The sequence below is a fragment of the Antechinus flavipes genome, chromosome 5, assembly GCF_016432865.1.
Source record: "Antechinus flavipes isolate AdamAnt ecotype Samford, QLD, Australia chromosome 5, AdamAnt_v2, whole genome shotgun sequence".
Taxonomy (NCBI): Eukaryota; Metazoa; Chordata; class Mammalia; order Dasyuromorphia; family Dasyuridae; genus Antechinus; species Antechinus flavipes.
Window position 1 is genome coordinate 285863633 of NC_067402.1, and position 60948 is coordinate 285924580.

The window sequence follows — 60948 nt, forward strand, 5'->3', positions numbered from 1 at the left end:
GAAATAATAAGGAGTTACTTTGCCCAACTTAATGCCAAGAAATTTGATAACCAAAAATTACCCTGGCATGGATCCTGTCAATATAAAGTTATTATAAAACAAAATAAAATATTAAAAAAAAAGAAATTTGATAACCTAAATGAAATGGATAACTACCTCCAAAAATATAGGCTTCCCAGATTAACAGAGGAGGAAGTAAATTGCTTAAATAGTCCCATTTCAGAAAAAGAAATAGAACAAGCTATTAATCAACTCCCTAAGAAAAAATCTCCAGGACCAGATGGATTTACATGTGAATTCTACCAAACATTTAAAGAACAATTAGCCCCAATGCTATATAAACTATTTGAAAAAAATAGGGAATGAAGGAGTCCTACCAAATTCCTTTTATGATACAGTCATGTTACTGATATCTAAACCAGGTAGGTTGAAAACAGAGAAAGAAAATCATAGACCAATTTCCCTAATGAATATTGATGCTAAAATCTTAAATAAGATATTAGCAAAAAGATTAGAAAATCACCATGATCAAATAGGATTTATACCAGGAATGTAGGGCTTGTTCAATATTTGGAAAACTATTAGTAAAATTGGCCATATTAATAACCAATTTAACAAAAACATATGATCATCTCAATAGATGCAGAAAAAGCATTTGATAAAATCCAACATCCATTCCTATTAAAAACACTTGAGAGTATAGGAATAAATCAGTAGCATCTATTTAAAACCATCTGTAAGTATCATATGTAATGGGGACAAACTGCAACCACTTCCAATAAGATCAGGAGTGAAACAAGGTTGCCCACTGTCACCATTACTATTCAATATTGTATTAGAAATGGTAGCTTTGGCAATAAGAGTTGAGAAAGAGATTAAAGGAATTAGAGTAGGCAATGAGGAAACCAAATTATCACTCTTTGCTGATGATATGATAGTAAACTTAGAGAACCCCAGAGATTCTACTAAAAAGTTATTATAATAATCCACAACTTTGCTGAAGTTGTGGATTATTATAATAACTTTTTAGTAGAATCTTTGCTGTGGATAATAATCCACAACTTTGCTGAAGTTGCAGGATACAAAATAAATCCACACAAATCCTCAGCATTTTTATACCTCACCAACAAAATCCAACAGCAAGAGATACAAAGAGAAATTCCATTCAAAATAACTGTCGATAGCATAAAATATTTGGAAATCTATCTGCCAAAGGAAAGTCAGGAATTATATAAGCAAAACTACAAAACACTTCCCACACAAATAAAGTCAGATTTAAACAATTGGAAAAATATTAAATGCTCTTGGAAAGAAATATAAAGATAACAATACTCCCTAAACTAATCTATTTATTTAGTGCTATGCCAGTCAGACTCCCAAGAAACTATTTTAATGACCTAGAAAAAATAACAACAAAGTTCATATGGAAAAACAAAAGGTCAAGAATTTCAAGGAATTAATGAAAAAAACCAAATGAATGTGGCCTAGCTATACCAGATCTAATATTATATTATAAAGCAGCGGTTACCAAAACCATTTGGTATTGGCTAAGAAATAGACTAGTTGATCAATGGAATAGGTTAGGTTCAAAGGACAAAACAGCCAATAACTTTAATAATCTAGTGTTTGACAAACCCAAGAACCCCAGTTTTTGGGATAAGAACTCATTATTTGACAAAAATTGCTGGGAAAATTGGAAATTAGTATGGCAGAAACTAGGCATTAACCCACACTTAACACCACACACCAAGATAAGGTCAAAATGGGTTCATAACCTAGGCATAAAGAATGAGATTATAAATAAATTGGAAGAGTATAAGATAGTTTACCTCTCAGACCTGTGCAAGAGGAAGGAATTTATGACCAAAGAAGAACTAGAGATCAGTATTGATCACAAAATAGAAAATTTTAATTATATCAAATTGAAAAGTTTTGTACAAACAAAACTAATGCAGACAAGATTAGAAGGGAAGTAATAAACTGGGAAAACATTTTAACAGTCAAAGGTTCTGATAAAGGCCTCATTTCCAAAATATAGAGAATTGACTCTAATTTATAAGAAATTAAGCCATTCTCCAATTGACAAATGGTCAAAGGATATGAATGGACAATTCTCAGACGAAGAAATTGAAACTATTTCTAGCAATATGAAAAGATGCTCCAAGTCATTATTAATCAGAGAAATGCAAATTAAGACAAATCTGAGATACCACTACACACCTGTCAGATTGGCTAGAATGACAGGGAAAGATAATGTGAAACGTTGTGGGGGGATATGGGAAAACAGTGACACTAATACATTGTTGGTGGAATTGTGAATATATCCAGCCATTCTGGAGAGCAATTTGGAGCTATGCTCGAAAAGTTATCAAACTGCATACCCTTTGATCCAGCAGTGTTTCTACTGGGTTTATATCCCAAAGAAATCTTAAAGAAGGGAAAGGGACCTGTATGTGCATGAATGTTTGTGATAGGTCTCTTTGTAGTGGCCAGAAACTGGAAACTGAGTGGATGCCCATCAATTGGAGAATGGCTGAATAAATTGTGTTATATGAATATTATGGAATATTATTGTTCGGTAAGAAATGACCAGCAGGATGATGTCAGAAAGTCCTGGAGAGACTTACATGAACTGATGCTGAATGAAATGAGCAGGACCAGGAGATCATTATATACTTTAACAACAATTCTATATGATGATCAATTCTGATGGACGTAGCCATCTCCAGCAATAAGACGAACCAAATCAGTTCCAATAGAGCAGTAATGAATTGAACCAGCTACACCCAGCAAAAGAACTCTGAGAGATGACTATTAAAATTACACAGAATTCCCAATTCCTACATTTTTGTCTGCCTGCATTTTTTATTTCCTTCACAGGCAAATAGTACACTATTTCAAAGTCTGATTCTTTTTGTACAGCAAAATAACTGTTAGGACATGTATACTTATATTGTATTTAATTTATACTTTAATATATTAACATGTATTGGTCAACCTGCCATTTGAGGAAAGGATGGGGGGAAGGAAGGGAAAAATTGGAACAAAAGGTTTGGCAATTGTCAATGCTGTAAAATTACCCATGCATATAACTTGTAAATAAAAAGCTATAATAAAAATAAATAAATAAATTTTAAAAAGAAAAAGAGTTCTCCACTGGGGTCCATAAGTCATTTTCAAATGGAAAAAAATCCCATATTTATTTTCACTAACTTTCAGTTTTCTTAGTATGACTCTGTGGTATTTATATATGTAAAAACATGGTTCATATCCCATTGTTTGTCCTTTTGATGGTTAGAAGGAAAATGAGAGGGAAGGACAGAATTTGGAGCTCAAAACTTTTAAAAGTGAATAACAAAAATAAATACAAAATAAAATCTTCACAAAATAAAAAAACATACCACTACCACCACCATATTATTATGAGAAGTCTGGGCTTGGCCAGACTGTCAGGAGTCCAGGCCATAACACAAAGGTGACAAGCTCTTAGAAGCCTCCACAATCCTATTCCTGCTAAGTCTTCTGTTTGACTTCCCATTCTTGTTAATCTAAACAGGATTTTGTATTCCGTTTTATCCAAGTTCTCCTTTCACTCTCTCTTTATTTCTTTTCCATCGCTCTACACAGCTTATGTGACTTCCGTTGATTTACAAAACATACCATTCCCCACTTTATCTTATTCCCTCTCCTTTATTTTTTTAATAGATTTTGGAGGATGCTATATCCTTGGGATACACGTCTATTATTTCCTCTTTAACCTATTCCTGATGTGAATAGGAGTAACCTTCCCTCCCTGATCTAATACTTTGTGTTGGGTCTTGCTATCACACCTTATTTATATAGTATAATTACTACTTTTACCTTTTCTTAGACAGCTTTTTTTCCTATTAGAGTTACATCATACTTCTACTCCAGATTTTCTTTTGGGTTATCCAGTTATTAATGTTAATTTCAAGCATATGGTTTACATTTTTAATTTATTTATTTTTAATATACATTATTTTATGAGTTATGTTGGGAGAGAAAAATCAGAGCAAATGGGAAAAACCATGGGAGAGAAAAACAAAAAACCCCTGAAAAACAGAAAAAAGAGTAAACATAGCATGTGTTGATTTACATTCAGTCTCCTTAGTTCTTTCTCTGGTTGCAGATGGTATTTTCTGTCCAAAATCTGTTGGAATTCCTTTGGATCACTGAACCACTGAGAAGAATCAAGCCTTTCATAGTTGATCATCGCACATTCTTGCTGTTATGATATACAATGTATTCCTGATTCTGCTTGTTTCACTCAGCATCCTATGGATCCTGGCCTTCAGGTCCCCCTCAAGAGAAAAACAAAAGGCAAGAGGGAAAAGAGAAAGGATGATGGGGAAAGCCAGATCTCTTCTTTTCACTCAGGGAGCTCATTCTCATTTAACTAATGTAATCCCAGGACCCTCTAACCTATGACCCTGCATTTCTGTTTTCATTAGGTCACTATCAAGGGAAGGAACTGTGGGTATCCAAGGAGAAGTTGTGTCACAGATTTCCTGGGACTTCTATCTTGGGGTCTTATGGAAAAAAAAATTATACTTGGGGTCAGAGGGCCTAGATAGAGATCCTGGCTAAGTTCTTCAAGGCCCAAATGACTCCAGGGCCTCGGTTTTCACATTTGTTAAGAAACCAGATGGATTCTCAGGTCCCTCCACGATATGCCATCCTCTGATTAAGATTGTCACTTCAGGTGGATTTTTTTGGGAGAGACTCTCTCTTGAATATGGCTTTCCTTCTAGAGCCTGGCTCCCAGTCTTTTCCCTCCAATATCATATTCGTCTTTATTCAAAAACTAATTTTCTCTCTAAAAGTTGCTCCAACCTCATCCCCTAAAGCAGGCTTTCTCAACTTTTTACCCGTTTGTGACTCCTTTTCACCAGAGAAATTTTTTATGGGGCCTGAGTATATAAAATAGGATCCAAATCAAATATTTGCTAATGATAAATAAAGAAGTTGTTTTGAAATCATTTTTGGTATTTGTATAATTTTATCATTTATTAAAGATTTAAAACAAATTTGCATACTAATGATGGGTGTGCTTGTTTATTTTTACATAAAGAATTAAATCTTGGGCAAATGTTTGATACCTTTTCCTCTAGCCATATTATTCACACCCCCCATATTTAGCAAGGCAATCCCAAATGGAGTCGAGACTCACAATTTAAGAAGCTTTGCCTTAAAGGATGGCTTTAGGATTTGGTTGTGGGAAGGAGTTTGGAAAAGGGAAGAGATTGATATAGAGAGGGTGTGGCCATAGGTATCACTACATTGATTGGTTTACTTTTCAAGACAGAACTCACAGTTCCACCATTCCCTGCCCTGATATAGGGATCCTCCCTTTTTGTACTCTAACTTGGCTTAAAGTTCTTGAGGACCGACTGGAGTGGGAGGTTGCTCTGGATTCAGAGGAACACTGAGCCCGATCTTCTTTTTGAAGGGTCTTGACACCTCCCTGAATTACCTTCTTGGGCTTGGAGCTGAACGTTATCCTTTGGGGATCCAGTGCAACCAGGAGAATCGCAGGACCATTTCCTTCCTCCCTCCGTTATGGCCCGAGTGAGTGAGCTAGGACACAGACTTGGGGTTCGACTATGGGGAAATCCCCGGGCTCGAAAACGATCCCGGAGACTCAAGAATGGGATATTTCCAATCGAGAGGGAATGATCTGCCCTTCCTGTCTATATGAGTTAGGGTTTCTTTTACTCTCCTCTATTCCCCCACCTTGAGCTTCCTCAAGGTTTGTTCTTCCCATATGGAGTCCACCTCCTTGACCTTGAAGCTGTCTTCTGTCTCTGGTTGCTGGTCCAAGGTCTTTAACAAGCTGATAAGTCAGAAAGATCTTGGGGACGGGTGAGCCAGGAGGAAGTGTGTCACTTGGCTGAGAGGGGCTACATCTACATGGAGGTGAAGGAGTAGAATGTGAGGGAATACCTTTCCTTGAGCTGAGAAGGAAGGAAAAGAGATGAAGTAAGCAGAGATGAGTATTCTGTTACAAGATCAGACCTTCTGGAATTAATTACTGTCTTAAAGAGTTAAGTCCAACCTAGGCTGATAGTACAGAAAGAGCCAGAGTGACTAGACTCTAGTGGAAAAGGAAAAGTCTGAAGATGGGAGAACAAATGGGGCAGGTGACAAAAACAAATGGAACAAATAATTTCTTAGATATTTCCATTTGATCTCACAGATAAATGGCTTTTCTCTTCTCTGGGAAACTAATTCATAAAATTCCTCTCACCACTTTTCCTCCCCATTACTTTTCCATTGATTTAGAACAAGAACAAAAATAAGATATCCATATATCACTGCTGCCCTGGTTCCCTTACCCTTTTTGCCTTAGGAAGGAGAAGTTTAACTTTAGTGTTTTTCCCAAGGTTACCCTTTATTCACAAATCTTTCTGAGACTCTTCCTCCCTTCCCAACTCCCCTTCTTTTGAATATAGTTGACTTCTGTTCTTGATTAGGACCAAGACTTGGCCATGGAGAAAGTGGGAAGCTCTTCCTGAAAACTTTCTGAGGATTTCGATTCATGCTTAATGAAATGCAGACCATCCTGGGCAAATGAGGAAGAGTGCAGGACAATTGATGAAGATATGTTAGAGGCAAAGTAAAGTTGACCTAGCCACCAAGGAATTTTCCCATTGAGTTACAGTCAATCTCCTACCCTTGGGGTAGAACCATAGTCCTCACTTTCCTCTTGATAAAGTGCTAAGATACATGTAATGTCAGCCAAAGATGGCACTAGTACAGCCAGTAGGACAGAAAGACGTGGGATGCAGGGAAAACATGAATACCAGTTCTGATCTTATTGCTCAGGAAAATTTTTTTAAATTTCTTTAAGCCTCAGTTACCTGAGGTGCAAAATGAAGAATGGACTGATCACTCATCTGGGCCTGTACCTCATTTAACAAATGGGAATACTGAGGCCCAGAGACATGAAGGGGTTTCCTCAAGGTTACAGATCTGGGACTGGTCCCATTTCAGCACTAACTAATCTGGAATCTTCTTTCCTAGAACCTTCCTTGAGGACAATCTCTCCCCAACTGGAAGCTGTGGCTCCCTAAACTCCCACTCAGCCCTAATTTCACTGTGTTTGGTCTCTTCAGCCAATATTTGCCAGTCGCTTGAAGCTGAAACCAGGAGATTCCATAAGATTTGTGGGAGACATATTGCCTAATGCCAGAAGGCAAATGGGACATGGGATGGGTGAGACACAATTTTACCATGGGTGATAGCTGAATCTTTTACCTACCTGTTTGCACTTGTCCCTTTATTAGAAGCACCAAAATTATTTTTGCTTCTCTCTGGAGGTAGTAAAATGTGTGCAATGGGACTTGTTGGATGGGGTTGAGGTACTGCAGAAAAGTAGTCATGGTGCTTCAGGTCAGGATGGTGTGAGTGTCCCTTTGGGGGTCTTTTAGCTCAGGAATTCTCTAAGTGGAGGTTTCCAAGGTTCTGTGTCAATGCTGTGTCCTCAATTCCCAGATTTGTAATAGACTTGGGCAAAGATGGAAACAACATTGGTCTCTGCTTTAGCCCAAACTTCGACTATGAAAGGGACTATAAAAACATCCTGTGCATGCAGGTTGGTGCATGGATGCAGAAATAAGGCATGCCTATTTCCTCTTTGTGCAAGGGACCACCATCATTTTCCATTCATCTCATTCTACCCTCTCTCCATTCAGGGACTTCCTTTGAGGTGAAGTTGCCTGATGGGTTTCATTTGAGTTTCCTGAATCACACTACCTTAACAACAATGGACACTGTGGCAGTTTATGATAACATCAAAATGATGACATTGGAATTGCCCTCGAATTCTCCAAATAAGCAAGATTCAGAGAATTCTTGATTTTGAAGTTCATTACTAATAAAAGAGCTGATAACTAATAAAACTAAAAAATGATAACTTATTAAAAGAGATAACATTTTTCTCTGTAATTCTGGTTAAAATGGATGTTAAAAATAAACAAAAAATAAAAAATCTTCACAGAATGAAAAAAACATCAACACTACCTCATTATTCCAAATAGGGGTCCATGGACTTCCCAGACTATTAGAGCCCAGGCTGTAACACAAAATAAAATAACAAACATTTCGAAATCTCCACAATCCCTGATTAGCAATGGGGAAGGGATTTCTCAGAGTGACCACACTCTAGGCAAACCTACCTAATGGAAAGCTGCTGAATCCAAACCAGGTGAAACCTTATCTCCCTTTGAGGACCAGCCAAGGAAGCTCGGAGAGATCTGTAAGTCAAATGGGAGGATAATGTCCCCAAGAGACATAGTTATCACTTCTCTAGGTGTCCTCTTCCCCCTTACCTCCTGCTTTCCTCTACTAGATGCCTTTTTTCTTTTTAAAAAATTTATTGTTTTATTTTTCTGGCTACACATTTATATTTTTTAAGATAAACTTTATGAATCATATTGGGAGAGAAAAATCAGAACAAAAGGGAAAACCACAAGAGGAAAAAAATAGAATAAAAAGGGGGAAAGGTGAACATAGCATGTTTTGATTTGCATTCATTCAGTCTTCATAGTTCTCTCTCAAGATATAGACAGTGTTTTCTTTCCAAAGTTTGTTGGAATTGCCTTGGATTACCAAAACACTGAGAAGAACCAAGTCTTTCATTATTGATCATCACTCAATCTTGCTATTACTATGTACAATGTATTCCTGGATCTGCTTGTTTCCCTCAGCATCAATTTTGATAAATTTTTCCAGGCCTTTCCAAAATCAGCTTATTCATCATTTTTATAAAACAAAAATATTCCATTACTTTCATGTATCATAATTTATTCAGCCATTTTCCAATTCTTTTCCACCACAAAAGAACTGCTACAAAAACTTTTGTACTTGTGGCTCCTTTTCCTTCCTTTATTATTTCCTTAGGATACAGACCCACTAGGGGCATTGCACAGTTTTATAGTCCTTTGAGCATAGTTCCAAATTGCTCTCCAAATGGTTGGATGAGTTCACAATTCCACCAACAATGCATGAGTGTCCCAATTTTGTCACAACCCCTCCAATATTTATCACTGTCTTTTCCTGTCATCTTAGCCAATCTGAAAGTTATGAGGTGGTACCTCCGACTTGTTTAATTTGCATGTCTCTAATCAGTAATGATTTAGAGCATTTTTTCATATGACTATAAATGGCTTTTAATTTCATCATTTGAAAATTGTCTATTCATATCCTTTGACCATTTATCAATTGGGGAATGGGTTAGTATTCTTTTAAATTTGACACCGTTCTTTATATATTTTAGAAATTAGGTCTTTATCAGAAACACTGGCTGTAAAAAAAATTTTCCAGCTTTGTACTTTCCTTTTAATCTTGTTTGCATTGATTTCGTTTCTGCAAAACTTTTTAATTTAATGTACTCAGAGTTGTCCATTTTGCATTTTGTAATGTTTTCTAGTCATTCTTTGGTCCTCCCTTTTTCAAAGATCTGATAGGTAAACTTTCCCCTGCTCTCCTAATTTGCTTATGGTAGTACCCTTTACACTCAAATCACATACCCATTTTGGCCTTATTTTGGTATGGGGTATGAGATGTAAGTTTATGCCAAGTTTCTGACATATTTTCCAGTTTTCCCAGGAACTTTTGTGAATTAGTGAGTTCTGTGATTACAGAAGCTGGAGTTTGGGGGTTTATCAAATATTAGATTACTATAATCATTGATTATTATGTCATAGGGATGTAATCTATTCCATTGTTCCACCACTCTATTTCTAAGCCAGAACCAGATGGTTCTTATGACTGCTACTTTATAATAGAGTTTTAGGTCTGATACTGCTAGGCCTGGATACCTTGTTTCTATGGCAACATACCTTCACCTATCACACTTGGGATCAACTTTGACTTTCCCCTTCTCTGAGCTTTGACTTGGCTAATGTTTCCTTAACTTCTCTTCTTTCTTCCACTTTCTCTAAGTTGTACAGATAGTAACAATCCAAAATGTTTTTATGATGCCCTGCAGGCTAATGAGGGGTCAAAAACTTATGGTTCATTTTAACTACTCAGTCCTGATAGGATCACATTGATTAGTGATAAAGATATGGACCTGGAGAGAAAGGCTGAACATTCCCATAGTGTTCTCAATGGACCCTCATCAATCAATGCTGAAGCTACTGACTTTAAACCTCAGGTTGAAGTTAATCCCTCTCTAGCTGAATTTCCAAATGAAGAAATTTATAATGCCATTAGGATCATCTTTGGGGGCAAAGGACCTGGTGTTGATTCTACTCCAGTTGAGATTTAGGAGGCAAGGGGTCCAATGTTTATAAAAGTGATGGCTGAAATATCCCATGTCATTTGAAAAGAGGAGGTTATCCCCCAAGATATCCCCAAGGATATCTCTATTGTCCATCTCTATAAAGGTAAAAGAAATAGGTTGTCTAGTGACAATCACAAGATGATCTCTCTCTTATTCATTACAACAAGATTCTTGCCAGACTTTTTACAACAATGAGGTGATTCAGGACAATAGACTTGTGATGGAGAGAGTCATCTGTACCTAGAAAGAGGATTATGGGGACTGAATGTGAATCACAACAAAGTATTTTCATTCTTTTTTGTTACTTGTTTGCTTTTTGTTTTCTTTCTCATTTTTTCCCTTTTTGATCTGATTTTTCTTGTGCAGCATGATAATTGTGGAAATATGTATAGAAGAATTGCACATGTTTAACATATATTGGATTCCTTGCTGTCTAAAGGAGAGGGTAGGGGGAAGGGAGGAGAAAAAATTGGGGACACAAGGTTTTGCAGAAGTGAATTGAAAAACTATGCATATATTTTGAAAATCAAAAGCTAAAATAAAATGTTAAAAAAAAAAAAAAAAGATTCTTTCCAGAGTCCTTCTAAACAGACTGACTAGACAGCCATTTACTTCAGAGACAGTGTAGCTTCAGAAAGGGGCAAAAAATATTCTATACTGTGGTATATTTCTCTTTTATATAATATAATGCTTCTCTGTGAGAGCAAGTTTCTTGGGGAGGTTTTCTGGAGGCAGCCTTAGTTTCAGTTCAGAGCAATAATCACTTCAAATACAGCAGCTGATAAAATCCAAACGTTTATTTCTTATCTCTTTCTTTGGGCCTGGTTAACTTTCTTAGAGGCCTATCTTTCTGCTTGGTTCCAAAAGCTCTTGCAGCTTGTTCTTTGCCTCTGCTTTCTTCAGACTCCAGCCAGCACAAAAGTGGAAGATGGAATGAATCTGACTTCACCTCGAGAGTGGGCTTGTGGGCTTCTAAATCTCCCAGAGTACTCTTTGGCTCTAAGAGCTTCTTGCTTATATGAGTTCTCTAAAGGTGTGAACACAAGCATTGTTTCTATCAGTTCCACTTAGTATCTTGTTTCAAGTTCTGTCCTATCTTCTTGTGAGATCAGATCAATCATACTGAACCATGCTAAATTAGATAATTATTGTCTCTTATCAATTCTAATGACTTAATAGCTTGTTAGGATTCTAACACTATATGGTGTTTGCTACCCAATAATTCTAAGAGAAATAATAGGTTCAGAAGAAAAGTCCGGACACAACACTCATTGATCTGACCCAAGACTTTGATGCTGTCAGTCTTGAGGGCTTGTGGAAGATCCTGGCAAAATATGATTGCCTGGAGAAGTTCATTAGTATTTTATGCCATTTCCATGAAGACATGCTTGCCCGGGTTCTGGATAATAGACAATGCTCTTGTCCTTTCCCAGACAATAATGGGGTGAAGCAGGTCTCTATGTCTTGTGATAGATAACTGATTAGACTCCTATTTTAGGAGATCCTCATTTCATTGCAATCAGTATCAATCAATTTGATATGATTCTCCCAGGGGTTAAAACCCATATCTATGAACTACAGATTGTAAGTTCATTGCTTTGTCATGGGAAGCTAACTAGAGGATCTTCATCTTTGGTTTTCTTTGTTATTGGGACCAAGCCCAGGGTGGTGGAGGTGACTCAATTAAATAGAAAGTGCTCCGGTTATTTTTGTTGTCCCTCTATTCATTGTCATCCTTCTAAGATACAACATTTTGAGATGACCACGAGCGCTAGACCAACAAGTGGTCCTGTTTCCTAGTGCTCTGTGTTTCTATTGACCCATCAGACCATGTAAATATTTTGACATCTGTTTATCAGGCTAGTCCATGGATCTGATCATCAGCTTCATAGAACTCTTGAAAAATCAAGACAGATCTTGGTCTTACAGTATAGTGTAAATAGTCAGGGTCTGTTCATTAGCCTTGTTGTTAACCAATGAAATTCTGTATTTTGTGAAGAGTCTGTTGAAGAGTCAAGGACAAGATCTACTATCCAAGGAGATTCTGAATTTTTAGTTTGTCCATTCAATGCAGCCAAACAGACTGAAATGTAACAGAGTAGAGATCAGTTCTTTGTCACTTGTGCTTATTTTGACTTAATACCAAGAAAATACAAGTGTTCCATCAGCCTGCATCAAACAATCTATATGTACAATTGCATTGAACGCACAATCATCTGTGAACAAGAAGTCACAGACCAGCTCTCTTGGCTTGTTACCTTATCAAATCAAATAATTAACCTTCTCCTTTTTTTCTTTTTTAACTATTTTTCTTGTGTTGCAGCATGATAAATATAGAAATATAGTTAGAAAAATTGCATACGTTTAACCTACATTGAATTACTAATTGTCTAGGTGAGGGAGGTGGGAGAAAGGGAGAGAGACAAATTTGGAAGGTTTCTCAAGGATGAATGTTGAAAATTATCTTTGTACATATTTTGAAAATAAAAAGGTTTTATTTAAAAATAATTTTAAAAATTAACCTGGTCAGATTCCATGATTGAGAAAGGAGTTTTCCTGCAATTATACATCTCAAGAAGCCTGTTTTTTTATCTGAAAATTGGCCTTGCATTGATCAATTATTGTTTCATCAAATTATTGATCTATTATTGTTTCTACATTCTTTTGATTTTACAAAAACACTTGGAGGAGGATACCTGTTTTTTTGAATTCAGGAAATTGCACCTGTTGACTTCTACCCTACATGGTAGTTCCTACATGGAAAGTTCCTAATCTTTCTTCCAATTAACAATCAGAATGCCTAATGTTATATAGTTTCCTTTTATGTAATGACTTCATTTGATTATTTTTTATATGTAAAAATCCATCTTGCCCTATATTTGGGGTCCAGTTCTATGGTTAGGAAGGGGACTGGTTCTAGTTGGTTGGATAGTTGTCAAGCATTGCTTAATACATTGATAAGATGTGAAGATGGAGCATTGTGTCTTCAGCCATTTAATCTTTCACCCATAACAACTAGGATAGGGGTTGGTACAAAGATTGTTATATTTTTTAATAGAGAAGGAAACCGATTCAGAGAGTATGTATGACATGCTAATGGGTCACACAGCTTGCAGGAGGTTATGTGTGTGAGTGAGTGGGATGGTTCTGGGCCTGTGATGGAAATGAAGATGGGAGTCACTTGGGGTTAGTGGAAAGCTTTGAAGAGAGGAGCTGTGTCTGTTCTGTCCCACTCACACTTGGGAGCTCCCCCTGCCTGGTAATCATGATTTTAGTTTCTCCAATCTCTCCAAGGTTTAATGAGTGATTTTCTTGCTTTGGAAATAGATGGTAAGAGAAGGAATAAGCTTAGTACTCCTAAGTATTCTGAAGGAAAGAAGCCTTAGCCTGAGTTCTATCCCCTAGCAATACCCAGGACCTTATTGGGATCTCTGTCCCTCTTCTGAGGATCCTCAGCCTGCCTTCCTCCAGTCTCATGATACAGGCAGAGAAGAGTGCTTTCTGATAGCAGATGAGAAAAGTTCAGGCTCAGCATTGAGCCCTTTGTCAGACTTCCCTTCCTTATAATTAGGGGCATCAGAGGCCTTCACAGGATTCAGTAAGGGTGGAAGTTGGAGACATCCACAGAACCTCAGAGAAACTCACAGATCATTCATCCTAGACAGAGACCAAGCTGCTTCCATTTCCTTCTACTACCTGCCTCATTCTTCATTGAATCACCACAAACTCAGTAACAGATGTGCTCTCATCCCTGCATCTCAGTTTCCCTATCTGTAAAATAGAATTGGGCAAACGTGACATGTGGTGGAAAGAGCACTGGCCTTGGGTAAAGAGGAGTTATGGACAAGGCCTGGTTCAGCTTCTTACTGCCCGAGTGACCCGAGGGTCTCATTTTCCCCAGAGTTAAGAAATCAGATGGGTTCTTTGATCATTCCACCCTATGCCATCTTTTGATGTAGATTTCTCCCATCATGAACTTTTTGGAAGCCAAGGGGCTGACCCTCACCCAGACCACAGCATGGTCTTCCTTCCAGCTGGCCCCAACCCCTTCCCACCAATACTTTTCCATCATTTCCCCTAATCATTCTACAACTTGCCACCACCCCATACATCAAAGGACAGAATTAAGGATTTGGAGGTAAAGGGAAAGGCTAGAAAAGTATGGAGCTTGATGAGGAGGGGGAATGCCCAAAAGTCTATCTCTTTCTTGATTGTACTTGCTGCAGAGAATGTGGGAAAACTGGGACACTGATGCATTGTTGGTGGAGTTGTGCAATGATCTAGCCATTCTGGAGGACAATTTGGAATTATGCCCAAAGAGCTATCAAAATGTACATACCCTTTAACCCAGTAGTGTCTCAACTGGGCTTATATCCCAAAGAATTCATAAAGAAGAGAAAACAATACACACATGCAAAAATGTTTATAGCAGCTTTTTTGTGGTAGCAAAAAATTGAAAAATGAGTAGATGCCCATCAATTGAGAAATGGCTGAATAAGTTGTGGTACATGAAGGTAATGGAATATTATTGTTCTTTTTTTAATAACTTTTTATTGACAGAACCCATCCCAAGGTAATTTTTTACAGCATTATCCCTTGCACTCACTTCTGTTCCGATTTTTCTCCTCCCTCCCTCCATCCCCTCCCCCAGATGGCAAGCAATCCTTTACATGTTGAATAGTTACAGTATATTCTACATACAATATATGTATGCAGAACCGAACAGTTTTCTTGTTGCACAGGGAGAATTGAATTCAGAAGGTATAAATAACACGGGAAGAAAAACAAAAATGCAAGCAGTTTATATTCATTTCCCAGTGTTCTTTCTTTGGGTGTAGCTGCTTCTGTCCATCCTTGATCAATTGAAACTGAATTAGGCCTCTTTATCGAAGAGATCCACTTCCATCAGAATACATCCTCATACAGTATCATTGTTGAGGTATATAATGATCTCCTGGTTCTGCTCATTTCACTTAGTATCAGTTCATGTAAGTCTCGCCAGTCCTCTCTGTATTCATCCTGCTGGTCATTTCTTACAGAATGGAATATTATTGTTCTATAGAAAACAATGAACAGGCAGATTTTAGAAGGGCCTGGAAAAATTTACATGAACTGGTACTGAGAGAAACAAGTGGAACAAGGAATACATTGTACACAGTAACAGTAAAATTGTGCAATAATCAACTATAAAAGACTTGGTTCTTCACAGTGGTTAAGTGATCCACAGCAATCCCAATAAACTTTGGACAGAAAATGCCATCTGCATTCAGAAAGAGAATTATAAAGATTGAATATAAATCAACACGTTATGTTCTCTTCTTTTTCCTGTTTTTTTTCTCTCATGGTTTTTCCCCATTATACTGATTTTTCTTTCTCAACATCATTCATACAAAATGTGTACTAAAAAAAAAAAAAACAAGCTGGTAAGTCTAGGGAGATCCTAGAGAGAAGTGAACTGGACAAGTAGTACTTGACATGGATCAGTACTATAGTGTCCCCTGGCTTTGAAGGGCAAAGTCTCACTGAGAGTGCAGGTATGATGTGAGGGAATCACCTGTAATAGACTTCAGATGGGAAAAAATAATATCTTTATCTTTACTAACTTCTCCTTTTCCTAGCACTCCTCTGTTTTTAAATATATATTTCAAAACATTATTCCAGTTACTACCATGTTACTTGCTTTGAGAGAATTTAGAACTTATTTTAAATAAAATCTCACAATATGACAAAAAGTGACACTTAGAAGCCTAAATAGTTTTTGATTCGCAATATGGGATTTCCCATAGAAGTAATTACAGGGGAACCTTTCTTTATTAGGGAAGGGGGGACTGTGGGTAAGTACAGCTGCTGGAAAGATGTCCCCAGTTTTTTGGAAAATGCCTTACAACCAGTAAGACAGAGCTCTTCTCTCCTCAGTCTTTTGATTTTTCACCATAACTACCAGGAAAGGGATAGGTACAAGGATTGTTATGTCCTTTTTATAGAGGAAGAAACTGAGATTAGGAATAGGTATCTGATTTATTTATGGCTGGCAATGCAAAAGGTACATGGGGGGGAGGGGGACCAGAACTGTGGAAAATGAAGTTCTGGAACCAGGCTCAGGATGTAACATACCTGGGATTGATGAGAGACTTGTGAGGAGGGGAAGGATGTCTGTTCTGTCCCACTCATTGCTAGGAGTTTCTTCTCCCTGTTAATCATGGTTTTGTTTCTTTAATCTCTCTAACAGAGTGATTTTCTTTCCCTTGAGATAGATGGTGGGAGAAGGAATAGTCAGAGGTGTACCTGAGGCTTATCTTCAAATGCAAAAGGAAGGATGGCCTCTCCTCCACCTGGCCCCAGGAAGATCTATGAACCCCAGCTTAAGAATCCCTTATATTAGAGAGTCACCTCAAGCACTGAGAAGTTAAGGGACTTGGGAAATGGTATTTGAACCAGGAATTCCTAATTTTGAGGGAGTGCATCCACTATCCACTATGATGTCCTGATTTTAATTCTTTTAGGATCCCAATTTACAGATGAAGAAACCCAGGATCAGAGAATGGAAGTGACTTATAGGTGTAGGTTCTGGCCATCAGATTCCTTGTATGAGAGGGACAAGAGCTTCTTTTCCCTCAGGGAGCTTATGCCACCTTATCCCCTCTGTAAAGTCTCCCCTCTGGTTAATGGAATCACAGGACCCTCTTTCCTCTGACCCTGCACTTCTGTTTTCATTTTCTTTCATTGGCAGTGGAAGAATTTATGGATGTCTAAAGGGAAGCTGTATCACCAACTTCCTGGGGCCCCATTCTTGAACCTAATGGGAAAAAGCATTCTACTTGTTGTCAGAGGGTTCTGGCTTAGTTCCTCAAAGCTCAAGTGACTCTAGAGCCTCAGTTTCCATAATAAACCAGATGGTTGCTTAGGTCTCTCCATACTATGCCATGCTCTGATTAAGATTTCCCCTTCAGATGGACTCTTTAGAGACCACGGGAGTCATTCTCACCCAGATCAAAATACAGTCTCTAGCCCCTTCCCGCCAATGTCAGATGCTTGTTTATTCTTAAAGTGGGTTTCTATTGCCTTCTCCCATCTCTCTATCAGTCCCTCCAATTGCATCCTCTCAAAAAGACATTGGGGTCTATCGGGGTTGAGGGGGAAAGATTAGAAAAGGACAGAGCTTGATGTGAAGGAGGTGGGACCAAAGAGCTATCTCCTCCTTAATTGGCTGCCCCTCCTCTTAGAAAGACTTTAAAAATGCCGCCGGCCCTGCCCTCTCAATTACGCCCTCTTCCTTTTTGTGCTCGCTTTCGGCAAAGACTACAATAGTGGAAGACTGGAGTGGCTCAGTACTCGGCGGAAGCCCGGAACCACAAGCTCTATTTGAAGGGTCTGAAATCTCCCTGAGGTATCTTCTCTCCCGCTTGGAGAGAGCATTATCTTTCGAGGAACCAGCGGGACCAGAAGAATCACAGGAGCATTTCTCTTTCTCTAATATGCCCCAAGTGAGTGCGCTAGGGTCTAGGCTGCGGGTGTCCTTGCCCTAGAATTAGGGGTTAGAGCCGAGGGATCCTCTGGAGTTGGTGCTTAGAGAGAATCTTGGATACTGGGGAGGGGGTCTTTTCTGGATGCTCTCTCCTTCCTCTCTGTATGTGCTAGGGCACCTATCTTCCTTTTCTCTCTTTTTTTTTTTAATAACTTTTTATTGATAGAACCCATGGCAGAGTAATTTTTTACAGCATTATCCCTTGCATTCACTTCTGTTCTGATTTTTCCCCTCCCTCCCTCCACCCCCTCCCCTAGATGGCAAGCAGTCCTTTACCTGTTGAATAGGTTACAGTATATCCTAGATACAATATATGTGTGCAGAACCGAACAGTTCTCTTGTTGCACAGGGAGAATTGAATTCAGAAGGGATAAATAACCCGGGAAGAAAAACAAAAATGCAAGCAGTTTATATTCATTCCCCAGTGTTCTTTCTTTGGGTGTAGCTGCTTCTGTCCATCTTTGATCAATTAAAGCTCTCTTTATCGAAGAGATCCACTTCCATTAGAATACATCCTCATACAGTATCGTTGTTGAGGTATATAATGATCTCCTAGTTCTGCTCGTTTCATCAGTTCATGTAAGTCTCGCCAGCCCTCTCTGTATTCATCCTGCTGGTCATTCCTTTCGGAACAATAATATTCCGTAATATTCATGTACCACAATTTATTCAGCCATTCTCCAATTGATGGGTATCCTTTCATTTTCCAGCTTCTAGCCACTACAAACAGGGCTGCCACAAACATTTTGGCACATACAGGTCCCTTTCCCTTCTTTAGTATCTCTTTGGGGTATAAGCCCAGTAGTAGCACTGCTGGATCAAAGGGTAACCTATCTTCCTTCTCTAACGCCCCACCCTGACTTTCCCAGCCCTGAGAAGGGCACTTTCTCCTATATCCCCACCACCATTCCCTCCAACCTGAAGCTGTTCATTATCCCTGGCTGCCAGTCCGAAGTCTTGACAAGCAGGTAAGTCCAGAGAAATCCTGGGGAAAGGGCAGTTGGGGGAAGTGGGATTTGGCATGGATGAGAGTTGGGGTGTCCCTTGGCTATAAGGACCTACATCTCACCTGGCAGAGTTGAACTGAGAAGGAAGAGGACAAGATGAAGTGGAGAGAGATCAATCTTTTGCCGGAATATCACTTTCTGAAGTGAATGACTGTCTTACAGAGTTAATTCCAACCCAACCTGATGGTATAGAAAGAGTCAAGGCTATGGAGGCGCCATTGGAAAAGGAAGAGGCTGGAGATGGCAACTTGGGTGGGGCAGGAGGCAAAGGATTCCTCAGGTCCTTCCAAATTCTCCACCTACTACCTTTACAATCAATACCAAATTAACTTCACAAATATTCTTACCTTCTTATCTCTTCTCTTGGAAACAACTCATAAGATTACTCATGTCTTCCTACTTACTGCCATTACTTTTCTATTGACTCAGAACAGGAATGGACCTCATATCCATGCTGCCCTAGTTTTCTTATCCTTTTCCCTAATGTTTGGGGGACAGGAGAAACTAAGTTCCTTGATCTTTACCCACCTCTTTCTACTTCCTGCCATTGCTTGTCCATTGACTTAGAACAGGAAAGGATCTCACATCCATGCCGCCCTCATTCCCTTACCCTTCTCCTCAATGTTTGGGGAACAAGAGAAACTAAGTTCCTTGATCTTAATGATTCTCCCAGGGTCATCCTTGACCTTTCTAAACCCCCTTTCATTCTAAACCTCCTCCTCCCTTGCCAATTCCCCTTCCTCTGGGCAAGGGCCCCTATCCTAAATTGGGACTAAGTCTTGACTCTAGAGAATGGGGGATGCTCTTCCTGAAATTTTTACCAGAGAGGATTTCCTTCCCTCCTTAGTCAAATGAGGACAGCTCTGGGAGAATGGGGAAGGCAGAGGAAAGCTGACTTCCTCACTAGGGAGCTCTCCATTGGATTTCATCATGGCCCAAATGCCAGATACATATGACGCCAACCAAAGCTGGCACTGGGGAAGCCTGTGGGACACAGAAAGCATGAGCTTGGGACCCAGGAAAAAATTTGGATTCCACATTTGATTCTGTTGCTCACTTGTGTGATTCCTAAAAGATGTCAGTACTTCCTTATTTGAGCCTCAGTTCCTTGATATGTAAAATGAAGAGTGGACTGGATTAATCATCTAAGTTTAGTTCCTCGTTTAATATATGGTAAAACTGAGGCCCAGAGAGACCTCCTCAAGGTCACAGAGCTGGGACTATTTGCCACTTCAGCACTAATTAGTCTGGAGAGAGTCTGCTTTCTTAGAACCTTTCTGAAAGGTGGCCTCTCACCAATCAGAAGCTGCAGGTCCCCTCAGCTCCCAGCCAACCCTAACTTTTCTTTTTGGTCTTTTCAGGAAATTTGTCTAATAAATATGAACCTCCATCCTGAAGTATGTGTAAAAGTACAGGGAGATATACTACCTAATCCCCAAAAGTAAGTGACAGATGGGAAGGATGAGATAAATATTAATGATGGGTGAGAGCTGAATCCTTAAAATACCTGGTTGCACTTGGTCCTTGAAAACCAAGGTGGTTTTCCCTTAGCATTAGATGGCAGAGCTAGGACTCTGCATCAGGAAAAACTTGCTAATAGGAGTTTCCCAGTAGCTAAAATGGACAGTTTCAACAAGAGACTCCTGTCTCTGAAAGGAGTACAATATATACCATGTTAGGAGGGGGAGTACTGCAGAAGAGCATTCTTAGTGCTTCAGGTCAGAATGGGGTAAGAGTCCCTTCGAAGGTCTTCTAGCTCAGGGATTTCTGAATGGGGATTTCCAAGGCTCAGAGAGTCCACGCCGATGATAACGGTATGTTCCCCATTCCCAGATTTCAAATTGACCTGGGCAAGGATAAATTTAACCTCAGCCTACACTTCAACCCACGCTTCTACCAGAATGCCATTGTCTGCAACTCCTTTATAGATGGGCAGTGGGGCGAAGAACAACAGGAGGATACATTTCCCTTTAAGGGAGGGACAACCACAGAGGTAAGAACCCAGAATCAGAGCATGGAGTATCCAAAGCAGCCAAGAATGTCTGGGAAGGATGCAAGAGATGTTCCCAATCTCCCCCTTTCATTTGACAGAAGAGACCTGGAAGGGAATTCTGGTGGGGGAAAGACAAAATGCTAGAGGGGAAAGGGAGTTTGCAAAGATCAGTGGCTAGAATCCCAGTATCCCTTGAACTGAAGAGAGATTGGGGAGAATGGGAGGGAACTGGGAAGGGCAGTGGTGACAATGGGATAAAAAGAGATTCTGGAGCGTGCCAGGACACATGACAGGAGCTTAGATTTAGAGCTGGAGAGAACCTCAGGAACCATCTAGTCTCACCCACTCATTTTACAGGGGAAGAAACTGAGTCTCAGAATAGAAAAATTATTTCCCCAAGATTATACAGTGCCATCTAGTCTTGAGGTCTTCCTGTCTCCAAGCCCAGGGTTCTGTGTTCAATTCCTTCTGCCTTCTGTCCATTCAGATTTCCATTATCTTTGATGGGAGCAAGTTTTTGATAAAGCTGCCTGGTGGTTATCAGTTCACTTTCCCCAATCGCCAAAATTTAGAAGACCTTGACTACCTGTCAGTTAATGGTGATTTCAATGTCAAAAGGGTGGATTTCGATTGAGCCTTCCAATCAAGCCAGAATCAGACCACTCCTGATTCTTGAGGTTCTCTTATTCCTAATAAAATTGTTGATGATGATAACAGCCGACATTGTCTTTTGTTCTGCTCTGGGATTTAGGGCTGGGTTTGGAATTGGGAAGAATGGCTGAGTGAGCCTGGACAAGTCCCTTCACCCAAATGGCCTTTGCTGACTCTCTAAGACAGGAGTTCTCCCCCTATGGTCCATGGGTAATTTTCAGAGCAGAAAAAAAAAAAATCACCTTCACTAGCATTAGCCTTTGTAGTAATACTCTGTGATTTTTATGTTTGCAAAAATATTATTCAAATTCATATCACATTTTTGCCTTTTCAATAGGAGAGGAAGAATGAGGGGGGAAAGAGAAATTTAAAATAAAGTTATTAAATATATAATAAAGAAAACATTCACAAAATGAATAACAAGAATGACACAATCACATTATTGTGAGAAGGGATTCCTGGGCTTGTCCAGACTGTCAGGAGCCCAGGCTATGACACAAACAAAGTTGACACTCCCTGAGAAGCCATGGGGAAGAGTTCTCCCAGAGTTGTAACTGCAGGGGAACCTCTGTGTGTTAGGAATGGAAGGGGATCAGATCACAGACCCTGGGCAAGCCTACTTGCTGGACCCAAAACAAAGGAGCCCTGTGTCCCTTTGAGAACCAACCAAGGAAGCTCAGAGAGATCTACAGGCACGATGGGAGAAGAGTGGGAAGCCATTTCCTGGCTCTGAAATTAGAGATAATGGGTTTAAATTTGGCCTCTAATATTCACTGTCCTTGGAGAAACCCATTTTCCTCAGGGGTAGAACGAAGAGCTTGGTCTCTCAGGTTCTTCCAGCTTTCCACACTTATGCTCCTACGGTCTCAAGTCACTCCCCTGTTTCAGTTTCCTCCTCTGTAACATGAGGAAATTGGACTCGATGGCTTTTGAAGTTCCTTTTCTGAGTCTCTGATCTCTGCTCTCCTCCTCTGAAGTACAATAAATTCCGATATTTCGTACCACCAGGCAGGGAAGAAAGCAAGAGATCAACTCCCAAGGACTCTGTATTCGTGGCTGCTTCTGGCTCAGCCTCAAACTCAAAGGCTTTTTATCACCATGGATGAGCTCCCAGCAGTAGCCAAGGACACTGTATGTGCTCTGATATAGAGTCCAGGGCCTTCCACTGCCCAAGCTCAGAGATGGGCTTACCGCTCCTGGATCCGGGCTCGACTATAGGGCTGGTTGGCTGGAAGAGGGCCATCCCTGTCGGCTGCCCTCCCCACATCTAGTCTCCCCACAGCAGAAGGAAGTGACTGGTCTATAGACTTTTGGGGACACCAGACCCAATATCAGAGAGAAGAATAGATGGGGCTCCCAGCCCTAGGTGGAAAGAATATCAGGGTGCCTGGAGGTCCAAAGGTTAGAGCCAGGTTCCAGTGCTGTCTGAGCTGGGAATTGGCTATGTGGCTGAGGGCAACTTTATTATCTCTTTGAGTCTGGTTTCTTGGGTCAGAAGATGGCCTGAAGTTATGACATGTACTCAGAGAACACTGACTCCCTCTCCCTGAGCAGAGTCCAGCACTGGGAAAGAGACAGAGAGGGATGGAGGTGGGATTTTGATTTGGGCACTTCCAGAATGAGAAGTGCCCTCTACCAATGTTGGTCAACAGCTTCCTTGCCAGGACCTCATGGAGGCTCGATACCTTCTTCAAACTGGTCATTTGGACTGTAAGTGTGAAATGTAGTATTTGAATTGGGGTCCCACTGGCTCACCCCACTATCCCTAGTTAAAGGTAAATTTTTAGTAACATTCCTAGAGCTCATGGTCTGGGGGCAGTAGGGCATGTACAAAGATGCAATAATAAATTTTGAAAAAAATTCCCCCTTCCTTCTTTTATCAATAGGGCTGCCTGGACACTCAGTCAGTGACTTCCTATGAGCTGAGGTATCTATCCATTGTACTACACTGCCTCTCAGGAGTATATTAGGAACAGGGAATGCATCTAGGAGTTCCCAAATGAGAGAGTTCCCTCTACCAATGCAAGTTTACACTCTTGGCCCCAGGAGAGGTACGAGAACACAGAGGGCTTTCAGCTCAGCCAGAGTGGCACTGCCAATAGGTGTTTGAACTGGAACCCAGGGCTTCTTTAAGGGCAGTTCTCAGGTCAGGAGACTATGCTGCTGCTCTTTAAGATCCCTTTGCTAAAGTCCTATGTTCTAGGCACCAGTTCCAACCTTCTACGTTCTAAGACTTCTCCCAGCTCCAACACTAATCATTTGAGTTGAGTATCCCCAGGTCCAGGCTTCCATTTCTCCTAACCCATCCTTGGTTCACCATCTCTTTTTTCTCCATCCCAGAGGGAGAGGAAGCCTGAGAGTAGAAGTGGAGATGGCTTCAGAGCACCAGGCAAACCCAGGTATCACAGAGCACTATGGGGGACCACCAGGAAACAGACATCCCCTTCCATTACTGCTGTGACCTGACTACCATGCTCACCCCCACTGGAGTCTCCAAGATGGATCAGGTGATCCTAAGTGGGAAAACTCCATGCAGCCCCCCTCCCAATATAAGTCAACATCTTCTCTGAAACTTCTAGTCTTCGAGGACATGACCAGAGTCTGGTTTGTGTCATTGATCCCCTGGGCATTCTGTGAGGAAATGTTTCCTTGTAAAAAGTAGAAGCAAATGGTAATTTTAAGTTAGAGTTGAGTGAAAATAAAGATTTAATTTCTTGTAGATTTTTTTTCCTAAGGCAATTGGTGTGAAGTGACTTGCCCAAGGTCACCGAACTGAGAAGTGTTAAGTGTCCGAGGTCAAATTTGAACTCGAGTCCTCCTGACTTCAGGGCTGGTGCTCTATCCACTGTATCACCTAGCTGACCCAGCTTTCTTTACTTTAAAACAGTCATCATGACCCAGGCAGTGGGGCTAAGTCTAGTTTCTGGAATCCCAAAGGTATCTCCTGCCCTGGTTGCTTTTGGCCCTTTCTTCTTCAAAAGAACCAAAATCATATCACTCTGTTGAGATCAAGGAAAAATATTTCCAAATGTGACTGAATAAATTCAAAAAAACTTGGAAGGCTCCATCACAGATCGAACATAAAATATCTCTGTCACCAACTCCTAGTTCTAGAGAGACTTAAAATTTGCAAAAGTACTTCTCTCCAAACTACTCTCTGTTTTCCCATTTTTTAATAGCTGATCATTTTAAAAGACAGAAGAGTCCATTTTGCAAGTCAGACGCTCATAAATTTTTTTAAGATTCTTATGTGATTTGTAGGATGAAGTTTCAGAATAGGAGCCCCAAATTCAAGAGACAATACTGAGTTTTGTTACTAACAGATTTTAGCAGCATTATCTAGGAAACTTCTACAAGTGATCTGGAAGCAGAAAAACAGAACTTCAGAGCTGCCCCGAGACTGAGACCTATTCCAGAATATAACAAAAAAAATATTTTCTGCCACGAGAGGACTACATGAAGCAGCTAGGATTCGAAATATGTTGTTAAACTGGATATTGGAAGGGGGTTACTAGCATACAAGAAGACTTGATCTTAATTATTATCATTTATGATTATGATTATTTTGTTTTGGCATTTTATTTCATGGAATTTGTGTTTATTTTGGAGTTTTCTTGGTTACCTTGGTGAGATGTGTATCTCCCTTCTCAAAATTAATCCATTTTATACCCTCTAAAAAGTTGGATCTGTAATCTCATTTAGTTAATTCTGATTAGGAATTTACAAATTTACAATTCGAAAGTTACAAAAATTCTTAAGTATAAATTTATAGATAAAGGATTTAGAGGAGAAGTGAGTTTTCCATTCCACCATCAATCAAAAAGAGGAAATTGAGGGAATTGAGAGGATTAGGACTATAAGTGATTAATTCTGGGAATTACCCACCGACACTCCCTCTTGGTTCTCAGTTTTGGCACTAGCTCAGTGCCCTTTCTATTCCATTATGGGTCTAATCAAAATTTTTTCTTGAAGAAAAACCTTTTTTTAATCATGGAATTTGGGGAAAACATTGTATTTTTTTGGACTTAACTTTGCAGAGCCTGGAAGCCAGAGCACCTCTCCCTGGTGTTTAGAGACTCTTTAACTGAGGACCAAAGTTATACTGACTGAAAACCTGACTGAGTTCTCCAGCAATTATACATCTCAAGAAACCTATATGTCTCACCTGAAAACTGGCCCTGCATTGATCAATCGGTTATTGTTTCCACATCTTAGAGACTACAAAGAGAGGAAGAGGGTTAAGATACCTATTTCTCTGAATTCAGGAAATTGTGCCTTTTTGACTCTCACCTTATCAACTTGGAAAGCTCCTAATCTTTCCTTCGATGGGAAATCAGATTTCTTTTTATGAATCGGCTTCATTTCATTAATTATTTTTCATGTATAAAAATCTGACTCACCCTGTATGGATTTCTATGGTGAGGAAGGAGCCTGGTTCTGGGTGAATAGACGATTGTCAAACATTGTATAAATACATTGATAAGATGTGAAGATGGTGCATTGTGTCCTCAATCATTTAATCACTGACCCGTAAAAATTAGGAAAGCAGTTGATGCAAATATTGTTATCTCTTTTTTTTTATAGAGAAGGAAACTGAGATTCAGAAGATACATATGACATGCTAGGGGTTACATAGATAACAAGGTGAGGGAAGAGAATGATGAATGAGGGGGATGATTCCAGGACTGTGATGGAAATGAAGGGGCTGGAATCAGGTTCAGGATGGGAGATACTTGGGATTGGTGAGGGGCTTGGGAGGAAGGGAGCTATGTCTATTCTGCTCCATTCACTGTTGGGAGCTTCCTTTGCCAGGTAATCATGGTTTTAGTTTCTCCAATCTCTCCAAGGTTTAATGAATGATTGTCTTGCTTTGGAAATAGATGGTAGAGCGAAAGAACTCTGGGAGATAACTATGAACCACTACATAGAATTCCCAATCCCTCTATTTTTGTTCACCCGCATTTTAGATTTCCTTCACAGGCTAATTGTACACTATTTGAAAGTCCGATTCTTTTTGTACAGCCAAATAACTGTTTGGACATATATACATATATTGTATTTAATTTATACTTTAATATATTTAACATGTATTGTCAATCTGCCATCTGGGGGAAGGGATGGGGGAAAGGAGGGGAAAAGTTGGAACAGAAAGTTTTGCAATTGTCAATGCTGAAAAATTACCCATGCATATATCTTATAAATAAAAAACTATAATAAAAAAAAGGAAATAGATGGTAGGAGAAGGAATAATTAGGGGTGCTGGGCTTAGGGTACCTGAGCATTGCCTGCAAATACAAAGGGGCTGTCCTCCAGGAGAGAATTTAGCCTGGTCCTGCTCAGCCCTAGAGGCAGAACAAAGATGAATTTGAAAAAAGTGCAGAGGGACCTATCCATCTAATCCAACAATAATGGCTGTCCAGTGGAAACTATAAGGAGTGTTGGAAGTCTTCAATAGATTTTAGATGGGAAAAAAATCTTTATTTTCACTAAGTTCTTTTCCTAGTACTCTTCTGTGTTTTATTATATATTTCAAAACATTATTCCAATTATAAAATATTACTTGCTTTTTCAATGGAAGCCCACATCTGTGTTGCCTACTGACTGCTGCCTGTTAATCATGGTTTTGTTTCTTCAATCTTTCTGATATTTATAAAGTTATTTTCCTGCCTAAGAGAAAGATGATGGGATAAGAATAGTCAGGAGTGTAGGTCTTGGATATCTGAGTTTTACCATCAGATACAGAGGGGAGGATGGTCTTTTCTCCAGCTGGCTCCAGTAAGATCTGTGAACTTCGGTTTAAGAACTATTATCTTAGGGAACTATCTCAAGCATTGAGAAGTTAAGAAACTTAGCAAGTGGGATTTGACCTAGGAATTCCTGATTTTGAGGGAGTGGATCTCTATCCACTATGATGCCCTAATTTTAATTCTATTAGGATCCCAGTTTGCAGATGAGGAAACACAGGATCAGAGTTCCTGCCTTCAGATCCCCTTTGCGAGAGGAACAGAGTTAAGGGTGAAAGAGGAGGGAGGATGGGGAAAATCAGATTGCTTCTTTTCATTCAAAGAACTTATTCCCCCTAATCTCCTCTGCCAAACATCCCCTTTGGTTAAAGGAATCACAAGACCCTGTTTCCTCTGACCCCGTACCTCTACTTTCATTTCCTCTCATTGGCAGTGGAAGGGTCTGTGGATATCTAAGGAGAAGCTGTGTCACAGGCTTCCTGGGGCCCTATCTTTGAACCTAATGGGAAAAACACTGTACTTGGAGTTAGAGGGTCCTGGCTAAAGTCCTCAAAGCTCAAGCGGCCCAAAACCCTCAGTTTCCATAAGAAACCGAATAGTTATTTAGGTCTTTCTATGCTGTGCCGTCCTCTGTTTAGGATTTGTCCTCCGCATGGAGTCCAAGAGAGTGACTCTCAGAGGAGGGTCTTCCCTCCAGAATATGGCCCCCAGCCCCTCCCTGACAATGTCAGATTCTTGTTCATTCTAAAAGCAGGTTTCCCTCGCCTTCCCCCATCTCTCTACCAGTCTCTGCAATTGTATCCTCTAGAGAAGAGATTAGGGGTCTGTCCGGATTGAGGGAGAAAGGTTAGAAAAGGACAGAAATTGATGCGGAGGTGTGACTAAAGAGCAATCTCCTTCTTGATTGGCTGACCCTTCCAGAAAGACTTCAAAAGTGCCGCTGGCCCCGCCCCTCAGATACTCCCTCTCCCTTTTTATGCTCTCTTTGGGCGAAAAGTGCATCAGTGGAGGACTGGGATTGTTCAGTACTCGGCGGAAGCCTGGAGCCGCTCCATCTGTTTGAAGGGTCCGATATCTCCCTGAGTCAACGTTTTCTGGCTTAAAGTTGAACCTCATCCTACCGGCCCAGAGCAACCAGGAGAATCACAGGAGCACTTCTCATATTCCATAATGTCCCAAGTGAGTGCACTAAGGTCTAGGCTGCGGGTATCCTTACCCACGGTATAGACTTAGGGGCCAGGGCTGAGGAATCCTCTGGAGTTGGTGCTTAGAGAGAATCATGGAAACTCGGGAGGGTTCTGTTCCAGAGCGGATGGGGATGCCCTTCTTCTCTGTATGTGCTGGGGCACCTACCTCTTCTCTTTCTCTGTCGCCCCACCCTAACCTTCCCAGCCCTTCCTATACCACCATTCCCAACTTGAAACTGTTCGTTATCCCTGGCTGCTGGTCCGAAGTTTTGACAACAAGTGAATCCAGAGAGATCCTGGAGAGAGGGCAGATGGGGGAAGTGAGACTTGACATGGATGAGAGTTAGAGTGTCCCTTGGCTGTAAGGGTCTCACATGGCAGAGGAGAGTTGGGGTGTGGAGAAATGCCCTTTGTTGAGTTGAGAAGAAAGAGGAAAAGATGAAGTGACCTAGATTGGGACTAAGACTTGACTCTAGAGAATGAGAGATACTCTTCCTGAAAAATTTCCTAGAAAGGATTTCTTTACCTCGTTACATGAAAGTAACTTTGGGAGAATGAAAGAATGGGGCAGGGTGGGAGAAGTTGAGCTAGCTATCAGGAAATTCCCTATTGAGTTTCATCATGCCAGTTCCAGATACATATGATGCCAGCCAAAGATGGCACTTGGGGAAGGCTCTCTGAACACAGGCTTCCCCAACTTGTGTAACACAGGGAGCCTGGGTATAGGACCAGGGGAAAGGGTAGGTTCCACTTCTGATTCTGTTCCTCACTTGTGTGATCTAGGAGAAGTCAGTTCTTCCTAATTTGAGCCTCAGAATCCTGATGTGTAAAAAGAGGAATGAATTGATCACTCTATTAGGCTAGTTCCTCATTTAACATATGGTAAAACTGAGGCCCAGAGAGACTTCCTCAAGGTCACAGAGCTGGGAATGATTGCCACTTCAGCACTAATTAGTCTGGAAAGAGTCTGCTTTCCTAGAACCTTTCTGAAAGGTGGCCTCTCACCAATCAGAAGCTGCAGGTCCCCTCAACTCCCAGCCAGCCCTAACTTTGCTGTATCTGGTCTTTTCAGGAAATTTTTGTTGAAAATATGAAACTTCCAATTGGATCGCGTGTAAACATACTGGGAAGAATACAACCTAATGCCAAGCTGTAAGTGACAGATGGGAAGGATGAGATAAATGTTAATGATGGGTGAGAGCTGAATCCTTAAAACACCCGGTTGCACTTGATCCTTGAAAACCAAGGTGGTTTTCCCTTAGCATTGGATGGCAGAGCTAGGACTCTGCATCAGGAAAAACTTGCTAATAGGAGTTTCCCAGTAGCTAAAATGGACAGTTTCAACAAGTAGTGAGCTCCCTGTCTCTGAAAGGAGTACAATATATACCATGTTAGAGTGGGTGGAGGGGGAGTAGTCAGAAGAGTGCTTCAGGTCAGAATGGGGTAAGAGTCCCTTTGGGAGTCTTCCAGCTCAGGGATTTCTGAATGGGGATTTACAAGGCTCAGAGAGTCCACGTCGATGATAACAGTGTGTTCCTCTTCCCAGATTTCGAATTAACCTGGGCAAGGATGAACTTGACATCGGCCTACACTTCAATCCACGCTTCAAGCCCCACTACCCAGACAATGTCATTGTCTGCAATAATGCCAAGCGAGGTATATGGTGCCAAGAAGTAAGGGAGAAGAATTCCTACTTTGCGCCAGGGGATACAGTATCGGTAAGAACCCGGGATCATATCATGGAATGTCCGGGAAGGATGCAAGAGATGTTCCCAACCTCCCCCCTTTCATTTGACAGAAGAGACCTGGAAGGGAATTCTGGTGGAAGAAAGACAAAATACTAGAGGAGAAAGGGATCAGTAGGTTTGCAAAGATCAGTGGCAAGAATCCCAGCATCCCTTGAACTGAGGAGAGGTTAGGGAGAATGGGAGGGAGGGAGTTGGAAAGGGAAGTGATGGCAATGGGATAAGAGGAGACTCTGGAGTGTACCAGAACCCATAATAAAACCTTAGATTTAGAGCTGGAGAGAACTTCAGGGGATATCTTGTCTTGCCCCTTCATTTTACAGAGAAGGAAACTGAGGTTCAGAATGGGGAAATCATTTCCCTAAGAATATACAGTGTCATCTAGTAAGAGTCTTGAGCTCTTCCTGTCTCCAAGTCCAAGGTTCTATGTTCATCTCCTTCTTCCTTCTCTCCATTCAGATTTCCATCTTCTTTGATGGGAAGGAGTTTTTGATAAATATGCCTAATAACCATCAGATGACTTTCCCCAATCGCCTTGACTTAGAAGAGATTGACTTCATGGCAATTTATGGTGATCTCGATCTTAAAAAAGTGGATTTCGAATGAGCCCTTCAATCAAGCCAGATTCAGACCACTCCTGATTCTTGAAGCTCTCTTATTCCTAATAAAATTGCTGATCATAATAAGAGCTGAAATTGTTATTCTGGTCTGAGAGATATACGGCTGGGTTTGGAGTTGGGGAGGATGGCTGAATGAGCCTAGACAAGTCCCTTCACTTGAATGGCCTTTGCTAACTCCCTAGGACAGGTATTCTCCCCTTGGGACCCATGGTTAATTTTCAGAGGGGAAAAATTTGATCTTTATTGTCATTAACTTCTGGTTTGTCGAGCATTATTCTGTCTTTATATTTAAAACATTATTCTACTTCATACCATATTATTTGCCTTTCAAATAGTTAGGGGAAAAGTCAAAGTGAGGGAGAGAATTTGGAACTCAGTGTTTAAAAATAAATAAAAATTAAAAATTAAAATTAAAGATAAATGAAAAAAATAAAACTTTCACAAAATGAATAATAAGAATAACACCATCACTACATTATTGTGAGAAGGGGTCCCAAGGCTTGTTCAGACTATCAGGAGCCCAGGATACAACACAAACAAAGATGACAATCACCAAGGAACATCCACCCTACCTGATTAGCAATGGGGAAAGGATTTCTTGCAGTCATAAACCTCAGGGGAACCTGTGTGTTAGGGATGGGAGGGACTAGACTCAGGGCAAGCCCCACCTGCTAGGAAGCTGCTGAATCCAAGCCATCAAAGCCCTGTGTCCCTTTGAGGATTAGCAAAGGAGACTCAGAGAGATCTCCAGGCAAGATGGGAGGAAAGTGGGAAGATATTCCCTGATTCTGGAGTCACAGGAATTGAATTTGACTTTGGCTTCTGACACTCACTGCCTAGATGACCTTGGAGAATTCCCTGGGCCTGTTTCCTTAGGAGTAAAATGAAGAGCTTGGCCTCCAAGGTCCTTCCAGTTCTTTATACCTATGATCTCATGCATCTAAGTTATTTCTTTGCCTATTTCCTCCCCTATAACATGAGTTAGTTGGACTCTGGCCTCGAAGATGCCTTCTTTGAGCCTATGACCTCTCCTCTTATCTGCTGAAGTATAATAAATTCCATGAGTGTCTCATACATTCATGTGTCCCCCCCAACTTCTTAGCCCCATGCCCTTCACATATTTTGATCCTTTAAAAGGACTAGACCCTAGATTTAGGACGGGAAGCCCCAGTCTAAATCCTTCATTCGACCACTGAGGAAACTACACTTCCAGCAGGGAAGTGATTCCCCAACCCAGCAAGTGACTGGAATGGGATTTGAACCCAGACCTTCCAGATTCCGAGCCCTGCAGCCTGTCCAATATGAATCAGAAAACCTGGTTATGAATCTCACCTCCCAAACATTGTAGTTGTGTGGCCACAGACTATTCATTCAACCTTTGTGATCTTCAATTTCCTCATCCATCCAATGGAGGAAATAATATCTTCTGGCTACCTATCAAATTAAGATTATTCTGAGGAAAATGATATAGAACCGCTAGAGCAAGGGGAGCTCCTATAATTGAGAGTCAGGAGTGCTGGTTTCAAATTCTGGCTCTGCCCTTTACTTTCTGCAGAGATCCCTCCCAGGGCAGCAATGTTCTCTGTAATATGTGTGAGAATCCATTTCTTGATTGTCCTTAATGATGCAGGTCCCAAGCAGCTCCACCATCAGGCAGCTTTGATTTTGAACAACTTGTTCCTTATTTTATGGCAGATCCAATCTCCTTGTGTGTTCTACCTCTTGGCTTTCCTTCTGAGACCATGAGCAATGAAGCTAATCCCTTTTCCACATGACAACCCTTAAAATACAGGTGCAGCCCAGATTTGGGGCTCCCTCTTTCCACTCTCAGAGCAGCAGATTAGGTCCACATGGTAACTACTCTTTCTCCCTTCGGGATTCTAGAGGTAATTGTGAGAAGTTGAAGATTTGAGCCCCCATCAGATGTGTTGCTCCCACTATCACTGGACTGATTGCCCCCTTGCACCACTGAACTGAGTCAAACAGGTAACTCTTGGGTCCTCACCAGATTCAACTAATGCTGCTAGCAACTCTGGTCAATAATGAAACCTCAGATGGCTCTTTTCTCTTTTTAAGCTCATGAGATGATAATAAGGTCCATTTTATTCCCCCTACACTTCTTTGTTTAAATCTGCAAAAGGTAAACACAAAAAAAGACAAAAGATTGAGGGAAATGAGGCAGTTGTAGCTGACAGTGGCCCCTGATAGCTCTCTTTTGATTCAAGATATCTACAGTATTAATTCATGTAAGACACCTCAGATTTTTCTGAGAGCATCCTGCACATCATTTCTTATAGCACAGAAGTTTTCCATCACAATCATATGCCCCAACTTGTTCAGCCATTCCCTAATTGATGACCATCCCCTCAATTTCCAGGTCTTTGCCTGGTAAACCTTTGATGCTTATTGTACCTTCATGAGAGAAAAAATAATCGTATCTAGCACTAAGCTGTGATTAGTGAAACTTATCATTTGAGGTCTTGCCCTCTATAATCGATATTGTCTTGAGTTTTGAATTCAAGTATAATTGTCTGATGGATCATTAAGTCCGAAATCTGCCATTCAACAGAAATGTTATAATCTATTAGAAGGGAATGTCCTCCTGAATTGTTATAGGTGAAGATCTGTATCTGGGGGAAAGTCAACGGAATCCTTTCAACTCAGCTTCTCCACACTGACCAGGAATGTTTCCCACCTGGTTATTCCTGGACTATAAAGTGGAATCATGATTGCATGATTGGCTGACAAATCATCGCTCTAAATCGTTAGTCAATTGAATAAGGATCTTTATTCTGCCATACATGTGAAGTCATTCTGTGTCCTGGTGTCAAGATCTGAACGACTACTTTGGATGCTGTTTTAATCATGTCCATGCCTGTTTCTTTTATAGCAAATTTCAAGAAGCAGAGCAAGTGGTCAATTGAAGATAAGAGTATGGTATATATATATGTAAGATTATACTGTTTTTAATTTGAATGTATAGTCATTGCATAGCCCAAAACACTAAATTTATACTTGGGCTGTCATTTGCTTCCCAATATAGTTATCCCCTCCACATCGCAGCATTCCCATGACCTAGAAAATCTGAGCAAAATGTTATGGCCCTCCCTTCATACCAAAGAAGAAGTCTGATTTTCTTTTTCTTTTTAGGATGTTTACTGTATTTATTTTAAAAGATGAATTAAGTATTTGGTCAGAGGCTTTGTGCCATCTGCTGGCTTTTGTGTGTCATAAAACTCCCCTCAAATTTCCATTTATTTTTTATATTAACTTAACTTAATTTAATTTTTTTATGCTGACCCACACACATAGAAAATCCACAATGGGGAAAGTTGAGATGAAGAATGGGTAACTGTACTATTCGGTTAAATCCCTGAAATATTTCATTGACAAATGTTTAAAAAAAAAAAAGCTTGTGAAACAAGGATATGAATCTATTAATTTATGAAGTTTAAGTCAGAAACTTGCTTCATTTTAAGAAATAGAATTTCAGTACTGTCGGTCATCTTAATGGCAAGTGATGTTTGTCTAACAATTGTTCTATTTAAACTTGAGTTTTAACTGCTGTGTGTGGTCTACCACAAGTAATTTAGTTGATTTACTCTTCTCTGATACAATTGAAAATCAGTTATGTAAGTGTAACTATATATCACATGCTAAGTTTTTGTTACAATTAGAGTAAGGTTTCCTCTTGTAAGTAAATTCATTTGTGTAATCATTGAATCTGGGGGTTGAAAGCTTGGATCCTGCCTTAGGCATTTATGATAAAAAAAGAATGAAACCAACAATTCTCATTTAAACATGGTCTGCCCATCAGAGCTGCCCTCTTTACTTTAGTAAGGTTTGTAAAGTAAAGTAAACTTTAGTAGAGTTTGAATGGTTAGCAGTTTAGTTCAAAAAATCAATTCAGTGTCTGGTATCTTACCCTGCCAGTTGATCTTTATTATTATTATTATTATTATTATTATTATTATTATTATAGCTTTTTATTTACAAGTTATATGCATGGGTAATTTTACAGCACTGACAATTGCCAAACCTTTTGTTCCAATTTTTCCCCTCCTTCCTTCCACCCCTTCCCCCAGATGGCAGGTTGACCAATACATGTTATATATGTTAAAGTATAAATGAAATACAAGTATACATGTCCAAACAGTTATTTCACTGTACAAAAAGAATTGGACTTTGAAATAGTGTCCAATTAGCCTGTGAAGGAAATAAAAAATGCAGGCGGACAAAAATAGAGGGATTGGGAATTCTATGTAGTGGCTCATAGTCATCCGCCAAAGTTTTTTTGCTGGGTGTAGCTGGTTCAATTCATTACTGCTCTATTAGAACTGATTTGGTTCATCTCATTGTTGAAGAGGGCCACATCCATCAGAATTGATCATCATATAGTATTGTTGCTGAAGTATATAATGATCTCCTGGTCCTGCTCATTTCACTCAGCATCAGTTCATGTCAGTCTTCCCAGGCCTTTCTGAAATCATTCTGTTCCTGCCAGTTCATCTTTAGAATCTTCCTAAGACAATTCAAATGGAAGCCATTCAGTTTCCTGTCATGGCATTAGAACTGTCCAGCTTTCAGGATACAACTATAAGGTAAGCACAACAGCCCTGGAGACCTCAGTCAGTCTAATACCTCTTCTTGCCCACACTTTCCTCCAAAGATTCCCAAACACTGACCCAGTTCTGACAATGCATTCATCAACCTTTTTATCAATGTGCATATCCTTTGAAAGTATACTACCAAAATAAATGAACTTATCCACAGCGTTCCAAAATGCTCCATTTGCTGTAACCAATGGTTTCCATATACCAGTGCTACGGTGCTAGCTGATTCAGAGCTCGTGTTCTTTCGGTGTTAATTGTTGGGCCAAAATGAGCTCAAACAGAAGAGCCTCTCTCCATACTTTACTTCATTGAGTACACAATCATTTCCAAACAAACAAAAAAAAATGCACCAATATTCTGTCTACTTTAGTCTTAGCTTGTAACCTTTCCAAATTGAAGAATTTATCATGAGTAGGGTAGTCGACCTTGAAGCCATTTTCATCCTCACTGAAGGAGTTTGACAACATGGCTGAAAACATCATGCTAAGAAGCATGGGATCAAGAACATGGTCTTGTTTCACTCCATTTTGACTGGAAAAGTACGAGAGCATTATCCATTAATAAGAACCCAGGTAATCTTGACATCACAAAATGAGCATAAAATACTGATGAACTTCTCCAGGCAGCCAAATTTTGACATAGTTTTCCATAAGCCTTCGTGGCTGACAGTATCAAAGGCCTTGGTTTGATCTACAAACTTTGTATACAGATTTCTGTTCTACTCATCATTTCTTCTGCAGTTTTCAGGTAGCAAACACCATATCAATTATTACTTGGTCTTTTCTGAAGCTACACTGGCTCTCAAGTAGATGACCATCTTCCAGATGAAGGACGAACTTGTTAAGGAGGATTCTGGCAAGAATCTTGCCAGCAATGACTAAGAGAGAAACCCGCCGTGATTGGCAATGGAGAAGCTATTTCCTTTAGCTTTATAGAGATGACATTGAACTCCTCTTGACATAGAACCTGGAAATTTTTAGTCAGCTTTTTTAAGAGCAATGGATGTCCACTTGTAAAACTCAGCTGGAATAGAATCAATACCACATGAAAAGAACTCAATGGCAATTCAAAACTCTTCTTCAATTGGAACTTCAGCTAGGGAGGGATTGACTTCAACCTGAGGTAAATGGTCAATTGCTTCAACATTGATCTCATTTACCAATATTACATGGAACATGCACACATTTATGTGGACTATCACCGCATGGGAGAGGGATGATCACCTCATCTGCACATCATGTGTAATAGAAAATGGAGTGAGGAAAAAAGGGATAATTACTTCCCCTTTATGCCAGTATGGAGGCAAGACCTCAGAATCAAAGCATGGAATGTTCCACCTGGAAAGGATCCAAGAGATGATCTCATCCACCGTTTTATTTCAGAAAAAAGTCCTATAAGCAAACTCTGATGGGGAAAAGATGAAAAGCTAGAGAGGAAAGGGGTCTGTGGGTTTCCAAAGGTCAATGGTGAGGAGCTCTTAGAATTGGGGAGAAGGGGAGAGAGGTGTAAATTGACAAAATGATAAGAAAAGACACTGGAACATGCTAGTTCATATAACTGAACCCTAGATTTAGAATTAGAGAAGTTCACAGATCATCTAGTTTGACACCCTCATTTTACAAAGGAGGAAACTGAGGCTCAGAATGGAGAAATGATTTGACCAGAATAACTCGGTGTCTTGTAGTGAGTGTCATGAGATAGAATTTGAACTCAACTCTTCCTACCTTCAAGTCCAGTGTTCCATGTTTATCTCTTTCTGCCCTCTCTCAATTAAGACTAGCATAGAGTTTGGTGGGATTTATTTTGTCGTGAAGCTATCTGACACCTATCAGATGAGTTTCCCAAATTTCACTAACTTGACAACTTTTTTTCAATTTTGAGAATTGTGAGAGAACCGTATTGTATTGCTTGAACCTACACTGCATATCTGGGAACCTGGATCACCTCTCCCTTCTGCTTAGAGATCCTTAGCTAAGGACATAAGTTAAGCTAACCTGAAAGATGGTCAGATACAACGATTAATTCAGGGAATTTTCCTCATATATCTCAAGTAAACTGCATGTCTTATCTGAAAAGTGGGCCCTGTACTGATTAACCAGTTATTATTTCTACATTCCTTTAATTGTATAAAGATAGGTGGGGAGAGTGTGACACTTCTTTTAATGTACAGATGAATCTGTTGATTCTTTCCTCCCAACTTGGAGAGTTCCTAAAATTTCCTTCAATAGAAATCAGATTCCCCAATATTGTATAGTTTCCTCTTTAATTTGGCCTCATTTGTTCAATAAGTTTTATTGAAGCTTAAAAATCTGTCTCCCCTTCTATTTAGGGTGCAGCACAAAGGTGGAGTGATTTTCTTGCCCCTGAGACAAATGGTGGAAAAAGGAATAATCAGGGATTTTAGGCTTGGATTCTTGAGCCTGGTCTGCAAATGCAGAGGAACTGTATTTAGGATTTAGTCTGGTCCTGCTCAACTGCAGAAGCAAAATCAGGAGAAAGTTAGGAGAAGTTTGAGGGGGTGTCTATTCAATCCAACAGTCTGAGCTGAACAGAAGTAAAACCTACTAATGAAATATAAGGAGTGAGTTTCCCATTGTTGGAGTTCTTCACAGGGAGTCTAGTGGCCATTTGGGGTAAATGTTTCAGAGGAAGATTTTATTTAAATAGATGTATGAAGTCCATGCAAGTGGAGATTTGATGATTCCTTTAGGAGATAGGAACAGGGAGGTATAGGAACACCAATCTATGATGAAGCACTGTATCTATAGGGAACTCTCAAGTAAGCAAACTCCCCCACCTGCCTCAGTATAAATCAGCACTTTTTCTGAAACTTAAGAGTCTTAAAGCAGAAGTCCTTTGACTAGTTTCTATCATTAATCCTCTCAGGAAGTCTGGTGAAGCCTTTCTGAGTAAAGTTTTTCTACTAATAGTAGAAGGAAATAATACATTTCAGTTAGAGCTCAGTGATAATCAAGAGCTTTTTCCTCTGCAAGATAACAAATCCTTTGGAATCTCTCCATGGACCTCAGACAAATCTGTGAACCCCAAGTTTAAAACCCCTACCTTAGAGAGTTATCTCAAGAACTGAGAAGTTAGGGAACTTAAGAGGTAGAACTCAAACCCAAGTCTTCTTGACTTTGAGAGAGTAGATTTCTATGCACTCTGATAAACTACTTTTAATTCCATTAAATTCCCAATTTATAGATGATGAAACAGCATTGGAGAATGGAAGTGACTTGCAACTGTAGACTTGCCTTCTGGTCCCCCTTAAGAGAGGAACAAGAAGACAAGAAGGAAAGAGGAGAGAGAATGGGGAAAGTCAGAATCCTTCTTTTCTTTCAGGGACTTCATGCCCTCTCTTTCCATCCCTCAACCATCCCTCTTTGGCTTAATGGAATCCCAGACACCTCTAACCTCTGACCTTGTACCTCTGTTTCATTGGGTCTCATTGTTAAGAATATGTAGGTGTCTAAGGAGAGATTTTTCACAGATCTAGGATCATCCCTAGCCTGCATCCCATTCTCTGGCAGCATCCAGGTACCCCATTGGGTTACCTACCATTCTTTTGTTTGAGCTAGCATGGCAGGGCTTTCTGAGGAATCTCAGTGTGCTTTACGGTATAGTGTTAGAATCCTGACAAGCTGTTAAGTCATTAGAATTGCTAGAGACAATAATTATCTAATTTAGCATGGTTCAGTATCACTGATCTGATCACAAGATGTTATGGGCCAGAACTTGAAACAAGGTACTAAGTGGAACTGATAGAAACAATGCTTGTGTTCACACCTTTAGAGAGCTCATATGAACAAGAAGCTCTTAGGGCCAAAGAGCACTCTGGGAGATTGAGAGCCAGAAGCCCTCTCTCGGAGGCAAGATGGATTCATTCCAACTTTCACCTTGGTGCTGGCTGGAGACATTCGAAGTTGAGCTAGAGGCAAAAAACTAGCAACGAGAGCTCTCTAACCAAGGAAAGCTGAGGCCTCTAAGAAAGCTACCCGGGCCCAAGGAAGAAGAAAATAAACGTTTGGATTTTATCAGCTGGCTGCATTTGGAGTGATTATTACTCTGAACTGAAACTAAGGCTGCCTCTAGAAAACCTCCCCAAGAAACCTGCTCCCAGAGAACCATCTTATATTATACAAAAGAAGAGAACACCACAGTATAGACATGGCAGGGAGTACTTTCTGACAGCAGTAACCTTGCACCCCTTGCCAGACTTCTCTCCTTATGATTAGAGATATGGAGGCTCAATAGGCTGGAGACACTCACAGACCCCTGGGAAGCTGTCCAAACCAGTAGAAAGACTCACTGAATCCCTCATCCCAGATGGAAACCAAGTTGAATCCATGCCCTTCTCCCATCTACATTCTTTTTTAGTGATCTACCACCTACTCAGGAAACCATAATTTTGTGTAGACTACTCTTGTCTCTGCATCTCAGTTTCCCTATTTATTTAAAATTTTGTATTCAATCGTGTGACATGATGGAAAGAGCACTGGCCTTGGGGTTCAGAGGACCTGGATACCAGCTCTGGCTCACCTCCTCACTGCCCAAGTGAACCCCAGACCTCAGTTTCCCTAGTGGTTAAGAAACCAATAGTTTCCACGTTGTTCCATACTTTGATTAGGATTTCACTCTTCAGATGGACTCTAGAAACCAGGAGGCTGACTCGCAGCCAGACTAGAGCACGGTTCTCCCTCTAGAGTATGGCCTCCCAGCCCTACCCCTCCAGTATTGGACTCCTGTTGAATCTCAAAGTACTCTTCCATTGGTTCCTCCAGTCTCACTACTTGCCCCAAACCCCCTCCCACAAAGAACCGTTGTGGGGATTTGGATATGGAGAGAAAAGCTAATAAAGGACACAGCTTGATGTGGAGGGAGCGTGACCTCCTTGATTGTCTCCCCTCCAAAAAAAGACTTTAAATTTTCCATCTAGCCCTGCCCCAAGATCTTCTGTCTCCCCTGAATTGGCAAAAAGGGAGAGAGGGGAGGGCTGAAATAGGGGTAGGAGTGATGGGGACTTAGCAGAAGCACAGAGAGCAGCAGGCTATTTGAAGGTCCCACACCTCTCAGAGTTACCCTCTCAAGGTTGGAGATGGACATCATTCTTGGGGGATGCAGCACACCTGGAGAATCGCAGGAGCATTTGTCATCCTCCAGCATGGCTAGGTTATAGGCTGAGGGCAATCGAGTCCGGGGTGTGAGCTGAAGATCTAGAAATGGGGAATTCTCCGGGGCTGGGAAGAATCGGGGACCATCGGGAAGGGTGTGTTTGAGGGGGACTGGGAATGGGAAGCATCACCTCCCTCGGTGGCCTGAGGCCCTGGCTCTTCTCCTCCTTAACTTGTCACCCTGACCTCCCCAGCACTTCAAGGGCTGACCCTTCCATGTCCTCCCACTTATAACTGGTCTTTGACCAGCTGGTAAATCTAGGGGATCTACTTAGCTAAGTATTTAATCAATCAACAATGTCCCAAGAACCTAGTCTGTTGTGCCAAGTGTGGATGTTACAGGTAAAGGAAAAGCAAACCCGTCCTCAAGGGGCTTATGTTTGTTACTCTTATTGTTGCTGTTTTTTAAACATAGATTGTGTTGAATGATTTGAATGAAATGCCTCCTGGGATCAAGAAGAGTGATTTTTCTCTGCCATTCACTATGACCATTAGTAACCACCTCTGTTCAACTCTTCATAGGGCTCGGAGGATTTCACAGAACCTTCTATATCTTCATTCAAGTAGGGATGGGAGAGTATTTCTACCCCCAGGAACGTGTTTTCACCTTTCCACAATCCCTTCTCTGAGAGCTAGGCAGATATTATCCTCAGTTTGTGAATTGGCTGGGGGTAGTTCTTCTTTTTCCAAAGGGATCAAAATGACATTACTTTATGAGAGGTAAGGGCAGTGTGTTCAACTGTGCCTAGTGAGACCAGTAGGAACTCAGAATGCTCTACCATAGATCAGGCACAAATACCCCACATAGGATCAACTCCTACTTCTGGAAGGAGTTAAAATTTGCAAAACATTTCTCTCCGAACAACTCTCTATTTTCCCATTTTAAAATATCCCTTTGATCATTTTTCAAGACAGAACAGGCAATTTTCCAGGAGTTCATTATATACCTCAACAATGATACTGTTTGAGGATGTATTCTGATGGAAGTGGATCTCTTCAAGAAAGAGACCTAATTCAGTTTCAATTGATCAAAGATGGGCAGAAGCAGCTACACCCAAAGAAAGAACACTGGGAGATGAAGATAAACTGCTTGCATTTTGTTTTTTCTTCCCGGGTTATTTCTACTTTCTGAATCCAATTCTCCCTGTGCAACAAGAAAACTGCTTGGTTCTGCACACATATATTGTATCCAGGATATACTGTAACCTATTCAGCATGTAAAGGATTGCTTGCCATCTGGGGGAGGGGATGGAGGGAGGGAGGGGAAAAATCAGAACAGAAGTGAATGCAAGGGATAATGTTGTAAAAAATTACCCTGGCATGGGTTCTATCAATAAAAAGTTATTAAAAAAAAAAGACACATAGCGATATCCCTATGCTGAGATCAAGGTGCAGTGTGGCTGGATATTCAGCCAACTATGGTGAACTTATTCATAGAAGGTTCTACCACGAGGCAGGCCCAAGAGAGAAAATTTGCAAAGTAATTCCCTCGAAAAACTCTATTTCCCCATTTTTATATTGTCCCTTTGATAATCTTAAAAGGCAAAACAGTTGATTTTACAAGTGAGACTCCTGAATTTTTTAAAAGATTCTTATATTAGATACAGAATCGAAATAAACAAAGAAACAGCAAGGGCTATATAAACCCTGAAATTCTCTGATGTTTCAAAAATTGGAAAAAAAATGTAAGATTCTGTACTAAATTGTATGAAGTTTTATTACTGGCAAATTTTAACACCATTATCCAGGAATCTTCTACAAGTGATTTGGCCCTATACCAAGATAAGGTCAAAATTAGTTCATGACTTAGACATAAAGAGTGATACTATAAGCAAATTAGAAGAATAAAGGATAGTTTACTTCTCAGACCTGTAGAGAAGGAAGGAATTTATAGCCAAAGAAGACTGGAGTACATCATGAAATGTGGAATGGAAATTTTTTATTATATTAAGTTAAAAAGTTTGTGTTCAAACAAATCCAATGAAGACAATATTAGACAACTGAGGAGAAATTTTTATGTCAAAAGGGTCTCATAAAGGCCTCATTTCTAAAATACATTTATAAGAATATAAGCCATTCTCCAATTGATAAATGGTCAAAGATGAAAAAAAATGAAACCATTTCTAGTTATATTTAAAAAATAGTCTAAATCAATATTGATCAGAGAGTAAGACAACTCTGAGATACCACTACAGACCTCTCAGATTGGCTAAGATAACAAGAAAAGATAATGATAATAAATGTTGGAGGGAATGTGAGAAACTGGGACACTGATACATTGTTGGTGGAGTTGTGAACTTATCTAACCATTCTGGAGAACAATGTGGAACTATACCCAAAGGGCTATCAAACCGTGCATACTTTTTGATCCAGCAGTGTCTCTACTGGGCCTATATCCCAAAGAAATTATAAAAAGGGAAAAAGAGCCCACAAATGCAAAAATGTTTATAGCAGCCCTTTTTGTGGTGGCAGGGAGGTAGAAATTGAGTGAATGCCCATCAGTTGGAGAATGGCTGGATAAATTATGGTATATGAATGTTATGGAATATTATTGTTCTGTAAGAAACGACCGGCAGGATGATTTCAGAGAGCCCTGGAGAGACTTACATGAACTGATGCTGAGTGAAGTGAATAGAAACAAGAGAACATTATACACAGCAACAACAAGATTATATGATGATCAGCTGTGATGGACTTGGCTCTTTTCAACAATGAGGTGATTCAGGCCAGTTCCAATAGACTTGGGATGGAGAGAGCCCTCTGCATCCAGAGAGAAGACTATGGAGAATGAATGTGGATCACAACATAGTATTTTTGCCTTTTTTGTTGTTTGTTTGCTTTTTGTTTTCTTTCTCATTTTTTTCTTGTTGATTTGTTTTTTCTTGTTCAGTATGATAAATGTGGAAATATAGAAAAATTGCACATGTTTGGAATATATTGGATTACTTTTTTGTCTAGGGAAGAGAATGTAGGAAGAGAGGGAGAAAAAATTTGAAACAGAAAGTTTTGCAAGAGTGAATGTTGAAAACTATCTTTGCATGTATTTTGAAAATAAAAAGTTATTATTTTTTTAAAAAAATAAATGATTTGGAATCAGAGAAGCAGAGCCTCCTTCAGAGCTGCACTGAAAATAAGACCTCTTCCAGAATGACCTAGAGAAGATATTTCCTGGCAACAGAAAATAGAATTGGGTCTGCCTTACTAGTATTCAAGGAGACTTGGTAAACTTTGTTAATATTGATGATCATTATTGATTCGATTTGGCATTTTGTTTCACTGAGTTTTTCTTTATGTTGAAATTTTCTTGATTACCTTGGTGACATCTATATCTCCTTCTCAAAATGAGTCCTTTGTATTCCCTCTAAGTAATTCAATCTATAGCTGGATTTAGATTCATATTATGAATTTACAAAAACTCTTGTGGATTTCATTTGTAGATAAGTAATCAAGGGGAGGAATGGATTTGCTACTCCACCATCAATCAGAGAAAATTGAGAAGATTAGGCCAACAAGTGATTAATTATGGGAATTGAGTGAAAGATGGTAACTTTCTTAGAAGTCATTTCTGGAGCAATTTTTCTTTCTACTCAACTATAGGTCTAATACAAATTCTCTTGGGAGAAAACATTTTTTTCAGTTAAAAAAAATGGAAGAAAGCCTAAATGCATTATTTGAATCCTGGGATATTAGATCACATCTTAGAGACCCTTAATTAAATTCCTAAGTTGGACTAATCTGAAACCTGATCAGATTTAAAGATTAATGCAAGGAGTTTTCCCACAATTAGACATTTCAAGCTATCTATATGTCTTATCAGAAAAATGGTCCTGTACTGATCATTTAGTTATTGTTTCCAAATGCCTTTAATTGTATAATGACACTGAAACATCTTGTTTTTTGAATTCAGTTAATTGCATCTGTTGACTCTCTCCTCCCAAATTGGAAAGTTGTTCATCTTTTCTCTAATTGGAAATCAGATTATTTAATGTTGTATTGTTTCTTTTCATTAATTAGCTTCATTTGGTTAATTATTTTTCACATCTAAAAAATCTGTCTCTCACTCTTCTTGGGGTGCAACCCTAAGGTGAGGAAGGGGTCTGTGGTCCAGGTTTGTTGAGCAATTGCCAGGCATTGCTTAACACCTCTGTAATCTTGGAAGACCTAGCCTTTGTGTCCTCAGTCATTTGATCTCTCACTCCTAACAACTACAAAGGGGTGGGTATAAGCATTATTATCTCCTTTTAATAGAGGAGGAAACTGAGATTCAGAGTGGAGATATGATTCATCCATGGGTCACAGACCTGGTGTTACAGAGGGTGAGGAAGTATGGAGATGCCAGGATTGTGGAGGAGATGAAGGGGCTGAAATCAAGCTCAGAATGTGAGGCAGCTCAGGTTTGGGGGGGGGGGTTGGAAAGAGGGGAGCTGTATCTGCGCCGCCCCACTTAACAGCTGGGAGCTCCCTCTGTCTGGTGATCATGGTCTTTGTTCCTTCAACCTCTCCAAAGTTTAATGAATGATTCTATTGCCCTTGAGATAGATGGTGGGAGAAGGAATAGTCAGAGGTGTTAGTATTGCAAATACAGAGGAGCTGTCCCACAGGAGAGGATTTAGCCTGATCCTGCTCAGCTCCAGAGGAAAAATCAGGAGAAATTTGAGGAAAGTGCAAAAGGACCTGTCTATTCAATCCAACAATGGGAGATGAACAGAAGTGGAGTTTCCCGTTGTTGGAAATCTTCATGAAAGCCCTGACCTTGTATTTCTTTTACTGGTTTCCATAAGGGGAAAGGTTCGCAGGTACCTAAGGAGAGGCTGTCACAGTTCTAGGATCACCCTATCCTGGATCTCATTCTCTGGCAGCACCCGGGGACCCCGGTGGGGTACATAACCACTCCCTGTCTTAAGCTGGCATGACAGCTTTCTGAAAAACCTCAGTCTACCTCCCTGCAGCCTCATGATACAGGCAGAGCAGAGAGTGGTTTCTGAGAGCAGGTCAGAAAACCACAGGCTCAGCCTTATACCACTTACCAGACTTTCTTTCCTTATATAGTTAGAGACATGGGGGATCTCCACAGGGGCTCAATGAGGCTGGAGATACTCAGAGACCCCTCGGGAGCTGAAAAGAGACATTGGAGAGACTCACTGATCCCTCATCCCAGATTCCATGCTGATTCTATGCCCTCCTCCCACTCATCAACTTCCTCAAACCTAACTCACTAACAGGTGATCTTGGGTAAATTGTTCTCATCTCTGCATCTCAGTTTCTCTACTTGTAAAACAGGACCACTTAACCATGCCGTGTGGTGGAAAGAGCCCTGGCCTTGGGGTCAGAGGACCTGGGTACAAGGCGTGGCTCAGCTCCTCGCCGCCCAAGTGACCCCAGGGTCTCTGTCTCCCCAATGCTTAAGCAACCAATAGGATTTTCCCCTTCCGATGGTCCCTTTGGGGGACAGACCAGAGCACGGCCATGCATCTAAAGGGTGGCCCCCGGCCCCTTCGCCAGCATCGGATTCTTGTTCATTCGCAAAATACTTTTCCAGCGGTTCCCCCAGTCTCTCAACCACTCCCCACAAACCCCTTTCCCGGAGGACTGCATTCAGGGTTTGGATGTGAGAAGAAAAGCTGAACGTGAGGTGGAGGGGGCGTGACCTCCTTGACTGCTAACCCTCAGAGAAAGACGTCAAAATTTCCATCTGGCCCCGCCCCGGAGATGCAGAGTCTCCCCTTTAGTGGCCCTGGATTGGCGAAGAATGTTAGTGAGGAGGGCTGGAATACAGGTGGGGGTGGGGACTTAGCAGAAGCCCAGAGAGCAGCAGTCTATTAGAAGGTCCGATACCTCCCAGAGTTGCGCTCTCCAGGTTGGAGTGGACGTCGAACGTGGGGGACCCAGCGCACCTGGAGACTCGCAGGAGCTTTCTCATCCTCCGGCATGGCTAGGGTATGGGCTAAGGGCAATCGAGTCCGGGGTGTGAGCTGAAGTGTAGAAGTAGGGGATTCTCCGGGGCTGGGAAGAATCGGAGACTGTCAGGAATGCGGGGTTAGAGGGGGGCTGGGAATGATCGAAGCATCGCCTCCCCCGGTGGCCTGGGGCCTCCGGCTTTTCTCCTCCTCTACCTTGTCCCCCTGACTCTCCAAGAGCTGCCCCTTCCATGCTCTCCCCCTTGGAACTGGTCTTGGACAAACTGGTAAATCCGGGCAGATCCTGGGGACACGTGAGCGAAGGGAAAGGGGCAATCAGCGAGGATTAAGGTGGAAGGAATCCTTTTCCGTGAAGGAAGAAGAAAAGGCAAGGTGGGATTGTGGGATGGGAGGAGATGAAACTTCTAGCGGGGATCGGACTGTCTGCAGTGAGTTAACCGTAATCCAGCCGTGGCAGGGAAAGAGCCCAGGCTGAAGACGCTCCATTGGGAAGGAAGGATGCTAGAGATGAGAGAAGGGGTGGGGCAGGGACCACGTGATTCCTCAGAGTCTTTTTATTTCTAGCCCGGGTCCCTTTAAAAAATAAGAACGAATTAATCTCACCAATAAAGTTCTTATCTTTACTCCAGGAAACCAGCTCCTAAAATTCTCTTCACTCTGTCCCCAATTACTTCTCCATTGATTTAGAACATGAAGGGACCACACAGCGGTGCTGCCCTTCTCCCAAAGGGCTGGGAGAGCAGGACAAGCTAAGTTTCTTGACCTTAGTCTTTGTGCCAGGGTGATTCCCCATTCTTCCCTTGCCAACTCCCTTGCTCCTGGGAACGGCTGCATCCTGTTTGGAACCAAGACTTGGCTCTAGAGGACAGGGGATGGTTCTTGAACTTTCCTGGGGAGGATTTCCATCCTACTCAATGAAATAAGCAGAGCTCTGGGAGAATGAGGAAGTGGGCAGGGCAGTTGCTGGGTATATGGGGAAGGCAAGGTATGGGTGACCTAGCTACCAGAAGATTCCCCATTGAGATATATTGTATCTCTAAACCTGAGGGTAGAACCACTCTCCTCCCTTCCCTCTTCACTTTGTCCAACTGCCAGGATACGTGCCATGCCAACCTAAGATGGCACTGGGGCAGCCAGGGGGACCCAGAGAGCATGAGCCACTTGGCCCTCAGGAAAAACTTTGATTTCAGTTCAGATTCTGTTGCTCACATGTATCATCTGGGACAGGTTACTTCTTGATTCTCAGTTTCCTAAGGTATAAAATGGGTAAAAAACCAATCATCTAGGCTACTTCTTCACTGATCAGATAAAGAAACTGGGGCTCAGGGACATGAAGGGACTTCTCTAAGGCCACAGAATCACTCCCACTTCAGTACTAACTAGCTGCGGACAATCTGATTTCCTAGAATGTCCATGGAGAGTGGAACTTCTCCAACTGGAAGCTCTGGGTCCCCTCAGGTCCCAGCCAGCCCTAACCTTCCTGTGCTTGGTCTCTTCAGGAAATTGTTGCCTATAAGATGTCCCTCCGACATGGAAACTGCATAAAAATAGTGGGAGATATTCCACGTGATGCCAAGCAGTAAGTCAGACATGGGAAGGATGGGACAAAATTTAACCCTGGGTAAGAGCCGGGTCCTTTAAAAACCTGCTTGATTAGAAGCACCAAGCTGTTTTTGCTTCAGCCACACAAGGCTGGGCTAGGATTCAGGATCAGGAAAAACATCCCACCAGAAGCTTCCCCGGTAGCTGGCATGGAAAGTTTGGGTAGGTAGTGAATTCCCTGTCTCTGGAAGGAGTACAGTATGCGCCATGGTTCCTTGTTAGACAGGATGGGGAGAAGTGAAGGAATGGGGCTTCAGGTCCAGGAATGGGTGAGGTTCCCTTTGGAAGTCTTCTAGCTCAGGGATTCCATTAATGGGGAATTTCCAAGGCTCTGGGGCCCAGTCTAATCATGGAGGTATGTTCCCCATTCCCAGTTGTATGATTAATCTGGGCAAAGATGAATTTAATATTGGCCTGCACTTCAACCCACGCTTCAACTATCAAAATAGTATCAAGAAGATCATCTGCAACTCCAGGAATGATGGCATGTGGGGCAAAGAATTACAGGAACATAACTTCCCTTTTGTATTAGGGACCACGATGGAGGTAAGACCCCAGAATCAGAGTATGGTATGTCAGAAGAACTCGAGATAATCTCATTCACACTTGCATTTGACAGCAAAGTCATGGAAGTGAATGCTGATGGGGGGGGGGGGGGAGGGAAGAAGAAAAGCTAAAGGGGAAAAGGGTTAATGGGTTCCCAAAGGTCAATAGCAAGAAGCCCAGCATCCCTTGAGCTGAAGAGAGATTGGGGAGAAGGGAAGGGAATTGTGAAGGGCTGTGGTGCCAATGGGATAAGAAGAGACTCTGGGTTATGGCAGGACACAGAACTATAGAATTAGATCTGGAAAAAACCTCATGCACCATCTGGTCTTACTCCCTCATTTTACAGAGGAGGAAACTGAGGTTAGGAATGGAGAAACGCCTTGCCCAAGGTTTCACAGTGTCTTGTAGTGAGTGTCTTGAACTGGAATTTGATCCAAGTCTTCCTGTCTCCAAGCCCAAGGTTCTGTGTTCACCTCCTTCTGCCCTCTCCTCATTCAGATTTCCATAATCTTTGAAGCACATGGTTTTAAAGTGAAGCTGCCTGATGGTTTTGAGTTCACTTTCCCTAATCGTCTTAAGTTACACACCCTCAACTACTTGGAAATTGGTCATGATATCCTGATCAGATCGGTGACCTTCAAATGAGCCCTCCAATCAAGCGGACTTCAGGCCATTCTTGACTCTTGGGACTCTCTTATGACTAATAAATATGCTGATGAAAAGAACAGCTGACATGTTCTGATTTTCTAATCTTGGAGATAGAGGGCTGGGTTTGGCATTGGGAAGGATGGCTTTGTGATCCTGGACAAGCACCTTTACCTCAGTGCTCCTTTGCTGGCTTTCTAGGACAGTGGTTCTCTATCTGAGATAGATTTTAAATGGGAAAAAAAATTATATCATCATTGTCAGTAACATCTAGTCTTCTGAGCATTCCTCAATGGTTTTTAAAATATATTTTAAAATATTATTATAATTGATATTGCATTGGTTGCCTTCTCAGTGGGGAGGGGAGTGATGAGAGGGACAATAAAATTTGATACTCAGAATTTAAATGAATATTAAGGACATTTAAAAAACAAAACATTGGACTTGGGACTGAATAAATTTAAATTTCTGTGTATTTATCCATGGGCTGAAGTATCCTTGGAAATGAAAGCTTTCCTCACGATTTTCCTGATCATAGTCAGCTGCCCAATGTCTAACCTACAGCTTTCACTCCATTCACTCCAAATATTGGGAATTCTACAGCACTTCAAAATGAAAAATGGGGATCATGTCCCATTTTGGGGGAGCAGGTTCCCAAAAGTGCCTCCTTCCCCAATTAGTTGTGGTCCTTCTTTCTTGAAGAGAGCCCAAATGACATCATTATGTTGAGGTCAAGGTACATTGTGTCCACATGTGCTTGAATATAACCTAAGAAACTTGGAAGGCTCAAGTAATCCATGTGACCAAGTCCTATTTCTAGAGAGAATTCTAATCTATAGAATGCTTCCCTCTAAAACACTCTATTTTCCCATTTTGAAATCTCTGACCATTTTTAAAGGCAGAAGAGATTGTTTTACAAGTCAGACCCTCATGATTTTATTTTAGATCTTTATATCAGGTGCATAATTTAGGTAAAGAAAGAAATAGCAAGTGATACATAAAAACTGAAATTCTCTGAATTTTCAAAATTGGAGAAAAAATTACGACATTGTACTAAATTATAAGAAGTTTTGTTATCGGTAAATTTTATCAGCATTATCTAGGAGCCTTTAACGGGTGATTTGGAATCAGAGAAGCAGAGCTTCTTTCAGAACTGCACCCAGAATGAGACCTCTTCCAGAATGTCCAAGAGAAGATAATTATACCTCTCAAGCCATCTATAAATCTTTCCTGAAAATTAGCTATATACTGTTCTATCACTTATTGTTTCCACCTTCCTTTTATTATATAAAGAGACTTTATACAACACCTCTTTTTTTAAATTCAGGAATTTTGACTGTTCCCCTTCCTAGTTGGAAAGTTCCTAGTTTTTCTTCCAATAAGAAATCATATTAACTAACTTTGTATTTTTCCTTTTTATTGACTTCATTTGATTATTTTCATGTATAAAAATCTCTCTGCCCCTATACTTGAGGTACAGCCCTAAGATGAGAAAGGGATCTGGTCCTGGTTCGTTGAACAACAGTCAGACACACTTGATATATAGATAAACTTAAGAGATCAAGACTTTGCCTCTTCAATCATTTGATCTTTTACCCATAACAACCAGGAAGGAGATTGGTATAAAGACTGTTATCTCTTTTTAATAAAGAAGGAAACTGAGATTCAGACTGGAGATATGACTTTCCCATGGGTCCCACAGCTGGCAATGCAAAGGGTAGATGAAAGAGTAAGTGCTAGGATTATAGGGAAGATGAAAGGACTGGAATCAGGCTCAGGATATGAGGTACCTGAGATTGATGAGGGGCTTGGGAAGAGAGGAGCAATGTCTGTTCTGCCCCACTCACTACTGGGAGCTCCCTTTGCCTGGTGATCATGGCTTTTGTTTTTCCAACCTCTCCAACACTTAATGTGCCATCCATTCCCTTGCCCTTGAAATAGATGGTAGGAGAAGGAATAGTCAGGTGTGTTGGACTTGAGTACTTGAGCCTTGTCTGACAATACAGAGGGACCACCTTACAGGAGAAGATTTAGCCTTGTCCCCGAGAAAGAATCAGGAGGGAATTAAGAAAAGTACAGAAGGAACTGTCCATTCAGTTCAATAATGGAAGCTGAACAGAAATGGAAACTATTGATGGATTGAAAGGAATAAGTTTCTCATTATTGGAGATTCTCAAAGGGACGTTAGTAACCTTGTTGGGGGAATATTTCAGAGGAAGATTTTATTTAAATAGCTGCATGAGATGCCTTCCAAGTGGCGATTTGATGATCTGTTAAGGGACAGGGACCAAATCTGTGATGACATTTTGTGTAATGGGAACTTCAGATGAGCAAACTTCCTCCCCCTCAAAAACAAGTCAATCTTGTCTCTGAAACGTAGCATATCAGAGCAGAAGTTCTTTGACTGATTTGTGTCATTGACACCACTCTGACATTCTGGCGAAGCCCTTCTGAGAAAAACATGTGTTGTTGATGTTTTAGAGCAGGAAAAGGAAATTTCTCTTAGTGTTCAGTGAAAATAAAGATGTGATTTCTTTTTTTCCTCTTCAAATTCAAAATCCCTTGGAATCTATCCATGGAAACAGCAAATCTGTAAACCCCAGATTAAGAATCTCTATTTTAGAGGATTACTTCAATTATAAGTTAAGGGATTTGGGAGATGGGATTTGCCATCGCTTCTTGACTTTGAGGGTGTGGATCTCTATTCACTAAGATGCTTTACTTTTCTTTCCATCAGGATCCCAATTTACAGATGAAACAACAGAGCATCTGAGAAGAGAAGTGACTTGCAGCTGTAGGTCCTGGCCTTCAGGTCCAGAAGAACAAGAGGTAAGGGAAAGAGGAGGCAACTGGGGAAATTCAGATCCCTTCTTTTCTCTTAAGGGGCATCATGCTCCCTCTTCCCCTCCCTCAACCATCCCCTTTTGCTTCCTGGAAACTCAGGGATTTCTAACCTCTGACCTCATATCTCTGTTTCACTGGAGTTCCATGTCGGGAGAAATATCTGTGGGAGGCTGTATCACAGGCTACATAGACTCTCTATCCTGGGTCTCATTCCCTGGCAGCACCCAGGAGTGTCTGCCCCTCCCTTCCCTGGGCTGGCATAGAAGGATTTTCTGAAGAACCTCAGCCTCCCTCCCTTCAGTCTCATCATGCAGGCAGAGCAAGAAGGGCTTTCTGACAGCAGGACCAGCATTGGGCCCCTTGCCAGCCTTCCTCTCCTTATGACTAAAAGTAGGGGGACCTCCACAGAGCTTAGTAAGGCTGGAGACACTTACAGACCCCTGGGGAGCTGTCCAAACCAATAGAAAGACACTGAATCCCTCATTCCAGATGGAGAGCAAGCTGACTCCATGGCCTCCTCCCACCCACGTTCTTTTTCAATGAACCACCATACTTAGGAAGCCACAATCTTAGGTAAGTTACTCTCTACACTGCACCTCAGTTTCCCTATTTATAAAACATGTCAATTTAACCATGTGATATGATGAAAAGAGCCCTGGCTTTGGAGTCAGGGGAGCTGGGTACAAGTTCTGGCTCAGCTCAAGCCACCCAAGTCTGTCTTTTCTTCAGTGGGTAAGAATCCAAAAGTTCCCACCTTATGCCATCCTGTGATAGAGTTTCCCCCTGGACTCTCTGCAGGTCAGGGGGACCACTGTCAGCCAGACCAGATCATGGCTCTCCTTCTAGCGTATGACCGCCCCCCCCCACCCCGGCCCCTTCCCGCCAACATCGGATTCTTGCTGATTCGCCAAGTACTTTTCCACTGGTTCCTCCAATCTTGCTAAGTTCCCCAGATTCTTTCCCCAAAGAACAGTGTTGGCATTTGGATGTGGGGAGAAAAGCTGAGCGTGCTGTGGAGGGGGCGTGATCTCCGTGATTGCCTCCCCTCCAAGAAAGACTTCACATTTTCCAGCCGGCTCACTCCCTCTCCCCTGGATTGGCTAAAAGGGCGAGAGGGGAGGGCTGGAATACAGGTGGGGGTGGGGACTTAGCAGAAGCCCAGAGAGCAGCAATCTATTAGAAGGTCCGACACCTCCCAGAGTTGCGCTCCCCAGGTTGGAGGTGGACGTCGAACGTGGGGGACCCAGCGCACCTGGAGACTCGCAGGAGCTTTCTCATCCTCCGGCATGGCTAGGGTATGGGCTGAGGGCAATCGAGTCCGGGGTGTGAGCTGAAGTGTAGAAGTAGGGGATTCTCCGGGGCTGGGAAGAATCGGAGACTGTCAGGAATGGGGGGTTAGAGGGGGGCTGGGAATGATCGAAGCATCGCCTCCCCCGGTGGCCTGGGGCCCCCGGCTTTTCTCCTCCTCTAACTTGTCCCCCTGACTCTCCAAGGGCTACCCCTTCCATGCCCTCCCCCTTGGAACTGGTCTTTGACAAACTGGTAAATCCGGGCAGATCCTGGGGACACGTGAGCGAAGGGAAAGGGGCAACCAGCGAGGATTAAGGTGGGAAGGAATCCTTTTCCGTGAGGGAAGAAGAAAAGGCAAAGTGGGATTGTGGGATGGGAGGAGATGAAACTTCTAGCGGGGATGGGATTGTCTGCAGTGAGTTAACCGCAACCCAGCCGTGGCAGGGAAAGAGCCCAGGCTGAAGACGCTCCATTGGGAAGGAAGGATGCTAGAGATGAGAGAAGGGGTGGGGCAGGAGCCACGTGATTCCTCAGAGTCTTCCTATTTCTAGCCCGGGTCCCTTTAAAAAATAAGAACGAATTAATCTCACCAATAAAGTTCTTATCTTTACTCCAGGAAACCAGCTCCTAAGATTCCCTTCACCCTGTCCCCAATTACTTCTCCATTGATTTAGAACATGAAGGGACCACACAGCGGTGCTGCCCTTCTCCCAAAGGGCTGGGAGAGCAGGACAAGCTAAGTTTCTTGACCTTAGTCTTTGTGCCAAGGTCACTCATTCTTCCCTTGCCAACTCCCTTGCTCCTGGGAACGGCTGCATCCTGTTTGGAACCAAGACTTGGCTCTAGAGGACAGGGGATGGTTCCTGAAAACTTTCCTGGGGAGGATTTCCATCCCTACTCAATGAAATGAGCAGAGCTCTGGGAGAATGAGGAAGTGGACAGGGCAGTTGCTGGGTATATGGGGAAGGCAAGGTATGGGTGACCTAGCTACCAGAAGATTCCCCATTGAGATATACTGTATCTCCAAACCTGAGGGTAGAACCACTCTCCTCCCTTCCCTCTTCACTTTGTCCAACTGCCAGGATACGTGCCATGCCAACCTAAGATGGCACTGGGGCAACCAGTGGGACCCAGAGAGCATGGGCCACCTGGCACTCAGAAAAAAATTGATTTCAGTTCAGATTCTGTTGCTCACATGTATCACCTGGCACAGGTTACTTCTTGATTCTGTTTCTCAAGGTATAAAATGGGTAAAAAAACCAATCATCTAGGCTACTTCTTCACTGATCAGATAAAGAAACTGGGGCTCAGGGACATGAAGGGACTTCTCCAAGGCCACAGAATCACTCCCACTTCAGTACTAACTAGCCTGTGGACAATCTGATTTCCTAGAATGTCCATGGAGGGTGGAACTTCCCCAGTTGGAAGCTCTGGGTCCCCTCAGGTCCCAGCCAGCCCTAACCTTCCTGTGCTTGGTCTCTTCAGGAAATGGTCGCCTATAAGCTGTCCCTCCGACATGGAAGCCGCATAAAAATAGTGGGAGATATTCCACGTGATGCCAAGCAGTAAGTCAGACATGGGAAGGATGGGACAAAATTTAACCCTGGGTGAGAGCCGGGTCCTTTAAAAACCTGCTTGCACTTGACCCTTGATTAGAAGCACCAAGCTGTTTTTGCTTCAGCCACAGAAGGCTGAGCTAGGATTCAGGATCAGGAAAAACTTCCCAACAGAAGCTTCCCCGGTAGCTGGCATGGAAAGTTTGGGTAGGTAGTGAATTCCCTGTCTCTGGAAGGAGTACAGTATGCGCCATGGTTCCTTGTTAGGATGGGGAGAGGAGAAGGAATGGTGCTTCAGGTCCAGGAATCCCTTTGGAAGTCTTCTAGCTCAGGGATTCCATTAATGGGGAATTTTCCAAGCTCTGGGACCCATTCTAATCATGGAGGTATGTTCCCCATTCCCAGCTATATGATTAACCTGGGCAGAGATGAATTTAACATTGGCCTGCACTTCAACCCACGCTTCAACTATCAAAATAATATCAAGAAGATCATCTGCAACTCCAAGAGTGATGGCATATGGGGCAAAGAATTAAAGGAACGTAACTTCCCTTTTGTACCAGGGACCACGATGGAGGTAAGACCCCAGAATCAGAGTATGGCATGTCAGAAGAACTCAAGATAATCTCATTCACACTTGCATTTGACAGCAAAGTCATGGAAGTGAATGCTGATGGGGGAAGATGAAAAGCTAAAGGGGAAAAGGGTCAATGGGTTCCCAAAGGTCAATAGCAAGAAGCCCAGCATCCCTTGAGCTGAAGAGAGGTTGGGGAGAATGGAAGGGAATTGTGAAGGGCTGGGGTGCCAATGGGATAAGAGACTCTGGGGTATGGCAGGACACATAACAGAACCATAGAATAAGATCTGGAAAAAAATCTCTTGCACCATCTGGTCTTACTCCCTCATTTTACAGAGGAGGAAACTGAGGTTAGGAATGGAGAAACGCCTTGCCCAAGGTTTCACAGTGTCTTGTAGTGAGTGTCTTGAACTGGAATTTGATCCAAGTCTTCCTGTCTCCAAGCCCAAGGTTCTGTGTTCACCTCCTTCTGCCCTCTTCTCATTCAGATTTCCATAATCTTTGAAACACATGATTTTAAAATGAAGCTGCCTGATGGTTTTGAGTTCACTTTCCCTAATCGTCTTAAGTTACATACCGTCGACTACTTGGAAATTGGTCATGATATCCTGATCAGATCGGTGACCTTCAAATGAGCCTTCCAATCAAGCGGACTTCAGGCCATTCTTGACTCTTGGGACTCTCTTATGACTAATAAATGTGCTGATGAAGAGAAGAGCTGACATTGTCTGTTTTTCTGATCTTGGAGACAGAGGCTGTATCACAGGCTACATAGAACCTCTATCCTGGGTCTCATTCTCTGGCAGCATCTAGGAGTGTCTGCCCCTTCCTTCCTTGGGAGGGCATGGAAGGCCTTTCTGAAAAACCTCAGTCTCCCTCCCTCCAGTCTCCTCATAGAGGTAGAGCATGAAGGGCTTTCTGACAGCAGGATCAACATTAGGTCTCTTGCCAACCTTCCTCTCCTTATGATTAAAGGGCAGCTAGGTGGGGCAGCTAGGTGGCGTACTGTATAGAGCACCATCCTGAAGTCAGAAGGACCTGAGTTCAAATCTGAAAATTCCTGGATTACCTGGAAATACAGAGAGGCTCTCACAGGAGGATTTAGCCTGGTTCCATTCAGCATCAGCAGAACCAAAAGGAAATTAGGAAAAGTGCAGAGGTACCTGTCTATTCAGTCCAACAATGGTAGCTGAATAGAAGTGGAACCTATTGATGCAATATAAGAAGTGAGTTTCCCATTGTTGGAGGTCTTCAAAGAAAGCCTAGTGACCATTTTGTGGGAAATTTTAGGACTATTTTTTGTTAAAGCTCTTTAATTTTCAAAACATACGCATGGATAATTTTTCAACATTAACCCTTGCAAATCCTTGTTTCCAATTCCCCCCCTTCTCCCCACCCCCTCCCCTAGATGGCAAGTAATCTAATATATGTTAAACATGGTAAAAAAAAAAAAAGTATGTTAAATCCAATATATGCATACAGATTTATATAATTATCTTGCTGAACAAGAAAAATCCAATCAAAAAGGAAAAAAAGAGAAAGAAAATAAAATGCAAACAACAAAAGGAGTGAAAATGCAGTGTTGTGATCCATACTCAGTTCCCATAGTTCTGTCTCTGAGTGTAGATGGCTCTCATCATTACAAGATTATTAGAACTGGTCTAAATCACCTCATTGTTGAAAAGAGCCACATCCATCAGAATTGATTGTTATACTATGAACCACTACATAGAATTCCCAATCCCTCTATTTTTGTCCGCCTGCCTTTTTGATTTCCTTCACAGGCTAATAGAACACTATTTCAAACTCCAATTCTTTCTGTATAGCAAAATAACTGTTAGGACATGTATGCTCTACATGAGGCATGTGGAATTCAAAGTACGGTGATTAAATGGACATTGAGAATGGCTTACTGAGGCCAGCTAGATGGCACAATGGATGGAGCACCCCAGCTCTACCAACTCAGGAGGAACTGAGTTGAAATCTGATTTCCTAGCTGTGTGACCCTGGGCAAGTCACTTAATTCAATTGCCTTGGAGGTAAAAAAAGTAGAGAGAATGGCTTATTATGATACAAGGACACTTGATCTTAGTTAATAATGATGATCACTATTGCTTTGCTTTGACACTTTGTTTCATGGAGTTTCTGTTTGTGCTGAAGTCTTTTTGGTTACCTTAATGACATGTATATCTCCCTTCTCAAAATTAGTCTAAGAAATCTGATCTATAATTTGACAAGCAATTCTGATTATAAATTCATGAAAATCCTTATGGATTTAATTTGTAGATAAGGGACACAAAGAAGGAGTGGGTTTTCCATTTCAACATCAATCAAGGGGGGAAATGAAATTGAAAGGATTGGGACAGCAAGTGACTAATTCTAGGAACTGAATGATCTACTTGACTATCTTAATACTCAGTTCTGAAGGCAATAAAGTTCCTTTCTATTAAATTATGGGCCTAGTCCAAATTCTTCCTTGGGAGAATTTTTTTTTTCCAATTGGGAGAACTGGGAAAAATCCTTACTGTATTGTTTGAACCTAGCTCTGAGATACTAGATCACCTCTCCCTGATGATTAGAGCCCACCCTTCCCTACCTAAGTTATACTGACTGAAATCCTTGTCAGCTCCAAAGATTAATGCAAGGAGTTTTTCCACAAGTAGACATCTAGAGCAACTTATACATCTTATTGGAAAAGTGGTCCTGTCAATCAGTTATTGTTTCTAAAGTCCTTTCATTATATAACAACATTTGAGGGAAGTGGGACTTTTTTTTTTAATTCAGGGAATTGCACCTATTGACTCTTCCTCACCCCCAACTTGGAAAGTTCCTAATCTTTCCTCCAACTAGAAATCGGAATGAAATATCTAGAAATAGAAATGTTGTATTGATTCCTTTTAATTAATTGAACTCATTTGGTTATTTTCACAAATAAAAATCTATTTCTCCTTGTATATGGGATGCAATATACCCTAAGGGGAGAAAGGAACCTGTTTCTGGAATGTTGGGCAATTGCCAGGTATTACTTAAAATAACGATAAGTTTGGAAAAGGGAGCTTTTGTCTCCTTGGTCTTTTAATGATTCACCCATAACAATTAGGAAGGGGGTTGGTACTAAGACTGTTGTGTCCTTTTTATAGAGAAAGAAATTGAGATTCATCATGTGGATGACATGCCCAAGATTACATACTTGTCAGTGCAGGATGGGGAAGTGGGAGAACTGAAAGTTCTGGAATTCACCAGGATGTGAGACATTGGTCAGGGGGGGTTGGAAGGAAGGGAGCTGTATCTCTTCTGCCCCACTAACTGCTGGAAGCTCCCTTTGACTATTTATCATTTTTTTATTTGTTTCTCCAACCTCTCCAAAGTTTATAGAATGATTCTCTTGCTTCTGAGACCAATGGTGGGAGAAGAAATAGTTAGGGGTGTTAGCCCCGCCTGGGAACATAGAGGAGCTGTCCTACAGAGCACTTAGTTTGATCCTTCTCAAGCCCAAAGGAAGAACCAGGAGGAGTTTGGAAAGGTGCAAAGGGACCAGTCCATTCAGTCCAACAATTGGAGCTGAACAAAAATAGAACCATTGATGCCAAAGGGAGTTAGTTTCACATTGGTGGAAGTCTTCAAAGGGAGCTTAGAGACCATTTGGGGGAGGAGTGATTTTTGAAAATGGGCAAGAAAATCACAGGCTCAGCCTCAGGCACATTTCAGTCTTAGTCTCTCTACAATTTGAGGAATAGGGGCTCAGTAAAACTGGAGATCCCTGGGGAGCTATCCAAAGTCTTTGAAGAGACTCACTAATCCCTCTGGCCAGTTAGAGAACAAGCTACTTCCATTGTGTTGGATTGCTTGCCATCTAGGGGAGGGGGTGGGGGAAAGGAAGGGAAAATCTGAAATACTAGTAATTCGAGGGTCAGTGTTGAAAATTTACCCATGCATATGTTTTGTAAATAAAAAGCTATAATAATTTTTTTAAAAGATAAAAAGGAAAGAAAAGAAAAATTATCCGTGCATATGTTTTGAAAATAAAAAACTTCCGGCAGCTAGGTGATACGGTGGATAGAGCACCAGCCCTGAAGTCAGGAGAACCTGAGTTCAAATATGACCTCAGACACTTAATACTTCCTAGATGGTCACTTAATCCTAATTGTCTGAGAGAGAGAGAGACAGACAAGACAGAGACACAGAGACAGAAACAGAGACAGAGAAACAGAGAGAGACAGAGACACAGAGAGGAAGGGAGGAAGGAAGAAAGCTTTAAAAATAAATTCTATTTGGCCACTGTTGAAAAGAAAAAGAAAAAGAAAGGGAGGAGGGAGGGAGGGAGGAAGAAAGAAAAGGAAATCAATCGGTTTCTACGTTGAGCCATGGTCTGATTAGGATTTCCCCCTTTCGATGGACTCTTTGGGGGTCAGGGGACTGACTCTCAGCCAGACCAGAGCAGGACCATCCATCTAGAGGGTGGCCCCCGGCCCCTTCCCGCCAGCATTGGCTTCTTGGTGATTCTCAAAGCACTTTTCCATTCCACTCGCCCCCAACCCCCTCCCCAAAGGATACTGTTGGGGTTTGGACGTAGAAGTCTAGAAAGGGACAGAGCTAGAGATGGAGAGTCCCCAAAAGCTTGGCTCCTCCTTGATTGGCTCCCCTTCCCAGAAAGACTTTCAAAACGCCGCCGGCCTCGCCTCTGCGATAGGCTCCGCCCCCTCTGAGGTCCGTCCTGGGGCAAAGTACCAGACGGGAGGGACGGAGGTGTGTGGAGATGGGGAAATCCGGAAACCCGCAGCTATTTGAAGGGTCCCACACCCGGCCGAGTTTAGCATCTCGCGGTTGGGATTGGACGTTATCCTTTGGGGACCCAGGGCAGCCGGGAGAATCACCAGGGCCTTTCTCACCCTCCATTACGCAGGGAATGAGTCCATCACACTATTAGCTGCGGATGCTCCTGTCCCGGGTATAGGTTAAGGGTTCGATGGTGGGGGGACCCCTGGGGTTGGGGCTTGGAAAGCATCGCGGAAACTTGCGAAGAGCGTGCTCCTAGCTCCTGGCCAGGAGGTGGGGTGGATGGGATGGGGGGGGTGCTCTATCCTCGCTCTCTGAGCTGGAGTACCTTTTCCTTCTCTAACCCCCAATTCTAACCTCTCCAGTCCTTCAAGGGCTGCTCTCCCCCAAGGTGCTAAATCCAGAGAGATCCTAGAGAGAGGGGAGCTGGGAGGGGGGGGGAAATCAGCATGGACTATGGATTATAGATTAATGGATTATGGACTATGGATTAATAGACTCTGGTCATTCTTGATTCCCCCTTCTTTCTGAGTCTCCCCCTTTCTTGCCAACTCCTGTTTCCCTGGACATCGATGGATCTTGTGTGGCACCAAGACTTGGCTGGAGAGAATGGGAGATTCTCTTCCTGA

At 41.6% G+C, this 60948-nt stretch overlaps 3 protein-coding genes across 8 annotated transcripts; all 3 read left to right on the forward strand.

The window, feature by feature from the left end:
• The first annotated feature begins 17604 nt into the window (after nt 1-17604).
• LOC127538234 (galectin-1-like) lies at nt 17605-21548 on the forward strand. The gene is made up of 4 exons (XM_051961881.1): nt 17605-17793; nt 20203-20282; nt 20675-20834; nt 21322-21548. The coding sequence occupies exons 1-4, from the start codon at nt 17785-17787 to the stop codon at nt 21466-21468; spliced, it is 396 nt and encodes a 131-aa protein (XP_051817841.1). The 5' UTR covers nt 17605-17784; the 3' UTR covers nt 21469-21548.
• Nucleotides 21549-28246: 6698 nt separating this feature from the next.
• Nucleotides 28247-30847, forward strand: LOC127564630 (galectin-1-like). Its single transcript, XM_052001328.1, has 4 exons — nt 28247-28408; nt 29489-29568; nt 29963-30134; nt 30621-30847. The coding sequence occupies exons 1-4, from the start codon at nt 28400-28402 to the stop codon at nt 30765-30767; spliced, it is 408 nt and encodes a 135-aa protein (XP_051857288.1). The 5' UTR covers nt 28247-28399; the 3' UTR covers nt 30768-30847.
• A 15550-nt stretch (nt 30848-46397) lies between these two features.
• LOC127538237 (galectin-1-like) lies at nt 46398-56258 on the forward strand. Of its 6 annotated transcripts, XM_051961890.1 has the most exons (5): nt 46398-46502; nt 47983-48062; nt 48460-48631; nt 48978-49038; nt 49130-49225. In XM_051961890.1, the coding sequence occupies exons 1-5, from the start codon at nt 46494-46496 to the stop codon at nt 49144-49146; spliced, it is 339 nt and encodes a 112-aa protein (XP_051817850.1). In that variant the 5' UTR covers nt 46398-46493; the 3' UTR covers nt 49147-49225. The 6 variants fall into 6 exon arrangements, with proteins under 6 accessions (XP_051817850.1, XP_051817848.1, XP_051817846.1 ...); XM_051961888.1 differs by lacking the exons at nt 47983-48062; nt 48460-48631; nt 48978-49038; nt 49130-49225 and adding exons at nt 54896-54975; nt 55372-55543; nt 56032-56258 and having other exon boundaries at nt 46416-46502; XM_051961886.1 differs by lacking the exon at nt 48978-49038 and having other exon boundaries at nt 46420-46502; nt 49130-49356.
• The last annotated feature ends 4690 nt before the right edge of the window (nt 56259-60948 follow it).

Bases quoted from the DNA above. Each gene is read 5' to 3' on its own strand.
- LOC127538234 (XM_051961881.1), top strand. The intron at 20,283-20,674 runs GTAAGTGACAGA...CCCCATTCCCAG, and splicing joins ATACTACCTAATCCCCAAAA to ATTTCAAATTGACCTGGGCA. The intron at 20,835-21,321 runs GTAAGAACCCAG...CTGTCCATTCAG, and splicing joins AGGGAGGGACAACCACAGAG to ATTTCCATTATCTTTGATGG.
- LOC127538237 (XM_051961888.1), top strand. The intron at 54,976-55,371 runs GTAAGTCAGACA...CCCCATTCCCAG, and splicing joins ATTCCACGTGATGCCAAGCA to CTATATGATTAACCTGGGCA. The intron at 55,544-56,031 runs GTAAGACCCCAG...CTTCTCATTCAG, and splicing joins TACCAGGGACCACGATGGAG to ATTTCCATAATCTTTGAAAC.
- LOC127564630 (XM_052001328.1), top strand. The intron at 29,569-29,962 runs GTAAGTGACAGA...TCCTCTTCCCAG, and splicing joins ATACAACCTAATGCCAAGCT to ATTTCGAATTAACCTGGGCA. The intron at 30,135-30,620 runs GTAAGAACCCGG...CTCTCCATTCAG, and splicing joins CGCCAGGGGATACAGTATCG to ATTTCCATCTTCTTTGATGG.